Source organism: Rosa chinensis, chromosome 5 (genome assembly GCF_002994745.2).
Source record: "Rosa chinensis cultivar Old Blush chromosome 5, RchiOBHm-V2, whole genome shotgun sequence".
Lineage (NCBI taxonomy): Eukaryota > Viridiplantae > Streptophyta > Magnoliopsida > Rosales > Rosaceae > Rosa > Rosa chinensis.
Window position 1 is genome coordinate 43,343,744 of NC_037092.1, and position 72,089 is coordinate 43,415,832.

The 72,089-nt window shown below is 39.1% G+C and overlaps 3 protein-coding genes and 1 long non-coding RNA gene across 4 annotated transcripts; 2 read left to right on the forward strand and 2 right to left on the reverse strand.

The window, feature by feature from the left end:
* Positions 1-35,049: 35,049 nt before the first annotated feature.
* Positions 35,050-36,107, reverse strand: LOC112203888. The gene is made up of 2 exons (XM_024344792.1): positions 35,850-36,107; positions 35,050-35,742 (listed from the first exon to the last, which is right to left on the reverse strand). The coding sequence occupies exons 1-2, from the start codon at positions 36,105-36,107 to the stop codon at positions 35,050-35,052; spliced, it is 951 nt and encodes a 316-aa protein (XP_024200560.1).
* Positions 36,108-37,924: 1,817 nt separating this feature from the next.
* LOC112201648 (NAC domain-containing protein 89) lies at positions 37,925-40,733 on the forward strand. Its single transcript, XM_024342560.2, has 4 exons — positions 37,925-38,472; positions 38,790-39,046; positions 39,309-39,590; positions 40,102-40,733. Exons 1-4 carry the CDS (start codon positions 38,283-38,285, stop codon positions 40,516-40,518), a joined length of 1,146 nt encoding a protein of 381 aa, XP_024198328.1. The 5' UTR covers positions 37,925-38,282; the 3' UTR covers positions 40,519-40,733.
* Positions 40,734-50,483: 9,750 nt separating this feature from the next.
* Positions 50,484-51,692, reverse strand: LOC121053142. Its single transcript, XR_005810891.1, has 4 exons — positions 51,641-51,692; positions 51,359-51,480; positions 50,685-50,749; positions 50,484-50,589 (listed from the first exon to the last, which is right to left on the reverse strand). It is a non-coding gene; the product is annotated as an uncharacterized LOC121053142 (long non-coding RNA).
* Positions 51,693-55,245: 3,553 nt separating this feature from the next.
* LOC112165605 (caffeoylshikimate esterase) lies at positions 55,246-59,758 on the forward strand. The gene is made up of 3 exons (XM_024302180.2): positions 55,246-55,385; positions 56,142-56,243; positions 58,304-59,758. The coding sequence occupies exon 3, from the start codon at positions 58,491-58,493 to the stop codon at positions 59,640-59,642; it is 1,152 nt and encodes a 383-aa protein (XP_024157948.1). The 5' UTR covers positions 55,246-55,385; positions 56,142-56,243; positions 58,304-58,490; the 3' UTR covers positions 59,643-59,758.
* Positions 59,759-72,089: the final 12,331 nt, after the last annotated feature.

Here is a 72,089-nt window from a genome sequence, read left to right on the forward strand (position 1 = left end):
TTTAGTCTTTCTTCAAAGTAGGCTCACCCAAAGTAAGTGTGATGTCTTGGAAGGTTCTGAGATTAGTGGTACTTAAGTGAGCCTTGCTCCACCGACATCTCTCTACTCACCTAGTCACATTTATTTTGGAATTACCGAAAGAAATTAGACGACTACCATTGTTTTGCATTAGCTAGCATTTTGGATTAGATTTTCTTTGGTCAAAGAGACAATGATGTAACTCTGTTGGCTTATGAATAAAATTTTGAGTTCTTTTCATTATGACTCCATTTTGATTATGAGCATATTACTTTGTGACTACGATGGCTGGGCCATCGGTATTAATTCAAGGACATGGAATAGCCTAAGTTCCACTTGCCAAATGACACCTTGATTACTGTCACAGAAACTCTCTACGCTCTTAGGGCAAATAGTACCCTATAAATAGCCAACGGATTCCATGCCAAAATGCATGTAGAGAACGGAAATGAGTTCATTTGCAATGCCTCTAATGATTGCGAACAAAGGCGCATCTTCGAGAAGTTTATGTGTCTTTCTAGTGGATTCTATGTCACTATTCGAGCTATTAATACAATAAAAGTTATGAGAGAAGATCTCTTGGATTTAGACATATATTGACTTTGTCACGACAGGATAGATCATCCTAGTCATGATATGATGATCCGTCTACAAAAGACTTCACACAGACATCCATTCTCTCGAGCGAAATGAAGCATGAATCAAATGTTGATTCTTGGACTAAGTGTGACCGCCGCTGCTGCCCCTAACACCGCCGCTGTCCATCACCAACCTAGGGCTAGCGCCATCCCTATCCATGACACCATGGATGGCATCCATCATGGTGATTGCGCCCCAAGTGATGTTGTAATCACCAATTTTGCTTCAAATAGCGTTTTGGACACTTAGGTCCAACCAAAATCCTCATTGGTTGCTTCTAAAGCCTTTTGCTCATTTTACAAAGCCCGTTCCATAGGGAAATTAGGACTGAGACCGTCCTATGCAAATGATATGTAAATACTCATTTCGTTCTTGCATAGAACCCATGGGGATTCTATGCACTGATTCAACCAACTTGCAGACGTTTAAATATCTCATGATGTTGGTTGACATGCAAACACGCTGGTCACGTGTTGTGCTATTGTCCACTTGTAATGCTACACTCCTAGTAAATATCATATGACAACGGGCTCACTCCCCAGATCATCATATTCCGTCAATTGGACTTGACGATGCTAGCAAGTTTACATCGAAGACTTTCGATGGTTATTGCATTGGGACTGATGTTGGACATCATATTCCTACGTACACACCCAAACGGTCTCACGGAAATGACTACGATGGTAGTTCGGACATTGGTAATTCGTACCAATCTCCTTATATCTGCTTCGGGTGATGCAATATCACATCCAACTATGCTAATTCGTCTACGACCCACCGCCACTCAATCTACCTCTACGTTACAACTAGTGACTGGGTACAAGTATCGTACTTACGCATATTTGAGTGTGCTATTTAAGTGCCAATTGCTCCACCATAACGCTCTATGATGGGTCCTCACAGACGAATGGGCAACTACGTTGGATTTGAGACTCCAACAATTGTCCGGCACTTAATGCCCTTGCAAGGCGATCTCCTTACCACTAGATTTGCGGGTTGTCACTTTGATGAGACAGTCTTCCCGTGTTTAGGGGGACATAAGAACACGGATGTTCAGCAGGAATGACAGGAATTGTTGTGGTCTGTCCCCACTATGTCTCATCTCGATCCCCGTTAAAGTGACAAGATCACACAAATATGTTGCAAACATGTCTGCAAGGAAGTGCGTCCCTACACGGAGGACGTAGTGCCACCCTACACGGAGGTAGGCATGGAGCCAACACCAAAGAGAGTGGCACTCTGGCGTTACAGGCGATGGCCCCAGCTAGGATGTGTGGGAGGCCCGTGGGTTCGAATGATGCTTTGGCACACTCCAATCCTTTGATCATCGACACCCAAAATCCATCTCATGAGAATCTTCCAGGTTATGGTTATCGTTGGCGGACGCCTCAACGTCAGATCCTATTCCTGAGAATATAGAGCTCTATGAAAATTAAACTAGTGTACATGACACGTGGGATAGAAACTCCATCATATTTGAAGATGTAGTAACACATTTCGTTGCGCATGAGTTTGTTGAGTCCGATGATATTGAACCACGCTCCGTTGATGAATGAATGCCAACGTAGAGAAATTTGGCCTAAATGGAAAGATGCGATCCAGGTTAGGTTGGATTCTCTAACAAAGAGGAAGGTTTTCAAGCCAGTGATGCCAACACCTCCTAACATAAAACCTATTGACTAATGGGTCTTCATTAGAAAGCGTGATGAGAAAAAGAGATGACAATCTCACCTTATGGCGCAAGGCTTCTCACAAAACGCCCTGGAATCGACTACGATGAGACATATTCTCTCGTAATGGATGTCATTGCACTCCACTACCCTGTCAGTTTGGTAGTTTCCAAATAACTAAACATGTAGCTTACAAATGTGGTCACTACGTATCTATATGGGGATCTAGATATGGAATATACATGAAAGTTCATGGTGAACTACATTTACCCAAGTCAAGTTGCTGTAGACTACGGAGTGCGTTTACAATAAGGTTGGAACGCTCACTAAAGTGACTACTTGATTGGGAAAGGATATGTCCACTCGTTTCCATAACGAGTTTCGGATTCTATCGCGGTTCATGTTGGACATAATCTTCATTAGAAGCCCTTAAAGAGTTAAGGGAAACTGCTGAACACTTGAAATCCGAGTTTGAGATGAAGGATTTTGGGAGAACACGATTATGTCTCAGTTTGGAACTTGAGCATCGTGTTGATAGATGCTTAGACATTTTGACAAGGTCAAACCTTCAAGCACCCCCATGATCGTTCGTAGTCTTGATCCTGAAAAGGATCCTATTCGTTCGAAGGATGATAATGAAGATGTGCTAGAGGTAGGAGTGCCTTACTTGAGTACAATAGGCGCATTATTGTACTTAGCTCAATGCACAAGACCGGACATCTCATTTGCCATGAACTTGTTAGCTAGATATAGCTCTGCGCCAACGTGACGCCATTGGATTGGTGTAAAAGATATCTTTCGATACTTGAGATGTATGATTGATATAGGCTTGTTCTATCCCTACAAAGAGATGATAGATTCGGACCCATCACACACAGAAATCAGTTGCAAATGTGTAAGTATTTCAACGGATTTCCTTGGTAATTCTGCTTATAACTAGCAGATTGATCGAAGTTTTCCATTATTCTTTCTGTTCTTCTGCTCACAGCTTTGGCCTCTCACCTCTCTTCTCTAAGATATTCTTCATATTCACATTAAGCAATGACATCTACTCCTTCTAATTAAGTTGCTTCTTAAGCTATTTTTTATAGCTTTTGATCATCAGGTATCTCTTTATATTAATCTTCTCACATAGTGATTTTGAATCTCTCCTGTTTTTTTTTTTTTTAAAGATGGATTATGATGAAGACTCATATATGCAGGTTGATAAACAATATATATGTTCAAGGTATGTTCTTTCCTTCTTATTTCCCCCAAACTCTCTATTATTTTTGTTACTGGATCTTAAATCTTATCAGCGTTTTGTAGTTTCATCTCTAGCGATAGATTGTTTCAGATCCGTAAGTACCTAAAAGAGATTGCAAGATTTGGTTTATGCCCACTTATTTTGCAATTAGTATATGTATTTTATGTAGGTTTCATTCCTCTTGCTTGTAATTATCCTGGAAGAGGTATTGGCTTAATTAAGTCCCCCTCTCCCTCCTTGTATAATTTGTCTCATTTTATCAATAAATTGGGATTTTTATCAAGAATTCAAGATAAAAGAAATAGAAAATCTTATTGGTTTTATCTGTCATGATTTGCAGCAATAGAAGATCTTGCTTGAGAGCCATGGCATCTGGAGCCACTAACAATGGTGTATGATGGTGTACCAGATGATGGTGTATGATGAGAGCCATGGCATAGCAAACAAGTGGGTATGATGGTGTACTAAGCCATGGCATCTGGATGATGAAATATATTTTTTTGAATGCTAACACATTTTCACACAGAAATCAGTGTGAGTTAGTGTTTAGGTTTTCGCACTGAAATCCGTGTGAATTAGAAAGTTGTACACACGGACTGAAACTACATTAATTCAATTATGTATATGGATGGACAGTGGGGCCCACGTGTTTATCTCACACGGAAAAAATAATCTGTGTGAGATGGGGGCTAATACTCCTCCAAACAGCACGGTAATTCAATCTGTGCGTGTACTGTGGATAAAAGCCTTCACACACTGAAATCTGTGTGAGAAAGTCTTACTTCACATATATTAAAATCTGTGGGTAATTGCTGTTTGGCTAGTAGTGTTCTTGGCAAGTACTCTATGAATTTCGCTTTTGTATTTATTGTTTGAGATTAGCTGCACCAATATGTATAGCCATTGTTAAAAGAAATTGCAGAACAACTCTTCGCAATTGAAAAGGCAATACAATAAACAATGAATATGTACTGGAAATTCTACAGTACCTGCATGTATGTGATACACTCATTTATAGATTTGACATTGTGGTAAATAGAGTTATTTTTTTGGGTAATATTAGTTCTATTAGAGGTAATTACTCCACATACGATATTTTTACAAGTTTATGAACAAATTGTTGTCGATGCGGTAACTTGGTTCAATTATATGTAAATGTGTAAAACAAATGTGATAACTTTGTTGTCAATGTTGTAAATTTGGTTCAACTAAATTGTAATTTTGGTTCAATTAGATGTAAATGAGTGTATGATAAACATCTAAGTACTATAGACAACCCCGAATGTGTACAATACAATATTGCTTGCCTGCAAGTAATCTCCAATATTCACCACGATAGCGCCGGACATAGGAAGGACATCAGTCCACTGGTTTTGATACAAAAGCTGGAGTGCGTTGACATTGTCTTGAAGTAGCATGCTGAGAAAAGTAACATATGTGTGTTTGCCACCGCCAATAGTCAATTGAGGCTCAGGGCATGGTGGATAGTAATGACCAGCAATAAGATGTCCCTTTGCACAGTCCATGCCTATAAGGTGGTCAGGTTTCAGCCCAAGTCCCTCTGATAGCAACTCAAACAAGGTGACACCTAATTTGTGACCATATTTAGAGTACTCCATAGTTATGTCTCTGCAAAATTTTAACTTTTCACAAATCATTATCTTATATGAAATAATAATCATTATAATGTAGAAAAAAAGGGTCAAATGATAATCATTATTTTATGATAGAAATAAATTAACGGTAGAAAACTCATAGGATTTCATGTTTGTACGTATTGTAACCATGTATACATACACGAGCCGTAGAGGCAGAGACTAAATTCCTGAGGGCTTATATAAAAATCCTAACATAATACCAAATTCTATTTTGTACACATACCTGCAAACCTAAGGCAAATCCTGAGGATTCAGAGGCCATAGGCCCAGAACTCATGTCACAAATGAAAGAGTCCCTCTATTGTAGATAACTTGATATACCCAAATTATAGTTACCAACAAACCTGGCCTTCCTCTGGGGTCCGTACTATAATACTCAGCTTTCACTTCCTTGGGGAGCTCATGAAACCCACGCATGGCCTGCAGCATTTCCTCTAATACTCTCTTAGGTATCCCATGGTTCACCACCTGGAACAACCCCACACTCTCAGTAGCCCGCCGGACTCCATCAATCACCTCTGCATGTCTGCTCATGCTAATGGCGGCGTTAGCGAGGTCCACCACTGGAATAAGTAGAAAATAAGAATTCAATATGTTTGGAATGCTTCAATATTATTTCTCTCCAAAATAGGAGGTTTATAGAGAGATACAAGAGTAATCCTAATAAGAAAAAATCTCGTCCAACTATACGGAATACGTAATATACAAGTACAAGGAAAGTAAATATTTACAGAGTATTTTACACTCCCCCTCAAGTTGGTGCATAGATGTCGATTATGCCCAACTTGTCAATTGAGTTGTCAAACACTTTCCTTGACACTCCTTTCGTAAGAACATCTGCTAACTGATCTTCTGTATACATGAAAGGGAAACGGATAATCTTCCTATCCAGGTTTTCCTTAATGAAATGCCGATCTACTTCCACATGCTTAGTCCAATCATGTTATATAGGATTAAGAGCAATTTCAATAGCTGATGTGCTATCACAATGCAAGTTCATAGGCTTCTTGAGTTTAAAACCCAAATCTTTCAACACATTACGAATCCGCAACATCTCACAAACTCCATATGCCATACCTCGAAACTCAACTTCAGCACTTGACCTAGCAACAACCTTCTGTTTCTTGCTGCGCCAAGTCACGAGGTTTCCTCCAACAAATGTAAAATACCTAGATGTGGATCGTCTGTCCGTCTTATCACCAGCCCAATCTACATTCGTGTACCCCACAACTTCCAACTCATTATTTTTTTCAAACAACAAACCTCTTACTGGTGCCATCTTAAGGTATCTCAGAATGCAATAGACTGCATCCATATGCTCTTCACTGGGACAATGCATAAATTGACTAACCATACTCACAGCATAAGCAATATCAGGTCTAGTATGAGAAAGATAAGTAAGCCTCCCTACTAGGCGTTGGTACCTTCCTTTATCCGTTGTAACTTGATCCGGATAGATGGTTGGGTTGTGATTCATCTCGATCGATGTCTCAATAGGGTTGCAATCAAGCATCCTGGTCTTAGCTAACAAGTCAAGTACATACTTACGTTGGGACAAAGAAATCTCCTTCTTAGACCTTGCAACTTCAATTCCAAGAAAGTACTTCAATTGCCCAAGGTCCTGGCCTTCATCTCAAACTCCTTAGAAAGATACTTCTGAAGGGCCACCATCTCTTTTAGATCATCCTCTGTGACAATCATATCATCAACATATACTATCAGTGCGGTAATCTTACCCTGATTACGGTTGATGAACAAGGTATGATCCAAGTTGCTTTGTCTATATCCGAACACCCTCATAGACTTGGAGAACCTTCTAAACCAAGCTCTTGGAGACTGCTTCAAACCATACAGAGACTTCTTCAACTTACAAACCTTGCTAGTATCGTAAGGCATATTTTTGACTCTTAGTGGCATGTCCATATACACTTCTTCCTCCAAGTTTCCATTGAGGAAAGCATTCTACACATCAAACTGATGTAGATTTAGTTGCTGCAAGTGAAATCAAGATTTTCGAACAGTAATGATCTTTGCTACAGGGGCAAACATCTCTTCATAATCAATTCCATAGCGCTGGGTGTATCCTTTGGCAACTAATCTTGCTTTGTACCTGTCAATGCTCCCATCAACTTTAATCTTCACAATAAACACCCATTGACATCCAACAGTCTTCTTTCTAGCTCACAATATCCCAAGTCGAGTTTTTTTGCAAAGCCTCTAGTTCTTCATTCATTGCTTGAGTCCACTTAGGATCCGCCAAAGCAGTCTATACACTACTAGGAATAGATACAGTGGATAATTAGTCAACAACAAGTGCATATGACCCAGACAACCTATTGTTAGACATGTAATTAGCTATAGGATACTTAGCTTTGGTTTTGATGTCCGGTTCATATTATATCTTAGGAATACCCTTGGTAACCCTCTGTGATTTCCTAGGCTCAATATTATCTACCCCAGATGATTCATTCGAAATTAAAGGTACCTGAGGAAGGACATTCGCAGCGGATTCTTTAGTTGACGATGTAGACAGGGGAAAAAACTCTGACAGATTAGAACTTTGAATTATATTCTCTTCATTGGGTGCATCACAATTGGGCTGGTCAATGAGTAATTCGTCTTTGCCAAAAGAAAAAAAAGAGTAATTCGTCAGCTTGTGACATTTCATACACCACCAATTGAATCAATGTTCCCAGATTCATCCTTTTCTCTTTCTTTCTTCCTTTGCCCTTTTTCTCTTTCTTCTCCTTTTTCCTTGTTTCCAATGTCAGACACTCTTTGTTCTCTTTCTTCTCATTTTTCTCTTTCTTCTCCTTTTTCCTTGTCCCCAACGTCAGACCCTCCTTTTTCTCTTCCTTCTCCTTTTTCTCTTTCTTTCTCGTTTCCAACGCCAGACTCTCCTTTTTCTTTTTCTTTCTCTTTTCATTGTCTACTAATGCTGGTCAATTCCCAACTCCAAATCTCTCTTCCAAGGCTTCTAATTCTTCAAATTCAAATAAATCCCGAGGATTTCCTTCACAGCCTCTCTCCCCCTGAAGGGAAGAATCTGAAACTCCCCCTAAATAATAGGGCTCAAATTCACGAAAAGCAGCATCAAGAGTGACATGTATGGTGCCAGTAAGAGGATCATAACACCGATAACCCTTCTAAAATTCAACATGACCAACAAATATATACTTACGGGCACGAGGATCAAGCTTGCTGCGTTGAGGCTTGGGAATATGAACATAGGCTATGCATCTAAACACACGAGGTTCCAAGTTAGGCAACGACAGAAGTGAAAGAAGTTTCTAAAGCTGCTGCTGAGGGTTTTGAAATTCAATCACCCGAGAAGGAGTACGATTAATGAGGTAGGCAGCGGACCTCCCAGCTTCCCCCCAATATTCACGAGGTACATGCATGTCAAACAAGGAGGCACAGACAACTTCAAGTAATTGCCGATTCTTTCTTTCTACCAACCCATTCTGCTGAGGAGTGTATGAATTTGAAGTCTGATATTGAATTCCATGAGATTGCATAAACTCCTGCATAGGGCCATTAACATATTCTCTGCCATTGTCAGATTGAAAAACTCGAATAGCTTGTTGGTACTATGTAGACACCATTTTGTGAAAAACTTTGAACATGGAACACACATCACTTGTTCTTTAACAAAGATACCCAAGTCATACGAGTACAATCATCAATAAAAGTAACATAATATCCGAGCTCCAGAATGATATGGGATCTTAGGAGGACCCCAGACATCAGAATGAATCTTCATAAATGGAATGAGACTTTTATTAAGACTAGGTGAATACGAAATTCTATGACTCTTAGCCAGTTCACATACATCACAATGAAAATCTGAATCATTAACAACCAAAAACAAATGAGGTTGTAGCTTTTTAAGATAACTGAAAGATAGATGACCCAAACAACGATGCCACAGCCACACTGTTTCCTTAGCATTCTCCAGTCCATTGACCTAATTCACTTGTCCTAACAATTGTTGCTCTCTACATTCTGTCAGATCCAAGTAGTAGAGTTTCCCCTTTCTAACACCATAACCAAGAATTCGCCGAGTCAAAATGTCCTGAAACACACAGAAAAAGGGATAAAAGGTCACAACACATGTTAGTGCTAGAATAATTTGGCCAACAGATAGGAGATTATATGCCAATGAAGGAACAACCAACACAGAATCAAGGGTTAATGTGTCAGATAGGATAACATAGCCTTCTCCGGTAACCAGAGTTGGAGTACCGTCAGCAATAGAAACAATATTTTGAGAGGAAGGTTTCATACTTTTTAAGAGACTAGGATCATTAGTCATATGGTCAGATGCACCTATATCAATTATCTAAGAACTATTGATAGATACCTTACCCTTCATACCTGACTGTGCTACATTAGCGGAGGCACTAGACGGTTGCTTTTCCTCTGTAGTAGCCATAGCAATTTTTCCAAGGTTCTTTCGTGGTTTCGTGGTGAAATCCCACCAATCAGGATAGCCAATCACTTCATAGCACATTTGCTTGCTATGACCCAAATCTCCACAAACTGGACACTTTGTATTTGCATATGGATTTGCTTTACCTGGAGGCGGCGCTGTGTTGAGAAACCTGAGGAAGGGCCCTGTTTGCTTTGGACAGCCATGGCAGAGAACTCAGAGGCGTACCCCATTTCTTGCCTCTCAGAATGCACCTTTTAAACGTAGGCATAACTTTGCTCCAAGTCGAATTTTGGGTCTTTGCGCAGAATCTCACCACGGACTTGATCATACTCTGAATCGAGTCCACTAAGGAACATGTGAACTCACATTCGTGCCATGGCAATGGTCTCTTGAACAATGGCAGCCACTGTGTTATTTTGGGAGGCGATACGCTAATCAATCTCCTGAAACATTCCCACCAATTCATTGTAGTAGGTAGGAAAAGTCCGACCGTTCTGTTTCGCTCCATAACACTTCTTGTTTAATTCAAAAATTCTGGTTTCATCAGAATCATCATAAAAAGTCTTCTCAACAGCTTCCCAAACATCTTTGGCTGTTGGGAGTCAGATATACCGATTCATGAGTGATGGCTCCATGGAATCAATGAGCCAAGTCTTCACTTTTTCATTGTCTATGGCCTAAACCTCAAATTCAGGAGAATTTTCATCTGGTGCAGCTCTGGCTCCAGTGAGGTAGCCGACCTTTCCTTGTGCTCCAATCCTCATCTTCATAAGAGGTGCCCATATGGTATAATTGGATTCATTCAAGGCAACGCCGGTTGGAAACGCCGAGTTATCTTGAGTGGTAGTATGATAATGGTTGATGATTGGAGGCATATTGTGGAGTGCAAGGGTGGCTGGGTCGTCCATTGAGCAGAAAGCAAAAAACAAGGCAACAGGTCTTGTCAGCTAGGTCTTGTCGGCTTGTAGACTAGACTTTTGTAAGCTAGTCTAAATCAAACTGCAGGCTAGGCTTAATTAACAAAGATGGTTGACTAGGCTTAATTAACCAAGATGGTTGACTAGGCTTAATTAAGAAAGGTGTGCGGCAGTTCAATGCAATGATGATGATTTCCAAGAATTCAACACGATGATGATGACTTCTGAGAATTATTTCGAACTTCAGTGGTTTCGGTATTCGAGTTTTGGGTTTCAAAAAAAGAATATAGTGCAAGTTCAAAGGATTGAACCTGCTCTGATGCCAAGTAGAAAATAAGCATTCAATATGTTTGGAATGCTTCAATATTATTCCTCTCCAATATAGGAGGTTTATAAAGAGATATAAGAGTAATCCTAATAGGAAAAAATCTCCTACAACTATACAGAATACGTAATCTACATGTACAAGGAAAGTAAATATTTACAATATATTCTACAGAATACTGAATTCGGTTTGGGTTAGTTGGCCGTGATCTATCGACGATCCCTTTCACACCAGCTTTGGATTCGTGAAAAGCCTGCAGCTCTTTGAAAAGAAGCTAGCTCTTGGTCGCTTGAATTCCCGGCCAACATTTTGTAGTATCTGTGTTTGTACTCAAATTTGGGTAAGCTATACTCTAGAAGGGATAAGAGTGAAATGATGGCCAAAGCCAGCATGTAATTATATTGCATCATGCACTATTGATCAAGTGCCTAGAAAGGAATGAGAAGTACGTAAGCCAACAGTTCCAACTGCTAGCTCTTAATTTGATATATAAATGATTAATTTCTTCTTATGTGTACTGCGTTTGTGTTACTTAATTAACCATGCATTATGATATACCGATACAAGGTATGTATAAGTGCGCCCCAAAAAAGAATGACAAGTGAGCCACCAGCTAACTCTATATTCTATAAATGGTTTGATTTTATGCTTATATGCATAGCATTTATGAAAATTAGTTTCATGTGATGGTAAGAAGTGAGCCACTACCCCACGTACTCTGTATTTGCTTTAGTCGGAAAATTAATTCCATATAAGGATAAGAAGTGAGCCACCACCGCACGTACTCTAGCTATATTCGCTCTAGTCTCTGCTTATATGCGTTGCGGTATGAAAAGGTTGAAAAGCCATCCAACTCGTGAATCAAAAGCATCTATGACTGTCTAAAGTGTGGGCAGAAGGAGACTCCAAATTACTTATTGATTGTCTAAAGTGTGGGTAACATTTATAATATAAATATATCATTTTTGCCTACTCACAGTTGGTTTCGTGATCAAAGCAAGCTACTCGGTCGCTTTCTACTTCTTGTTTGACAGGGATCACCACTTTGGTGTCGAATGACATGCAGAAGGGGGACTCATCGTTGGCTTTGAAGGAGTTGTATCCTAAAACAATCATTTTGATGTAATTATTATTGTAATGATTATTAATCAAAAAGGGCAAGTTTATTGTTCATTGCTTATATTTGATATTTGATATTTGATATTTGATATTTGATATTTGATTGGACAAGGTCCAAGGAATATGAGTTAAAGAGAAAATAATCTAAAGAGTTAGATGTGTGAGACCTTTACTCTTTTACACTCATATCTTAAAATGCTCCTAGTCATAGGATTATCATTTGGACATTGATAATCTGGAAAGACTAGCACATACTATGTATGCTCAATATGGAGGATGATATGTCTCTTGTCATTCGTGTAGAGACACTAATACAAGTATATGGGTGCTCTTATCTTAAAGAGTATATTGAACGCGATCGTTAGAGTTCTTGTATGGAGTTTTACTTACATGTCAAACTTGAACTCTAAATTGCAATAATACAAGTTAGTCCTTTGACCTGAGACACCATGGTTGTCTTATGAGTGAGTGGATTAACTCTTGATGATGCCATAATATTATGTCCCTTAATGGATATGATTGATGCATTCATTGGAGTAATCAATTCGGTCATATAGACATGTGAGTGTACAATAAGAAATCTCTAACCTTAAGTAAACACTATGCCAAAAAGGCCTTCAGACGACACGCATCAGACGACATAAGTTTCGTTTTATGTCGTCTGAGTTTTTCAGACGACATAATTTTTTTTTCTGTTGTCTGAATGTACACTAAAACCATACTGGTTTAATTTGGAAAAATGGTGAGCATTCAGACAACACATTTGTGTAGTTGTAGAAGGTGGTGTTTTCCTATCTCAAATTTGGATAAATGGTGAGCATTCAGACAACACATTTGTGTAGTTGTAGAAGGTGGTGATTTTCTATCTCAAATTTGGATAAATGGTGAGCATTCAGACAACACATTTGTGTAGTTGTAGAAGGTGGTGATTTCCTATCAAAATTGGAGGGATATCCAAAAATTGATTGAGTCTTTTCCCTCTCAAATAGCCACGCTCTAGTTGACTAGAATTTGTGACATTCAGACAACATTTAAATGTCGTCTGAGTGTGGAGCTTGTTTTAAAAGTTTTCAAGTTATTTTGACTCGTGCTTTTGGACATATATAGATCCCTCGCAATTTATCAGCTCTCTCAGCTTGACCTAGAACTCACAAAACTGAAAACCTCAAAAACCAGCCTCTCTCCTCTCACTCAGCTCTCTCAGAACTCGATTCTCACTCTCTCCTAATTCGTCTTCTCGCTCTCTCGATTCTTCTTCTTAGTCTCTCGACCTCTATTCTCAACCTGACCCCAAACTTGACCTCCTCCTCCATTCTCTAGCTCAGACCCGGATCCAGCCTCCTCCGCATCTGCATCCGCCTCCGACCCCAACCCTAACCTCCTCCTCCTTTCTCCTTCTTCGTCTCAGAAACAATGAACCCGAAGAACACCCCCACAGAGACCACCGGCGAGTCTTGATTCCTGGGAACCATCTCCGCCTCATCAATTCGAAACCTCCACCCCAGATCCATCTCAACCAAGCATGGAAAATCCTTCTTCAGCCCCAAAATTTCCCCACCAAATGCCGAAAAAGCCTCTTTCACCTAACCCTTACATCCAAGCCGACCACGATTCAGCTTTCGCTACCAAGCCGCTACCAGTACCGTTCGATTTGCCCAAATCTCCGACCTCTGCCGCTCAGAACATTCCGGTGAAGGTACTTAAGAAATGGAGTACCTTATTTACTACTTTATGTTCTATAATTTGAAATTGGAGCATGAATTTGGAAAGCTGAGTCTCGAAATTGTTTGATTTGCATAGTGAGATTGATGGATATGAAAATCCCAGGTACATGTCTCTTGTTTTTCTACTTCATTTTGGTAAGTTGAAATGTAGAATGTAATCGGGTATCTGACATGTGTTCGTGACTGTTTGTTTGGGATGATTATTTGTCGGAGCAGGAGAACACTGAAGTGAAACAGTTTTAACTATCAGTTCGATCTGTTGCTCTTTTCTTAGAGGTACATATTTCGTTTTCTTATTTAAATTCTTTTGGAAACTATAGGGCAACATTTGGTCTCTTTGGTCTTTGTGTACTATTGTCTGTTGTCGATTTCTTCTTTATCACATGTATATAATGAACAAATTAGAGATTTGCTTGATTCAACCATGCGGAACCTTGAAGTGGAGATTTTCTTTATTTAGTTGTTTCACTCATTGTTGCTTTCATTTTCTGGGTTTTGCAGATAGATGAAAATGTGCAAAGGGGAATCATGAACCACAGATCCTTGAAGCACCCCAATATTGTTGAATTTAAAGAGGTTAGTAAGAAGTAATGAATTTTGTGCGTGCTCATGTGGAATTGACCAATGTTAGAAATGATTTTGCTTCTTCCCCTGAATTGCATATTCCTTTTGTTTGGATTAACATATACTGATGCTATGTTCTGTATCATTTTCCCATAAGCATTGTATATTGAAGTATATATCATGGTCATTTATGCTTAAATTGGTAGCTGAAATCATATACCTCTATTAAAGCTATGATCTTTACTTCATCCACTCTTTATTAATATGGAGTGGAGCCTATTTCTGACAGATTGGGTGTTTAAGAGTTTTGGGGTCTCTTTCATCCAGGTCCTGCTGACACCAACTCATCAAGGTATATTAATGGAGTATGCTGAAGGAGGAGAACTGTATGAGAGAATTTGCAAGGCTGGTAAATTTAGTGAGGATGATGCAAAGTAATTTTCGAGGGGGTGAGTTTTATTTCATGGAAAGCGGCCCCTTTACAATTTCCAGAAAAAGAAAAACGATCCATCTTATCTTAAAGTACTTTTTTATTGGTATGCTGCTATATGAGGAATTTCTTTTAGTTTTCATTTTCCTTTCTTATTAGGGTCTCTGCATTTCTCTTTATAGAGAATAACAATCCTTGAAATTAAGAGCCATCCTTGGTTTGTAAAGAACTTACCTTTGGAAATGATGGAAGGAGGAAGTTGGGAAAGCAATGAGGTGAACAATTTCCCAAAGTGTTGAAGAATTTCAGTCTATAATACAACAAGCAGAGAGATGAGGAATGGGCCTTGGCAAAGACGCAGGGGCTTGAAGCCACCAAGAAAAAGAATGCTGAGAATAGGAAGCTTATTTACAACAAATCCAAACAGTACACCAAGGAGTACGCGGAGAAGGTACATCTTGTTTGGTTTATTATATTAATTTTCACTCTGCTTTGAATTGATTTGCCCAGCTATTTGTTTTTGTTTTTTTTCCGAGTGTTATTTCACTTGCTTGTCTTAAGGTAGTTGTTCAATGAAATAATGATTCTTTCTATTGCCAGGTTTCTGATTGCCAAGTTCGTTCTCTATGTATGCTGTTTCTCTTTCATTAGGGTTGTTTCTTCTAGGCAAACCTACCATGGCAGTTTCAGTTGCAGCTGCTGGGGTAATCCTCGGCTAGCCTTTCTCAAACCTGCCATGACAATTCTACATTGGTTATGGTAAGTATATCCTATATGGCTATATTCCATCTAACTTTGTTATAGCTACCTGTGGTATATGCTTTGGTGAAAAAAATGCTAGAAAAGAATATTGTCCTGTATAGGTGTTTGGAAACAAATGAACAAGAGAGTAAATGAACTGATAGATCGAGTTACAGAATGCTACAGATGCTGTTTTTTTGTTTTGATGACATGCTAGAGTTCAAGTTGCATGCAAGAAGTATGTTGCAACAGGTGCTTTTCCTCTGACTCTTGTATTAAAAAAATATAGTCTGATATTGACAAGTATCTATGTATTCTCACTGTTTTGTTTTGCTTTCCTTTTAATTAACAGTTTATTTGCCGATGCTAAGATTGAGGATTTCATCCAAATGGACTTGGTAAGTAAGATAATCCTTTAATATTTTGTATCATTGTTTGCTTGTTGAAAGTGATAGAATTTACATAGGAATTGGCATACTGGGCTCACTAGTTTCCAGATCCAGCGACCTGTTTTTGTAAAACTGTAATTTTCTGTTAATAATTTGAAGCTATTTTCTTCTGAGAATTTGTAGTGGACTTGTTAAAGAGTATTTCAGACTTGGAATCTCCTAAAAACGATTTTTCTATAATTAGTTATGATTTTTCAAAGTTACAGGTCTATTGCAGGAATTTCTGAAAACAGTATCACTGTCATGTTCTTTCTGCAGCACTGCTATATTGTCGTGCTGATTAGCTTTCCTTTGATAGTTTAGAGGCATATCATTTTTCTTCCACCCTTTTCTGAGAGTACCAAGTGCACTTCTCCTATGCATTTGTATAGCATGATATACCTTATTAATCTTGCGTAAGAGTCGCTTCACATTGTTGTCTATGATTTGATCTGCGTAGGCTGTTAATGGGTGGCTATGGATTGTATCTTGGATACCGAAAATGATATTATGATTATGTGGTATGAAAATACAATCAACCGCAGCATAGAAGTAGTAACTGAAACAAGATTATGTTGTGTTCATGATATGTTGTGATGATTTCAGGAGGAGAAGGCCAAGGTCAAAGACTTGCACCCCGAGCTTCTAGCTGGGATGTTCTTTTTCTTTTTGCTGGAACAACTGGTGGAGCAACAACTCTTCTGACTTCTCACAAACCCAATCTGGGAAGCAGCTTCACGTCAATGATTTCTATCGATCTCTATTGCTCTACTGTGGTAGATGAAGTAACTACAGGTAATTGTTTAGTTTCTGCAATTTTTTATTTTTTCTTGAGTGGACATCTGCATTTGTTCTTGTTTTGACCATTGGATATGAGTCCTGGCCATTATAACCATTAGTATCCAGTAATTTATGCCAAGTTTCCAAACATTTTTGTTATGAATCTGTTTATTTCTATATAAGAAACTAAAATAGGCAACTATTACATCAAAATATCTTCTCGTCTAAGCACATGAGTACCCCTAGTATGTTTGGTCATGTTATATTAGTTCATTTCTACAAGAGTGGCATCTTAATTGAGATTTCCTTTTAACATGTTATGTTTGTTTCTCCCCTATTTTGGTGATAATCATGCATGCTTCTGTGTAGGAAGCTGTCAAGGGACAATTATGGAGATTATGTGAACCCCAAGGGAAGCCACCAGGTGTAATACAGTAGTACAACTAGCTAGTTCCTATATTTAACTTGTGTCTAGTAGAAATTTTTCCTTCATTAAGAATTTGGACTTGTTTGCAGATTCAAATTAGTAGATATGAGCCATTTTGAACTGATGCTCATGATTAGGTTTGTGTACATGAGACAATGATGGATTAGTGGAAATTGCAATGAATGATTTTGGATGTGGATTTTATAGTTTCATGAATGAGCAATTTTAATTTCCAGATGCATGTATACCAGTTGTAACAGGAGACTATTAATGTGTTATCTCAAATTGCAAGCTACAACAAAAGCACACCAAAATGTGTGGTTGCAGCTAAACAAAAACAACACAAAAATCAAATAGAAGTCTATTGTATTTTTGGCATTGGGACGACAGAAAATTGTAGTCTTGATAGGAGCATAAATGTGATAAATATAGTGTGAAATCCCTTACACTTTTCTTGGTTAATTCCTTTAAAAAGTCTGTTTTAACTTTGTTTTTCTTTTAGGTAGTTTGTGTAGTGATTCAAGAGAAATAGGAGCTTAAAGGGAGCAACGAAGCCATGGATCGTGTAGTAATGATGCAGAGGACTAATTTTGATCAACCATTTGGCTAGAAATTACAAGGGAAGTCCACAGAAAAAGTTGTTCAAAACAGTTGCTGCAAAGCAGAAAACTGCAGTTTCAGAATCAGCTTTCTGGGAACGATTTTTAGGAGAGATTCTTGCATCATTCCAGATGCACCTTTGCAGAAAGGGTCAGTGATACTTGAGGACATGATGTTATACTTCAACTACAGCTAAATAAATAGTCAGAAGAATCAACGAGGCAGTAGGAAACCAAGCGCAAAGTAGGCTTCCCGATAAGGCAGAAACTGTCAGCTTTTCACGAAGCTTTTTGGGAGATCTTTTCGGCGATTTTCTTGGAGTTTTTCCAGAAGGTTGTTGATCAATCTAGAATATAAGATGTCATAGAGAACGTGGGAGTCAAGAACCATCCAGAAACTTGTCAAGACAGAGTCGTTCCTTGTCCAAGAAGGAAGCTTCAGAGACAGAAATTGAATCCTAGTCAAAACAGGGCATTTTGGCCGAGATTCTTCTTTGGACGGATTTCTAGGGCATTTTTGGAAGGTTATTGCTGCTTAAAATATTAAGGAGAGTCCTAGAATAATTCTACAAGATAAACAAGATTACCAAGGCTTGAAAATCATTTAATTGTGCACCAATTAAAGGAATCCTCAAGCAACAAGGGAAGGTTTTAAAAGCATTGTTGAAGAAGGAAACTAGGGCTGAATTTCTCCTATATATATTGAGCTTCTGCACACGTTGAAGAGGACCACGCCTTTCACCTTCTCTTCTATCTCTCTTTCTCATTCATCCGCCATCATCTTTTTCTTCTTCTCTATTTGTTTTATTTTGGTTTTTAAAACGATGTGTAACTAACTATCTTTTTGTTAGGGGCGAGGTTTGAAGCCCCAATTATGTAGAACATATGTTTGTTTAAATCTATTTTCTTGATCTTTGGTGTGAATTGGTTGTTTATTTCTGCTTGATTGAAAACTTTTATGTGTTTATGTTCTTTGGGTCGACACTTAGGATATATGCATGTAATTGGAGCTAGGTTTAGAAAATAATTCACCTAATCGTCTTGTTTTCTAATCCACAAGTATGCAAGGCTTTGGACAAAAGCTGATGTCTTAAACAACTAGAAGAGCATGCTAGGTAGGCGTTCCACACTAGACTGCAACTCTATAATCAATCGTTTCCATGAGATCTTAATGCTTCAAATGTGTTGACACTATATGTGTTGTTGATAGGATAGCGTTCTATACCTTGATTGCATGTTTGATAGGCTTAGCTATTGTGCGTTCACGTAGACTAAGTAATTAGGGAAACATTAATAAGGGACATGATCTGCTCCGACTTGTTTCTTGGTTGGTTTCTATTCACACCTCAGTAATTGAATCTAGGTTAACTTAATATTGTTCGAAAGTAATTGGTGGTGGATTTCCGAGTCTCTAACATGTTCTCCATCTTATTTTCTCAAAACCTAAAATCAAAATCGTTTTCCTTTTGTATTTTCTTTTATTTTCGTTAAAAACCAAAAACCCCAAAATATTGTTCTTGTTTAGGATTGCAGAGCCCCTTTCTATCCCCTTCTGTTTTCTGCCCTCTTTTTCTCTCTTTTATGTGTTTGACGTTTTGTTTGTTTAGTTTCAGATTTTGTTTGTTTGATTTGTGTTTTAGTTAGTTTAAATTAGTTTGTTTTTATTTTGTGTGATTAATTTGTTACCCTCAATCCCCGGCTTGAACGATCCCTGCTTACTCTATATTGCTAACGACTACATCTTGCAGGGTTAAGTTGAGCGTCTATTTTGGGCGTATCAATTTTTGGCGCCGTTGCCGGGGATTGAAAAATACTTATTTTTCACATTCACATTGTTTGGTTTATTTTTGTTTATATTTTGATTTTTAGGATTTTACACATTCTTTTTGTATATATTACTAACTTAAATTTCTGTTTTGTTTTTCAATGTGGCATCAATCTTACGAGGTGTGTTCCATATGCTCCATAGTTGGTCATTTTAAGGAGACATGTCCAAGCATCCAATATCAAGGATACTACAATCAAAATACCATGCTTGGAGGATTTCATGACAACCAAGGGCATTGGAATAATTATTATTCACCTCGATACAATCCGGCATGGGATAATCCTCACTCTTCGTGTTATGACTATCCAAACGTGCAACAAGGATCTTTCAATGAGTTCGAAGCTTCTCCATATTCATACCATGACTATTGGCCACAAGCCCCACATCCTCAAAACTCAGGTATGTCTAATAATTATGATGAGATTATTAAGGAACTAAATGCTGGTACTCAAGCTGTGATTCAGGGACAACAAGCTTTGAATGCTTCTATTCAGCAAGCTCGTGAGGGTGATGATGCTTGGGCAGAAACTCAAAGGCGTTGGGAGACCTTTATATCTCAGGAGCACCCATCTAAACCGATGGCAACTTTAGGGGAGCTCCCGACAACTAGGGTTTTGTGTCAACCTCATGATTCAACATTTGATGAGGATGAAGTAATGGATTTGGAGGAGTCTTATAAAGAGCCACTCAACGTTGAGATTTTTGAGGATCACTACATGACCGAGCTTGAAAAGTGGGAAATGGAAGATCCCTTTGATGATGAGGAATCCTATCATGAAGAAAGTAAGGATGAGCTTCATGCAAATGTGCCCCAAGTGCCTGAAACAATCATGTTACCTAATGAAGATCCAAAAGGATATGAGGCCACAAGGGAGGATTGCTTAAAAGAGGAGTCCATCAAAGCTCCTACATTTGGACCTTTATTGCTAGCACATGGAAGACCATCTGATCCTACAACGCCTCATTCAACCTCTACACGTGTTCTCCACATCCAACCAATGGTTGAGTTTGTTGATCATGTGGAGATGGTCATAAGTGAACATCTCAAATCACATAAGGAGATCATTGTAGCCGTGATTGTTGAACTTAAGAGAAGAAGGAGACAATGGAAGAAGAGAAAGAAAAAGAGAAGCATCAAATCCTATCTTTCCATTGCTCCCAAGTTACCTAAGTTGCTAGAAAGGGCCCATGAAACATCTTTGAAGAAGCTTAAACATCTGATCGAACCGCGGCCTAAACCTCCTGATTACTCTTGATGAAGAGCTGCTATGTCAGGCTGAAGACTTTAAACCAAGCGCTTCTTGGGAGGCAACCCAAATGATGTTTTCTTTGCTTTATTTGTTTGCTATTTAGTTCCTTTTTATGTTTTTCGTTTGTGTGCAGGTCATAAGGTTGAAAAGAGGTGTGAAAAGCGTTCCTTCTGAAAAAACAGAGTACTGACCATACAGTCCGTCTACTTTAGACAACGGCCGTTTTTAGCTCAGAAGGAACCAGAGGATGTACCATACATGAATGGAAATATCTTTGAGTCTAGTTTATGTTGGTTTTTACAGAACTGGATTCGGAGTTCATATACGTTCCCAGTTCCAGTTTGAATGCAGTAAGGTCAGCTCAGGAAAACAGAAAACTGTGCAGTTGTGTCACAGAAAAGGAAAAACTGGGAGTATTTCCGTGGTTCAAATGAGGAGTTCTTTACATGTCCTCAAAGCTCTATATGCATACTACCTTCAGGCCAAAAATATTGTCCATTGCACCAGTGATGCTCCCGGAATAAAGGTTTGAGTAGGTAAAGGTCACTTTGCCAGGTTTTCTGTTCCAATTTCTGCTTTTTCTCTAACTTTACAGGGCTATAACTTTCCAACCGCTTGGAGTTAGAAGGTGTTCCACATACGTACAGAGAGCTCGCAATGTCTACTTTCACCTCCAAGTGGTATCATCGTCATCTGAAGCTGCATAGAAAAATTGTGGGACCTGGAACATGGGCTGCCGACACAAACTTATGGTTTCCAAAGATGCAACAAGACTTCGCATGGAGCTTACGTTAGGAAGTCAAGACCTTCTGGTCTTGAGGTTGGGGTCTTTTGTTGTCATCTCCAAAGGTCGTGAGCATTGGGAGGTCTACAAGGGGGAGCTTTTCTATCAACCTTCTCACCTTTCTTCTTTTAATTTTTTTTTTGATTTCCTCTCTTTACGCTTCTATTAAGCATTGTTTGATTAAATTTTCCATACATTGAGGGCAATGTATGATTCAAGTGTGGGGGAAGGGAATCCAATTTGAGTCTTATTAAAAAAAAACAAAAAAATTGAAAAATTTCAAAAATCCAAAATATAAATTTCGTTAGTTATTTTTCTTTCTTTTGGAGTCTTTAGTTCTTGTTTTCAGTTTTTGTTTTGTTGTTCGAGTCTTAGGTTGCTTTCAACTGTCTATGATGAACTTAATCTCTGAAATTATGAATAAAAGAGGATCACAATATTGAGATGATGTTAAAAGAATTCTTTGGTTAATTACGATATATAGAAAGCATATGATTGTGTAGTAGATGTGGTTTTTGTTGACCTTGGTACAGAATTATGAGCATGTTGATGATGAGTTTTGATTCATAATAACCCTTGTGAGAATTTGAGCCTATTTGCTATTCTTTGTGAGTGTTTATTGAAAAATATATTCTTACTTTCTTGGCGATGCTTAGTGATCTCATTATCTTTCTCTTTGATTGACTGCTTGCCACAGATTAAGTTTGACGGACTCTAGAGATTACTAGAACTTGCTCTTGTGCTGGTCGAAACTTTTATCAATACATGTCCCTGATTCTGGAAAGGATAAAGGCACCTAGGAAATTCCACCATAGCCAAAAATAGCTTGTGTCCATATTTGTGCCCGTCGTGGGACTCCCCTAGTTTAACCCCTTTGAGCCTACATTTAAACCTTTTTCTTTCATCACCCTCAAAATCCTGACCTTTAAACCTTAGTATAGTTATATCCCTACCCTTGTTCTAAGGATTTAGTGGAGCTAATTCACGAGACAAATAAGATTTTGAAGGCACTACAAAGGAGATGATGAGAAAGAATAAGTGTGGGGGAAAGACTTGTCCATGAGAAAGAAGAAGAAAAATATATGTATGCCGAAAAAAAAAAAAAGAAAAAAAAAATGAAAAAAAAGTGCAAGTATTTATGGATTTTAGTCCCCCCATTGTGGATAAGGAGTTTGTTTTGAAGTGAAGGCCTAAGTACGATGAATTTGGTCTTTGTCCTATTTCACAAGAAGTTCAACGTTGCAAGATGCCTTGGTGACTAAAGGAAGACGTCTCAATGCTTCAATGAAAGCTCCGCTAGGTTTTTAGAACACTTTGTGATTTTTCCTTACCCTTTCGTTTCTTTAAACCCTTAAACCTTGGCCCCATTACAACTTTGAAGTAAGACCTCTTTGATCCTTAAGATGGGCTGCCTTTGATCTGTGGAGATTGGTTACAAGAATTGAGCATATGGTTCGGTCCGTCCGGCAAGTAGTTGGTATCCTTCATGAGATCGTAAAAAAAAAAAATGCATATATTTCGACATAGCCTTTCTTTCTTTATATGTGAGCTTTTTGTTTGTCGAAAATATTATCATCTCTCACATATATTTGAGTGAAAAAGCTTTTTTAAGCATTAGCCATGATCTGAGAGAAGAGAAGAAAGAGTGATGAATCCTGTGAGGTTTGAATCATACTTGTTGGATACATGCTGAGCTCCACTCATCACCATTGTCACTCCCGTGTCTTACATGCTTATATGTGGAATATATGTTTTAATTAACTCTTGAATTACTCATGATTGATTCTTGGTTGCGTGCTAATCTTGATACTATGAAAGTAAGAAATTTCTGAAACAACAATGTTGAAGGCATAGTTTGTTTTGAGTCTTTTGAGTCTTTGTTTTATTTTCTTTGTTTTGATTTTGCTAAGGGACTAGAAAAAGCTAAGTGTGGGGGAATTTGATAGGAGCATAAATGTGATAAATATAGTGTGAAATCCCTTACACTTTTCTTGGTTAATTCCTTTAAAAAGTCTGTTTTAACTTTGTTTTTCTTTTAGGTAGTTTGTGTAGTGATTCAAGAGAAATAGGAGCTTAAAGGGAGCAACGAAGCCATGGATCGTGTAGTAATGATGCAGAGGACTAAGTTTGATCAACCATTTGGCTAGAAATTACAAGGGAAGTCCACAGAAAAAGTTGTTCAAAACAGTTGCTGCAAAGCAGAAAACTGCAGTTTCAGAATCAGCTTTCTGGGAACGATTTTTAGGAGAGATTCTTGCATCATTCCAGATGCACCTTTGCAGAAAGGGTCAGTGATACTTGAGGACATGATGTTATACTTCAACTACAGCTAAATAACTAGTCAGAAGAATCAACGAGGCAGTAGGAAACCAAGCGCAAAGTAGGCTTCCCGATAAGGCAGAAACTGTCAGCTTTTCACGAAGCTTTTTGGGAGATCTTTTCCGGCGATTTTCTTGGAGTTTTTCCAGAAGGTTGTTGATCAATCTAGAATATAAGATGTCATAGAGAACGTGGGAGTCAAGAACCATCCAGAAACTTGTCAAGACAGAGTCGTTCCTTGTCCAAGAAGGAAGCTTCAGAGACAGAAATTGAATCCTAGTCAAAACAGGGCATTTTGGCCGAGATTCTTCTTTGGACGGATTTCTAGGGCATTTTTGGAAGGTTATTGCTGCTTAAAATATTAAGGAGAGTCCTAGAATAATTCTACAAGATAAACAAGATTACCAAGGCTTGAAAATCATTTAATTGTGCACCAATTAAAGGAATCCTCAAGCAACAAGGGAAGGTTTTAAAAGCATTGTTGAAGAAGGAAACTAGGGCTGAATTTCTCCTATATATATTGAGCTTCTGCACACGTTGAAGAGGACCACGCCTTTCACCTTCTCTTCTATCTCTCTTTCTCATTCATCCGCCATCATCTTTTTCTTCTTCTCTATTTGTTTTATTTTGGTTTTTAAAACGATGTGTAACTAACTATCTTTTTGTTAGGGGCGAGGTTTGAAGCCCCAATTATGTAGAACATATGTTTGTTTAAATCTATTTTCTTGATCTTTGGTGTGAATTGGTTGTTTATTTCTGCTTGATTGAAAACTTTTATGTGTTTATGTTCTTTGGGTCGACACTTAGGATATATGCATGTAATTGGAGCTAGGTTTAGAAAATAATTCACCTAATCGTCTTGTTTTCTAATCCACAAGTATGCAAGGCTTTGGACAAAAGCTGATGTCTTAAACAACTAGAAGAGCATGCTAGGTAGGCGTTCCACACTAGACTGCAACTCTATAATCAATCGTTTCCATGAGATCTTAATGCTTCAAATGTGTTGACACTATATGTGTTGTTGATAGGATAGCGTTCTATACCTTGATTGCATGTTTGATAGGCTTAGCTATTGTGCGTTCACGTAGACTAAGTAATTAGGGAAACATTAATAAGGGACATGATCTGCTCCGACTTGTTTCTTGGTTGGTTTCTATTCACACCTCAGTAATTGAATCTAGGTTAACTTAATATTGTTCGAAAGTAATTGGTGGTGGATTTCCGAGTCTCTAACATGTTCTCCATCTTATTTTCTCAAAACCTAAAATCAAAATCGTTTTCCTTTTGTATTTTCTTTTATTTTCGTTAAAAACCAAAAACCCCAAAATATTGTTCTTGTTTAGGATTGCAGAGCCCCTTTCTATCCCCTTCTGTTTTCTGCCCTCTTTTTCTCTCTTTTATGTGTTTGACGTTTTGTTTGTTTAGTTTCAGATTTTGTTTGTTTGATTTGTGTTTTAGTTAGTTTAAATTAGTTTGTTTTTATTTTGTGTGATTAATTTGTTACCCTCAATCCCCGGCTTGAACGATCCCTGCTTACTCTATATTGCTAACGACTACATCTTGCAGGGTTAAGTTGAGCGTCTATTTTGGGCGTATCAATTTTTAAGTCTAAAGGGCAAAACAACAACATAAGTTAGACGAAAGTGTTGGCTAAAACATATAATAACAATAAATAAGTGTGGTTGGAATCAATCATAGACAATATAAAAGACCTCATAAAAGATCTTTCACACAATACTTAAGTGTCGTATGTATGTACCCTAGAACGACACTTAATTGTCCTCTGATGCTCTTTACGACCACATATAATTGTCTTTTAAAGTAAATTAGCACAACCTTTAAATGTTGTTGTATGAGAGAAGACACTACATACGAGTCTTCATATTTCTTATTTAAGGGCATTCAGACCACACAAATAAGTCTTGCAAATATGCTTCACACAATAGTATTTAAAAAATACTGTGGTTGTTTTGTCTATCGGACAATACAAAACTGTTGTTTGAATGCTTTTAAAGATACAGATCACAATGTTCCCAAAATGCAAAACTCATCAGACAACACAAGATTTTTATTTTTTTATGTCGTCTGATTTTTCAGACGACAGAACACTTCTGTCGTCTGATGCCCCCAAGAGACGACACCGTACTAGACGACACATTTTTGTTCGTTCAGACGACAGAACAGTTCTGTCGTCTGAAGGCCTTTTTGGCATAGTGAAATAAGGTGTATGTTTAAAGATGTGATTCAAAAGTCTTTGGCCAAAGCATTGAATGAGATTAAAAAGGAGTTTCTAATCACATTCTACGAATCACATAAGAATGGAAATCACATTAGGGGTTGACAAATCAATTCCATACCCCAATGATGTGATTTGGAACATTGTGTTAGAGAAGGACCGTATTGTATTATAATTCCAATTGAATAGATTATTCTACATTAACTAGGGTAGTCATGATATGTTGCAAGACGTCACTCATGACTTGTGAAGTTCCCGAGGATTGATAAACATTTATGATCCTAATAACAAGGGAGAATCAAAAAGGAGTTTTCATTCGTAATTGAAATAGAATAGTTCTATAAACTTCACTGCCTTGTTAATTAGAACCTAAGAGATCACACACCATATAAGTGGATTCTTGAGATAGTATATGAAGAAGATCAAACAACAGTTGGTTATGATCAAATAATTAATTAAATTTATTATTTGGACATAATTAGGTCTTTCGGGTAAAACCAACTCTATTGAGCATAAACGATTGTCGGATTTTGGTGTGGACTTGGCGTTCACTAAGTGAGACTTGAATGAGCCAAGACACATTTTTAGTGCCCAATAACATGTATAGGCCAGCCAACATATTGGCTTTGTGAAAGTCAATATTTCACTTTTAGTAGTTGGAGTTATTTCCTATTATATAAGGTGAAAGCATGGACAAAGGGTGAGACAACAAGCAAGCAAGTGGGAAGAGTGTGTCTTCTAACAATTATCTTTTAGTTGAAAAGAGAGAGTTCTCCCTTTGTCCAAGCACAAGTTGGTGTTATCACAAGGAATGAAGAACACTTGCATATCTTCTTCCATTCTTTCATCTTCTTCATCTCTTGATTTACTTGGTGAAGATCCTTAGAGGTCACATCCTTTTGTGGATCTAGTTGCAACATCAAGGAGGAGACTACAAGCACAAGAAGGAGTTCTCAATCCAATGTGCTTCAAGGTGGAGGAGACACACACAAGGAGAGATCAAGGAGAGGAACTTTGGTGGTTCACTTGGATCGAATTGAGATCACGCTGCAAGGGTGAGTAGAACATAAACTTCCTCTTTGTTCTTCCTTACTAAGCATGCTATGTTTATATACATATCACAATAAGCCAAGATCATGGGTTAAAGGAATGGGTTTTATGGGTTTTATGTTTAGTTAGTAGTTTAATGGTTAAACTAATTCCGCACTAATTAAAAAGTTTTGAAATCCATCCCTTCCTTCAGGCTTCAGTGGGTGTTGTCCTGATAGCCCACAAGACTTTAGGTAATTTTTCTACCCAAAGGCCTTTGGTGTCAGCCAGTCTCTTTTTCAAGTTCTACTTGATTATCTTATTGACTGCTTCGACTTGGCCGTTTGTTTAGGGATGGGTAGGTGAGGCCTATCAGATCTTGGTGGTGTACTAGCCCACGAATTCTCTCAATATATCATTATCAAACTGTACGCCGTTGTAGGTGATGATCGTTTCAAGGATTCCGAACAGGCAGAAGATGGTTTTTCCATAGGAAATTGATGACCTTGAAGACTGTGATGGTGGCGAGGGCCTCATCCTTTTCCCATTTCGTGTTATAGTCCAAAGTGACGATGACAAATTTCAACTGTCCGGGGGCTGTGGGAAACTTATCGATCAAGTCAAGTCCTCACTAGCAGTATGCCCAAGGCACGATGACGCAGGAGAGTGGCACTGAAGGTCCGATACGAGAGTTGGCGAATTTGTGGCATTTGAGGCAAGCGTCGGTGATGCGCTTTGCATCTTCTTCGATCGTGGGATAGTAATATCCTGTACGAAGTGCTTTGAATGCCAAGTTTCTGGCTCTTGCATGTTTGCCACATATTCTGCTGTGTTGCGATAGAAGTACTCGCTGTCCTTCCTCAAGAGATATGCATTTTAGGAAAGGGAATGACCTGTCTTTCCTGTACAATTTGCCTTCGTGGATTGGGTATAGTGTTGCCCTTCTATGGATCGAGCCTGGTGGCGACAGCCTTGTTAGTTGGCTCAACACCTTTCGAGAGATAGTCAGTGACTGGGTCCATCCATGAAGGTAGTCTTTGGTTCTCTGTAGTGAATATTTCTGAGAAGGGTCTATCGATACTTGGCTTGTCCAAGACTTCCATCTTGAGGTTTCTAATATCTGTGCCGGGTGGCTATGTTGCCAGTCTAGCGAAAGCATCTGCTTTGGTGTTCTATGCTCTTGGGATCAGGGCGATCGTGTGGGAGGTGAGGCACTGCTTGAGTAGAGCTTCGGTGAAGGATTGGTAATGAGATAAATGGGGTTCCTTGGCCTAGAAATGGTCATCGACCCGATTTACAACGAGTTGAGAGTCGCTGAAGATTTTCAAGTCTTTCACTACGAGTTCTTTTGCCAATTTGATGCTGGCTATCAGTGTTTTATACTCGGCTATGTTGTTTGAAGCTTTGAACTTGCACTTTAGCGCGTATTCATATGTGTGTCCCTCTGGGCCAGTCAGTACAACTTTTGCTCCGCTGAGTTTGCTATTAGAGGACCCATCGACATGGAGTGTCCACATTAGGGTAGAGTTAGATTCCAGTTCTATCTCGATGTGTGAGCCCTGAAAATTTTATTTAATCTTTACAAGGTAATTTTTCTCCAATATCCTGTACGAAGTGCTTTGAATGCCAAGTTTCTGGCTCCTGCATGTTTGACACATATTCCGCTGTGTTGCGATAGAAGTACTCGTTGTCCTTCCTTAAGAGAGATGCATTTTAGGAAAGGGAATGACCTGTCTTTCCTGTACAATTTGCCTTCGCAGATTGTGTATAGTGTCGCCCTCCTGTGGTTCGAGCCTGGTGGCGACAGCCTTGTCAGTTGGCTCAACACCTTTAGAGATAGTCAATGAATGGGTCCATCCATGAAGGTAGGCTTTGGTTCTCTGTAGTGAATATTTCTGAGAAGGGTCTATCGAAACTTGGCTTGTCCAAGACTTCCATCTTGAGGTTTCTAATATCTGTGCCGGGTGGCTATGTTGCCAGTCTAGCGAAAGCATCTGCTTTGGTGTTCTATGCTCGTGGGATCAGGGCGATCGTGTGGGAGGTGAGGCACTGCTTGAGTGGAGCTTTGGTGAGGAATTGGTAATGAGATAAATGGGGTTCCTTGGCCTAGAAATGGTCATCGACCCGATTTACAACGAGTTAAGAGTCGCCGAAGATTTTCAAGTCTTTCACTACGAGTTCTTTTGCCAATTTGATGCCGACTATCAGTGCTTTATACTCGGCTATGTTGTTTGAAGCTTTGAACTTGCACTTTGGCGCGTATTCATATGTGTGTCCCTTTGGGCCAGTCAGTACAACTTTTGCTCCGCTGAGTTTGCTATTAGAGGACCCATCGACATGGAGTGTCCACATTAGGGTAGAGTTAGATTCCAGTTCTATCTCGATGTGTGAGCCCTGAAAATTTTATTTAATTTGTACAAGGTAATTTTTCTCTAATAAGATTTTTCCGCACGGTGATTTAAGTGAAGGAAGTTACTTTGGAGATTAATTTGGTGTCAAGACTACCAATTGGGCTATTTGAAATAAGTTTGGGCCGAGATTCCTTCTTTTGGGGCTAGAAGGTTACAGAAGTTTAATGAGGCGATCGTTTGTTGAAGTTTCGAAGACGATAACTTGAGTTGTAACAAAGTTTTGGATTTTGGATTTTTAAGAGATTGAGTTTTGGGCCTAGTCGAGAAATAATTTAGGAAGTTTCCGATGAAAAACAAATAAAAGAAAAGTTACGAGCCCAAAACAGAAAGCAGTAAGCTAGGAGAGTTTCGTAATTTGTCGCAAGGGCAAAATGGGTATTTCAAACACATAAGTAGAAATAGAAACTTGGAAAACCCTAGATTCAAAACTCCCCTTTTCTCCCTTGCAGCCGCGACACTCTCTCTCTCCCTCGACCTCTCTCTCTTCTCCTTCCCTCTGCCACCACCGGAGACCCCAGCTCCGGCCACCATCTCACCACACTGCCTCCACCAGTTGACGCAGCACTTAAACTTGACCAAAACTCACCCCGAATCACTGACATGCACCGCCGGTAACCTCCAACTCGATAACCCATGATTGCGAAGCCACTGTTCCTCGAGCCTCGCGGGTTTCCGGCGATTTCCTCCCCCTTGCGCCACGGTCATTCTACTCAGCAAGCAAAGCGGAGCAAAACCCAGAGACTCCTCTTCGTCGCCGTCGCATAACGACGATGTACGAGCTTCGCCGGAATCTGTAGCTCTGCATGCCTACGTTCTCCTGTCTCCAGCTCGAATCGAGCTAAACCACTTTCATAGTTGGAATCAGCACCTCCCCCATGGCTCCGACTTCTGTCTCCTACCCGAGCCGCCGCACATGTGAGAGCTACTCAGCGCCGCCGCGAGCGCACCGGCCTATTCTTTTGTTGGGTAAGATGGATTTCGTCACCCTTTTTCTTGGTTGAGGCCTCTGCTCTCATTTGGATTGAAACCCTAACTCGATTGCTTAATTTGGGATATGTGAGGATTATGGAAATTGCATTTTTGAAGATTTTGGAGAAGAAGGAATTGTTGGGTCAGTTTCGATTTGAATCGGATATGGTAAGGATATTTTGTAGTTTCTATTTTAGATACAAAAATTGGTGATGGGTTGATTGTTGAGCTTATACTGTCTGCTAGGGATTCGAAAGGTTGGTGAGGATAGAGCACGACTATGTTAGATCAAGTTACGGTTTGGAAAAGAAGAATCGTAAGATTTGGGTATTTGAATCTGTTACTTGGTGGAGTTGTTAAAATCAGCAACATGTTGTTTGTAGCCTCATGAATGGGAAAGTGTTAAAATGGTGATATGGATATGTTTCTGAATAGATTGGAATTGATAGGAAATTGTCCTTGATTGATTTAATTATGAAAGCGGTTAATGTTGAATTTATGATGATTAAGAGTAGTTTGCTCAAGACGGTAAACAATGACAATGTCTATAACTATCATTCCAGATACCATGGTTGTAAGAAAAGAAGTGTGTTGGTTATTGTTAACGAAAAGTTAAATTGCTCAAGTTCATAAGGAATTGGTATCCGAAATGAAGTTATATTGGCTAATGATCATTGGGCCGAACTTAATAAGAAGTTCGTTTAGTAAATACTTTGTCGATTAAAAGGGAATTAAGGAAGCTAAGGTATACCAAGAAAATAGAAAGGTCTAATGAGTTGTTGACCTAAAAATTTATTTACGGATTATTGCTTTGTTAAATTATCCATGTCTCGAAAATTGAGATAAATTTATTTAATGGAATGTTCGGGAATGGAAATTGTCAATTGTTTTCTTAAAGTAAAAGGTTAAAGAAATGAAGGTCAAAGTATTAAGCATAATGGCCATATCTTAAATGGTTCAAATGCCATATCATTTGAATTATTTGGGAATGGATAATAGATTTTATCTATTAAAGGGGAATTCGTTAAACTTCAAAGAAATTAAATCAAAGTTTTGGTTGTTCGGTTAATACGCTATGATAATGTGAGGTTACTCATTAGTTTGAATTTATTTCAAAGGACTCGAGCGTGCGCACATGGAATTGGATGAAGTATCCAAAATCGGAAACGAAACTAGGTTTGGCCGAGCACTCCAATTCCAGGTAGGGTGAGCTATCCTTTCCTTGTTAGAGGCTTTTCGATATATGTGGAATGCTATACTAAGATAGCCTGCAAGTGCGTTTTTGGTTGTTCATTAGTCGATGCCTCGTGATACCTGTGTTTTCATAACTGATAATTGCTGATTGCGAAAACCGAGGCTAGAATTGCATGTTGAGATACTATACCCATTGTATGTTTGTACTTGTGACCTGAAAGTGAATGAGACCTAGACGTGTAGATTCCTAGGGATCCCAAGGTGTCGATAGCCGTGAACCTCCGGAGGGGGTTGTGCTCCTATGTTTATCGAGGAAGGGTGAGTACCAACAGTGAACCAGTCATAGGAGACTCAGGACCAAGAATTGGACACTTTCGCTACTTGTAGTCACAATGACTACAAAGTAGTTGGCCAGTTCTCAAAGGATGATCGACGAACCGGGTTGGTCACTGATTTGTTTTAGATTAGCCGGCAGGTAAGTATCTCGGAGCTCCAAGTTGTGTGAAGCATGTTGAATATGTTTTATAAAAGAGAACAAATATTTGTGGTTGCCTCTTTTTAAAATATTTTCGATAAACGTGCACAATATTATGTAGTAAATATTTTCAAGTATATTATTTTTCAAACCTAGCATGGTTGGGTCGGCCCTTATTGGGCATGCAAGGACGAAAGCTCACCCTTACAACAGTGCGCAGGTTTCGAGTATGTGGTCGGGGAGTGTACAGAGGACGCATATGGCATGGCTTGGCGCATTTCTCTTTGACGTTATTAAAAGAGGGTTTTGGTCCCTTACCAGATGTTGAAGTAACCTATTTATTTACTTTTGATTTAATTATTTGTTTTCTACTCACTTATTAACAAAATTTCAGGAGACCCGTAACCCTGGGGCGTGTCTCTCATACTTGTTTTTACTTAGTGATTTGTTATTTTCCAAATTGGGCACCTATTGTAAGCCCAATTCCTTTAGCCCACTTTGAATTCCGTTTATGAAAATATGTTGTTCCGTTGCTAGAATGATTTGTTCAAGAAAGTGTTTTGTAAACCAACAGTCTAAACCTAAAAGGCCTTTCGATTTCGGGTTGATGAGTTATCAAGATGTCATTCGTGACATGTCGGTTTCTCATTATCTCGGGGTCGCGGCGCTGTGGGACTCCTCTCTTGGGTCACCACACGCTAGGGGGTTCGCCCTCTTCCAAGGGTATGAACTCTATAATGAAGTCTACGATAGCCTATCCCTTGATGGCGGTACGCGGTGTGTAGTGGATGTCAAACTCACCTAGCTCAATGGACCATTTTTCTAACCTTCCCGAGGACTCTGGTTTCTGGAGAACTTGCTTCATGGGTTGGTTGGTCAATACATGAATGGTGTGTGCCTGGAAGTATTGTGTTAATTGCCTGGCAGCGGTGAGGAGCACGAGGGTAAATTTTTCGATGTCGGAGTACCTGGACTAGGCATTGTTGAATCCTTTACCGGTATAATATACCTATAGCTAGTCGGTGCTCTCTCCCTTGACGAGGGCAGAGCTGACTGCTGTAGTCAATACCGCGAGATATATGTACAAGGTCTCTCCGATGATGGGTTTAGAAAGAGTGGGCAAGGATGTCGGGTAGTCTCGGATTCCCTTGAAGGCTTTGTCATACTCTGGTCCCCAATTAATGTTTTCTGTGTGGTGAGTTTTTAGGAGCTTGAAAAATGGTGCACATTTGTCGGTTAAGCGGGATATGAATCGGGCAAGAGCCACAATCTTACCTGTGAGGGATTGGACTTCATTTCTTATTTTTGGTGGTGCCATATCAAGGATGGCTTGGACCTTGTCCGAGTTTGTCTTAATGCCTCTTTCGCTAACCACAAAACCCAAGAATTTTCCTCCAAAGACGCTAAACACGCACTTGTCTGGGTTGAGTCTCATGCCATACTGGATTAAGATGTCGAAAACGATGCCCGGGTTTTTGATGTAGTCCTCGATGGTGACACTCTTGACTAGCATATTTCGACGTATACTTCCATTATTTTCCTGAAATGATCTGCAAACATAGTGTTAACTAACCTCTGGTACATTGCTCCAACATTTTTCAGTCCGAATGGCATTACCCTATAGTAGTACAGGCCCTTATCAATGGTGAAGGATGTGTGCTCTTGTTTGAAGGGTTCCATAGCGATCTGGTTATACACCGAGAAGGCGTCCATAAAGCTCAGAAGCTTGTGACCTGCGGTGGAATCGACAAGTTGGTCAATTCTTGGCAGAGGAAAGATGTCCTTTGGGCAGGCTATATTTAGGTTGGTGTGGTCAACACACATTCGCCATTTGCCATTAGGTTTCTTTACCATTACAACATTTGATAGCCATGTCAGGTAACATACTTCCTTAACGAACCCGATATCTTGGAGCTTTTTGACCTTTGTTTGGATGTCTTTGTATTTTTCTTCTGTGAAAGCCCTTATTTTCTGTCTGATAGGTGGAACGTCTGGCGAGATGGTGATCGAGTTTGTGGGTGAGTAGATGTGGCGAGATGACAGGCATGTTGGCTTATGACCACACGAATACTTCCTATCTAGACTTAAGGAATGCGGTTAGCTCTGCCTGGAAGCTTGGGTCCGTTTTGGAACCTATTTTGCCCTTTCTTTTTGGCAATGTGTCGGATATGGAGACTGATAGCAAGTTTTCCAAGGCATCAGGCCTTAGGAGCTTGAGCTTCCTTTTATCTTCCTTCTTCTTGCTGCATGTGTCGTTGTCCTCTTAGGTCTCAGGGCCCTCCCTTGGGTCGTCGGGCTTGTCGGATGAGGAAGGAAGGTCCGTGGCCAGGAGTACCTCATGTCTGCCGCTCCCTGCGCCCTCTTGGGACGGTGAGGGAGTTGCACTGTCTCGCTATCTCTTGGTCACCTTTGATTATGAGGGTACCCCCGGGAGTGGGTGTCTTCATCATCAGCATGTGTCCTGCTACAAAGCATTAGAGTCCCCAGATAGCGTCTCGCCTGAGAATGACACTGTAGGATGAAGGGCAGTTGACAACGATAAAGTGCGTTGTCATTGTGGAGATAGTGCTGCCTCCACCGAGTGTTATGCTCAAGTTGTCCGACCCCAACGGTTGTGTGATTTCCCATGCAAAGCTGATCAAGGGCTCGTGATCCTGGGTGAGTTTCTTTTTGTCTCGATTCAGGCCTTCGTAGCAACTGCTGAACATGACGCTAACCGCGATGCCACTGTCGACCAAGACCCTGTGGCATCGATAGTGGTCGATAACCATAGTGATCAAGAAGGGGTCATTGTGGTGCTTTCTTATGGTGTCTTCCTGGAGATTGAAAGCAATCTAGTCCCAATCCACTTGTGGAGTGTGGCATCCATGACTAAGTCCCAGTATTTCTTGCCCCCGGGGGCATTGACGCTTTGGTAGGTGAAGAGTCTCGGCGCTGAGGGCGCCATCATGTATGGTTAATATATGTCCATAGACCTCGATGTCATTGGATCCCGTTGCAGGAGTGTGATACTGTAGGAGCTTACCATTTTGGATGAGGTGTTTGATGGCATTCTTTAGCTCCCAACAGATGTTGGTGGGATGGCCGGCTTCCTCATGGTAGATGTAGTACTTACTGTTGTCTTGCGGCTTCTCTTGTCCGGGTCTACACTTTGGTGGGCATGGGATGATATCTTTGTGGTTGTTCCACATGTCTTCATAAGAGGTGGTGAGTGTGGTATATATCTCGTATCTGGGTGCATCATACTTTGGAGTTTTCTTGTATCGGTTGCTGCTATATGGTGCGTTGCGGTATCGGCTGCTTGACAAATTGTGCTTGGCTTTCTCGAGGCTTTTGCTATATTGCTTGTCTCTCTTATCGCTATAAACGGGCCTCTCCCTTGGTGCTCTTTCATCTTGTTGAGAGGGTTTGTCCCTGTTGGCATCCCTGCACCTATTGTCGGTGCTCTCGTTGGGGTTATTAAGTTGGGGTACATTAACAAGATTTGTATTAGCACCCGTGTCGTGACCGAAAGTATCGTACTTGGCCTGAGCAAAGGTGGTGGCAGCATTGAGTAAGTCATCATATGTTGCGGGAGGGTCTTAATTTAAAGCAAGAAGTATCCTGGTTAGAGAGCTTGCTTGAATGCTAATGCCGCTAGGGCAGGGTCGAGAGAGCGACATTGCGTAGCCTGCTTCTGCCACCTTCGAACAAGGTCTCTCAAGCCCTCATTAGGCCTCTGTTTGAGTGGGAACAGGTGGGGCGTTGTGCAATAACTACTGCCGCATAAGATGAACCACCGGAGGAACTTGTCCCTGAGTTCCTGGAAGCTATCAATGGAGTTGGTGGGCAAGTTGAGGAACCAACGTAAGGCCTCGTCCGTTAAAGTTTCCTCAAATGCATGGCAGGCCATTGCGTCAGTGTATCGCGTCTCATGCAGCAAGGATTGGAATACCTCTTGGTGATGGTATGGGTCTCGCGTGCCATTGTATTTCTAAATTTTGAAAGGCTTTGCTTCCTGTGGGCGTTTTTCGGCCTGTATTCGAGGTGTGAATGGTCCCATTTTTCCTTGGAATCCTGCCGTTATCAGCTGCCATCCAGATCTGCTATTTGGATTCTCAATTCGTGCATATAGGGAAGCGATAGTCTCACTCATTTGGATTAGCAGTCGTGTGTTGGGATCAGGTGGGGGCACAGTGGCAATGGCCATAGTTGTGTTGGTGCCCGATGTGCTTACCATGTCGAGTACAGGTTGAGGTGGTGGTGCTGTACTTAGCTGGTTGGGGAAGAGGGGTGAGTTTAGGTATACTATCTGTGGCCCTATGCCTATGCTCCCTAGTGTAGGACCTGCGAGACTTTCAGAAGTTTCTGATGATGGTGGGATGAAGGTGCCAGCTAGGCCAGTACTCGAATCTGTGGTTAGGACGACCCCAATGCATTGACGCCATCGATGGTAGGTATCGGGATCTCTTGTTGGTGGGCCCTATCGAGTGCTTCATTATTCGGGACTCTTCGTTGCAGTGCATCGCGAAGAATACGATTCTGATTGGCCATGTTTTCCACCTCCCTACAGGCTGCCACAGCAGCCATGCGCTTGGTCTCTGCCTGTGCACATGATTCTATGAGGTAGCGCATTGCGATCTCAAGTGCGGTGGTGGCGTCGGTAGTCTTGACCGAGGGTGTTTTGTTGTTTGGGCTGAGGAATTCGAGTGTGCGCTGAACCTTGCGGGCCGCTCATTCGTGGGACTGATCGTCGTCGTAGGTATCGAGGGTGCTGGTAGCCATTGGTAGAGTGCGCTATCTTGCCAGCAAGGATCCGAGGGGACTCTTTCTAGTGCCAAATGTTTAAGTTGTATGAGGGATGTCTAGTCCAACTGAATCACAGGATGTCTTGTTCTGCCACTATCGCTATCGGTCTCGTTTATGTGTAAAACAAACAAAGGTCAGAGAGAAGACCGGGTGTGCTGGCCTTCGACGCTCCGATGCCTAAGTCAGTATCATTATAAGATAAAGATAATGGAAAGCGATAGTAAACAGTTACCTTTTTTGGATGTTAGAGATGATCCTTATGTAATAGGTTTGGAGGAGCATGGTTTAAAATTTCTTGCCAAGGAGAAGATGCGGGTTCGATTCCCGCTATCCGCCCAGGATAATGGGTGGTCAGAGCCCAATGCTCCTCCCACTACTTGGGAGCTTACTGTTTCATGTTCTATTTCACTCCCCAATGGGGATTCTTTTCACCCTTTCCTCACATTAAGTGTGGGACGATTTGGCTCCCGATACCGCCCCTAAGGGGTATCGTGATCCTTGGCTGGGAGTTCCCTTGTTGCCCTTTGATAGCTAGATGAGCCTTGTGCTTCCGGTACTTGTGCCTAAGAGGTATATATATACTTACATGTCCAACCTGAACCTTTCATGTTCATATGATAAATCACGATTATGATTGCCTTAATGATTTTCAATTTAGTTAAAAATTTACAAAAATGATTTATTCATGAAGATCTAAACATATAACGTTCGATTTATCAAAATGTGATTGAAAAGTGAGACTCACAATTATTAATTAAAAAATTCTTATAAGGATTTTATTTTAAAAGTTTTCATTAGAGCCTCACCGTATTAATAGATAGATAGATATATGGATAATCATGTATCTAAATATAAATATACAAAAACAATAGATAACTGTTCAAAAATAAAATAGATTCATCACCGGACCCCGCGTCAAAACTCACGTCCCTGGCACACTGCCCGAAGCAGCATCAAATGGGGAAAGAGGAGACATGGGTCTCCACGTGACGACCACGCCTCTCTCCAACTGTCAAACGTGCCGGGCTCAGACCCTCCTGCTTTGTCTGCAAACAAACAAACGTCGACACGCAAAACTAGACAGAGCAAACAAAGCAAAGCATAAAACCCAAAACCCCCTCCCTAAAACCCAAAACAAGGAGATTCTGATTTGACCCAACTTCCAAGTCTCACTTTCCCCCTTTCATTTCCTCCAAGTGTCTCAAACGGCATATACACAAAAGCGACCCCCGCGAAATATCCAGGGGAACAGAGAGAGAAGATTCAACAAAGGAAAAAGATGAGTGGGATTTCCAAGGAGGCTCAGCTTTCCATCGCTGCCTCCTCGATGTTTCCGGGGTTTAGGTTCTCACCGACCGACGAGGAATTGATTTCGCACTACCTTAAGAACAAGTTGGAGTACCCTGAGAAGAGCGTGGAGGTCATTTCCGAAGTTGATATCTGCAACTTCGAGCCCTGGGACCTACCGGGTTTGTTTGTTAGATTTTAGTTCGTTTTGTTTTGACTCTCAGTTTTTGATTTGTTGATATGTTTGGGAATTGGGTTTTGTTTCTGTAGTCACTATATTTTTTTTTGTTCTTCTTTGGTCTGAGTGATGGATTTTGTTTGAACAATCATTTGGTTTGTTGAAATTGGAAATACATTTGTTTTTTTGTCTCTCTCTTGAGAGTTGATGCTGACAGCTTTGAGTTGAGTACATAGCTATTTATAGGGAGTATGCAGGAGATTCTTAGTCTATTTGGAAGCCGATAATGTTATTGTTTGATTGATACTGGTGTATTTGTAGCTAAATCTGTCATTCAATCGGAGAATGAGTGGTTCTTCTTTTCTCCGCGGGGTAGAAAGTACCCAAATGGTGCACAGAGCAGGAGGGCAACTGAATCTGGTTATTGGAAAGCCACAGGCAAAGAACGTAATGTAAAGTCAAGTTCTAATGTTATCGGTACCAAGAGGACACTTGTGTTCCACATCGGACGTGCACCAAAAGGTGAAAGAACAGAATGGATTATGCACGAATACTGTATGCTGAATGATAAATCCCAGGTGATTAGTCCAAAATAAAATCTGTTAGTCATTTAGTTTTTAACTATCAATGGATCTATATTTTTTCTAGCAAATGGCAAATATAAATAATACCATTTGCTACTGGGTTGGTGTTTGGTAACAGATAGTACTCCGCTTGCTGCATGTGTCCTATATTGAAAATAATTTCTTATTGCATCTCCACATTCATTAGTTTATTTGCAGGATGTTTCCTGGTTCTGGTCATTTATTCCTTTACGTATCTGCCTGCCTGTATTTGCAGGATTCTATGGTTGTTTGCCGCCTTAGGAAGAACAGTGACTTCCGTCTGAATGACACCACAAACCGAGGTTCCTCAAGTCAAAGTCCTTTATCAACTGTGCAGAATAGTGAAAATGCTATCTTTGAAGTTGGTATTGATCAAGGGGAGAAGGCAACTGAATGCCACTCAAAGAAATCTACTAGCAGTTATGATTCTCATTCTATTGAGCAAATTGATTCTGCATCTGACTCCTATCCGAAGCTGACACCAGAGGTAACACAGATGGAATCATCTCAGCACCAGGTAGGATTGTTTCTGTCTCGGCATGTCGTTCTTTCTTGTTATTATAGTTTTTAAAATCTTATTTGATGACAACTTACAAAGTCTAGTCTGATTTTATATAACAATGTGCATTACACATATAGTGACTATCTATGTAATATTTGGTTGATGTACTTTGTATTACATTAGTAAGCATAATGGAGCATGTCTCTATAGATGAATTAGTAAGCTAAGACCTTGGTAGTGTAAGGTGGCTACGTCGTGTCAAACTATTCGCCCGGCCAGTAGGCGGGCGGCGTGTCCCTCCAACCTAAAATATACTTATATTGGTTTATAAGATTATTTGGTGCTAAATTATGAAAGAATGTTTCAAGTAAGAACCATGATGTCTTTTAAAATTGGTTTATTAAATTATGTGGAGATATAGATAAAAGAAGAAATTAATTACTAAAATTAAAAGTAATTTTATTATATCTCACTTGTCCTGTCATTTCACCTTGTTATTGAATCCATGTTATTTGCAATTTTGCAGGGTTCTTATGATGATGACTTCTTTGCTGAGATACTTAAAGATGATATAATAAATCTAGACGAATCTTCAGTCTCCGTTGCTGCTGGCACCCCACCAGTGGTTGCAAATAATTCAGAAGCCCAACAACATTCGATGCAAGCTGTTGGGTCTCAAGCCATTCCTTCCCAAGGTACTGCAAATCGAAGAATCAGATTAAGAAGGCCAAAGTTAAAGTCTCGTGCACAGGCATTAACAGAACGTACCAAGTCAGAGCAGTCACCAAAAGGTTTAGCAAATAATCATGTGTTGATATATGTAATTTTGGTTTTTTTGGTATTGCTCATTCTGTTTCTGTCAAATTTTTGTTTTTCTAATATTTCTGGGTCTGTTTCTTTTTATGTTCGGAGGTTTCTGGCCAGTGAAAAACATCATAAATGACTGGATTAAGTCTGTAAAGTTTTTCGACACACAATCGTTGTATAAAGTTTCGTCCACTAAAATGTAAGTTTTAGACTTCTAGTACTAGACCTGCTATAGACTATGTTGGTGTTTTAGAGGAACCATAAGATTATAAAGGAATACTACCTATGTATTGCCCATGGCACTGGCACTCGGGGTTCGAATATAATTCCATGATTTGGACCCTGATTTGGAAGAAGAGAATTTGCAGTCTTACTTTATGAAAAGTTGGTTGGGGTTAATTTTACAGAATTTAATTGTGTGCGTTTCTCTTCACCTGGTCATACACACTCTTACTATCAGTCTATCTTGTACATCGTTTGGAAATATGAAACACACATCTCCAGTTCTATTTAAGCACGAAAGTGCCGCAAACTCTCCAAACTCTCCAAAATCCTACAATGAAATTTAGTGCGGCAGAACTATAAAACCACTGGCCCTTTCTGAAAAAAGTCGATGCTTTCTCTTTTTTCGTAACTTTCTCCAAGTTTCACGCCGCTCATTCTCCTTCCGTGGTAGAAACTAAAAAACCACTTGGCCAAATAACAGTGTTTGCTATTAAAAATAAGCTTTGGGGTGCAGTAGCTATTTTTAATCAATCATTTAAGTTTATTTGAGGAATGGAGTTGTTGGGATTTTGCTACATTAATATATTATTGCCGGTACTAGTTGGATACCCTTTTCAAGAACTCGTCAGATGGACTTACTGATGGTGGAATAATATATTGATGTTTCATGGAGGTGGTACAAAATCAGAGATATTAAAGTGTCCGGACTGTGGAGCTTTTTGAGCGGTTATTGTTTTACGTTGGAGCTCAATTGATGATGCTCCGGGTAAAACCTGTTTTGTTTAGCGGAAAATGCAGTGATAAAGGAAGCGAAGACCTTATTTTCACTTCTTCTCCGCAGTTATATGTACATATTGCCTTTAGAAAATGTATTCAAGCAATGCATATTTTTGTTAGGTTCGCACTTTTATTTCCATCATGACGAGTTAGGATAGAGGAAGAAACACAATGGTTTTTCCAATGTACTTATATTTGTTGTAAATATCTCAATTGCTTATTGTTATGCAATTTTCCCTCAACATAAAAATTAAATTAAATTAAATTAAAAAAATGCATGTCATGCATTGAATTTTTCCGTTCCCAACCATTTTGCCCTTCCATCTTGTTATCTGAGTTTGGAGATTGTTATTTGTCACTGACATTGTTCGATGAGCTCGCTCTTTGCAACCTCTCGCTTGCAATCCTCGTCACTGATCTACTTTCATCGTTGTTTTTCATCAAATCTCTGAGCTTAATTTCATTGATGTAACTAACCTCATCATTTCAATTTTTCCATCGTTGCTAGTAACAATTCCAAGTTCCACATTACTTGTCAATCATGAACAACGATCAGAGGGTAGACTAGGGTTGCCAACCTACGACTCTCGGATGCTTAAGTTATATATATGTAAGAATATTGACAAAGTAGGAGTAGGAAGAGAGTAGTCGCTTACCTTGAATGAGAGGAGAATCATGTATATATAGGGTTATGTTTGGGCTTGTCACCCTTTATTTTTCCTTGTGGGCCTAAATGCGGCCTATCAAAATTGGAAATGTGAGGCTAGTATATGTTAAACAGCGACAAGCGTGGCCCGTGGCCCACCATTGTACCGATACTGTCCCAACTTAACCACCCGTTAGGTGTTGGGTTTTTAATCACAAAAGGCCTCGGTACAATTGGGTGGGACCCACCCACTTATAAGTTATATTTTATTTGTTACTTTTCCAATGTGGGATCTTTCCTCTCCAACACGCCCTCTCACGTGCAACCTAACTCTAGGTCTGCACGTGAAATTAATTAGTCCAATTTCCACATTAGAAATTGGGACACAAGTCTCATATCAGAGACTTGGTCGATACAATCCAAGGCCCACATTGGACACTTGGTCATTTCGATGGCAATACAGGGAACCCCAATTTGGGCTCATGATACGTGCCTACGTGGAGACGCAATTGGAGAAGGACCCGCTTTGATACCATGTTAAACAGCGACAAGCGTGGCCCGTGGCCCACCATTGTACCGATACTGTCCCAACTTAACCACCCGTTAGGTGTTGGGTTTTTAATCACAAAAGGTCTCGGTACAATTGGGTGAGACCCACCCACTTATAAGTTATATTTTATTTGTCACTTTTCCAATGTGGGATCTTTCCTCTCCAACAGTATATGTGTTAGGCTTTGGGACTACCTCTTAAAATTGGAACCCGAGCTTCTTCCGGTGACCAGTTGGCCATGTTCTTCTTATGCTTGTGCTCACCATGAACATGATATTAACAAGTCTCTCAATTCACCGGTCAAGAACTCTCTTGGGTGGGGAGTTTGTCTAAGTAGAAACATCGGGAGTACAAGGCAGATGGCCATTGAGAGGCGCTCTACCGGGATGACCAGTCCCCTAAGTCCTCAAGTAAGAGAGGTATGGATCGGGTCCTGCTAAGCAGGGCGTCATGTGTGCTCCTTATGAAGTTGTTGCTCTAGATGAGTTAGAGTGATTGATGCAGGGAGGTGAAGGTGTTGCCGGGAGGTGAGGAAGGCAGCAAGACTGGCTGCAGGTGCAGCATACAAGTTGCTCTTGGCATTGCCAAGCGATGCGATGGTCGAGGTTGACCCACTGGAGGTCCTTCAACATGATGGTGGCAGTGGTGAGCCATGGAGGTGATCAGAATTTGTCAAACAAGGAGAACAAAAACTAGGATCCAATTTCTCTCTCCTCGATGCTCTCTCTCATACACGAACCCAGAACTTTGATGCTTGCAAAATGGGATTAATCAGAGAGAAGGGGAGCTCTTGACGGAGTTTGTGCCAGAGATGGATGCACGAAGTGGAAGAAGGTCGAGTGGCCAGATGAGATTTGGGTGTCCAAATCGATCAATTTTGGGTACCCTTGTTGTCAGCGCTTGAGCGTTACTACCAGCTGTGGCTGAATGATGTGAATGTCGGGCTGGACTCGTCTGAGGCCACCAGGCCAGTGAGCACAATGGTGGTGGAGGTGAGTCGCAGTGGTGCCAAGAGACCAGTGATGGAAGAGAGAGAGAGATACCTAGATCTACTTTCTCTTTCCTCGAGCTTTTTGTAAACTCAAACCCAGAATATGAAACTGGATTAGTTTTGATGTTCGGTTGAGATAGGTGTGAAGGGAATGAATTCCAGACCATCGAAATGGAAGTTATTGCAATAGCAAGGAAGAGATGAAGTTGTCGATGAGCTTAGAGAGAATTTTCTAGCGAGCTGTGAGGGTGTTTGCCACTAAGGGCCTCCCTTCAAGAGCCAAAAGTTTCAGCGGATTTCAACGAGAAATTGAGAATCATGGGAGGAGGCTACCGTCTTCAAGCTCCATTACCTGTCAATCATTGACAAATGTCAGAGGGTAGACCGGGGTTGCTGGCCTACGACTCTCTCTATTGCTTAATTTAGATATTTGTAAGAATATTGACAAAGTAGGAATAAGGATAAAATAGTTGCTTACCTTGAATGAGAGGAGAGTCATGTATATACAGTGTTAGGTTTGAGCTTGTCACCCTTTCTTTTCCTATTTGGGCCTAAATGCGGCCTATCAAAATTGGGAATGTGAGGGTAGTATATATGTTGGGCTTTTGGCCTACCTCGTAAAGTTAGGACCCAAGCTTCTTCCGGTGGCCAGTTGGCCGCCATGTTCTTTTGGTGTTTATGCTCACCATGCACATGGTATAAACACTTTAAAAAAAAAAAAAAAAAAAAAAAACAACAACAACAACAACATTGGTAGTAGTTTTTTTATATTATTAGCAGTAGCTTTATTCAACCTTGACAGTAGTTTTTTTTTTTACAAAATTGGTAATAACTTGCTATATTGCTATTGAATTTTGTGATAATTTTGATAGTGTTAGTAGTTTTTAGATTTTGAACTTATTTACTATATTTTTGAGAATTATATTGGATATTGTAACGTTCCTTGATTTGTAGTAGCATTTTGATCTTAGCTTTATCATTTACATTTCTAATTGATTGATTTTCAAGATATGATACATTGTCTTACGGTGCACTGATTGTTCCTTGTAAGTTTGTAACTATGGTTTTGAGAATTATATTGGATATTGTAACGTTTCTTGATTTGTAGTAGCATTTTGATCTTAGCTTTATCATTTACATTTCTAATTGATTGATTTTCAAGATATGATACATTGTCTTACTGTGCACTGATTGTTCCTTGTAAGTTTGTAACTATGGTTATTCACTCACAATATAACATCGATATAGCTACCATTTATCAATATTAATTTATATTTTATCATTCTCAATATATATATTTTTTAAGTAAAATGAGGTCATCCCTTTATTGAAATTAAAAGACTACAATAGTTTGAGCAAAAATACATCAATAACGCGAAAATAAATAATACGAAAGGAAGAGATGCAAATATTGCATCTGAAATACAAGGAAATATGAAAAAAGCAAGAGCAACAACGTCGAAACGCATAGCTGAGTTTACAATATGGATTGTAGTTGTGTAGTGAATTGAGTAGTCAGTAGTTTGACTACCCATGCAAATCCAACACACAAACTGATCAAAGTCAATTCGGCGCAGAACCGAGGGCAATCTTCCACCTAAAGATCGAAGTCGGCCAAGGTTGTCAAAACATGGCCATGTTGGCAGACGATCTTTCACGAATAGATACCAAAGACTTGGGTCCCAAATCCAATACCAATAACGCACAGGAGCCCCAAACCATTCTAACAAATGACAAACATCCCAACAAAAATAGGGGGTTGCAGTCCAAGCCCAAATCCCACCCAGATCCCAGATCTGGATCCTTTTGATGCCAACAATAGACGAATTGAGGCTGACGACCACAACACTGTGGAAACTGACCACTAGACTGACAATAACAACACCAGGAATTCCCAAACCGCCATCGCCACCACCGAGAGGATCCATACCAATATCAATACCCAAATCTCTCAATCCCCAACAATCTCCCCCATGAGTCGCCCTCCAATCAAGCCCAATGACCAGAGTAGTGTACGCGCACCATTGTCCCACCGTTGGAATCCACATGTAGTCCATTGGTAACCAAAGAAAAGCACCACTGAAGGAAGCCGCCGATGCCCAATCCCGAGATGAGATCTCCTTCGACAAACTTCCTTGAATTGGTTGATGATTGCCACCGCCAAGCACACTACCACCACTACTTTGCAAAGCGACGAGAATAAGAAGGAACAAGTCGGAACTCGTGAATGACTCCATGAGATGGAGCAGGTACAGGGATGGCGAAACTGAAGGGACGCCGTTTCCCAAACCCTAGCAAAGCTAGGTCACATTAAGTTATATGTTATATCATTTTGATCAATACTTCAAATCAATATAACATGGACAATAACCTGGATAATAACATTCTCAATATAACAATGAAAATAGACAATAATTTCATCTCATAGCTGAAAACAAAACAAAACATACATTTTTATGTCATTTGCAAATAGGTCCAATAAGCAACAATTTAAAATATGTCAACAACAATAAAGGCTAGTAGCAATACTCAAGAAAGCTATTGTCAACACTTCAAAAAAGCAACTGGAAATACTCAGAAGAAATAAAACAAGATTAATTTTCAACTTAACTCTCTTCCTTCTCCTTGTTCTTGTCTTTTCGCTTTATGCAATTTTGTGTCTTCAACTCCTTGTCTTGGATACCATTGTTTTAGTTTGTTTGATCCGATCAACCATTAAAGATCTTTTTATTGCTGGATCCTTCCCTTTATTCTTCTCTACAACTGGTTCATGTTTACTTTATTCATCTTCATCAACAAAAATGAATTGTACCGTTTTACTTCTCGTTGATGGTTTGGTCTTCTTCTTTTTCTTTGCAATGTCTAACATCTTCTTCTTGATTAGTAGCAACAATATGCTATGAATCTGTTCTCATTGCTGTTTACTTCATTCGAGTTCACTTTACAGTATGTTCTTCTTCCTCGTCTTCAATGGCATCTTCCTTTTGCCCTTTTTTTCATGCATACTAATATTTTTCCATATCTTCACCATTACTGTCAATGACCAATAAAGCTACTACTATCAGATTATCATATTAAAGCATCTCTAGCAAACTCTCTATTTTCGCTCCTTAGCTAATTTGGAGAGCATGTTTAGCTTTTTATCTATTTTAGCAACTGCATCAGACTCCTAAATGACTCCCTATTAAAGCATATTTAGCAATGCTAGCCATTAGCTAAGATAGCTAAAAAGTCATTTTAGCTAGCCACTTTAGAATTACATTTGCATCGATGCTCTCTATTTTAGCTAGTTTTGAATTTATATTATTTTTTTAAATGAATATTAAATAGTTTAAATGTATTTATAAATTACATAAAATAATTTAAAAAGAATGTTTTAAATTATAGAGAGCCTCATCCCGCTCTCTATATTTAGGAGTGAGATAACTAAAGTTTATAATAGAGAGCTACTTAGGAGTCTGATGCAGCTGCTAATATAGATAAAAAGCTAAACATACTCTTCAAAATAGCTAAGGAGCCACAATAAAGAGTCTGCTAAGATGCTCTTATAACTTTTAACTAACTCACTCCTAAATATAGAGAGTGTGATGAGTCTCTCTAGCTATAATTTAAAACATTCTTTTGAGTTATTTTATGTAATTTATAAATACATTTAAACTATGTAATTTTCATTTAAAAATCAATACAAATTCAAAACTAGCTAAAATAGAGAGAATTGATGCAGACATATTTTAAAAGTGGTTAGCCAAAATAACTTTTTAACTATTTAGCTAAAATTTGACTAAAATATAGTTATCATTGTTAAAGATACTCTAAAGCAACTATTAGATAACCATAAAACTATAGAGTCATAATTATAAAAAGCTCTTGCTAAACACCCAAGTTGATAAGCATTGTATAAGCTCTAATGAAAACATAAATCACGAGATATACTACTCCCAAAGAAAATAAAAGCGTAGGAAAATAAAAGCATAGGAAAATAAAAAGCTACTCCCAAATTAAACAAAAATTATTGTCAATGAAACAAAAGCTAATGTCAAACAAGAAATCTGTTGCAAAAAATGCTTTCCAAACTAAGTTGTACATTTTGCTGAACACAAAATCTACCGTTAAAAATCATGAGGCTGCTTCCAATTTCCAAATAAGCATAAAGCAATAACAAACATTCTAAAAGCTCTACCAAACCCAAAAGCAACTACCACGCAAAGAATATACCATCAATGACCAACAAGAGAATCAAATAGCTATTAAGGCAAAACTATGAAGCTCTTTGTAAACAGGCAAGGTGAGAGAGAGAGAGAGAGAGAGAGAGAGAGAGAGAGAGAGAGAGAGAGAGAGAGAGAGATTAAATAACCTAAAAAAGGGGAGAAAATTAGATATAAATTCAATTTTCTAAAGAGGTATTGGAAAAAAATCCATACATATTTTCTTATCAATCTACACTCAATCCATATAAGCAAACCTTCCTTATAGAGTGTTGATGTATAATTAATATTTTTTCATGTTGTCCTATATGCTTGATTTACCCTTGGGGTAGTGAAAAGTAATATGAAATTTTAGCATCTACTCATTGAACATGTAACCAATAAATGACAATATGTGGTATTTAAAACTATATACCTTTTGACAAGGCATTGAAAAAAAACTCATAGCATAAAACAACTTACCTCATAGCTAGGACATTAAATAACATACATCTAGAACAGGTAACTAATAAATGACATAGGTATGAGGGATCTAAAACTTTATACCTTTTGGCAAGGTACTGAAAAAAACTCATGGCATAAAACAACCTATCTCATAGCCATGATCTTCGCTAAATGTCATACATTTGAAATAGGTAACCAATGGAACTCATAGCATAAAAAAATTAAAAATAAAAGCAGTAGGCATTAAAGTTTTCGAACTTGAAAGTCATACCTACTACATATATATATTTTTTAATCGTCACCTAAAAGTCAGGTGTTTTGCCAAACTCCTCAAGTTAGCATGGGTATAATAGGTACGGTATTAACGTATAGTTGAACAAACCTCTATGGTAGGTATATGCCACTAATAAACCATTATACGAACTAAATACTTAATAACATTTCATCGATTACATTAAGTGCACTACAAAAGCAAAAAAAATAAAAATAAAAACATAAAATAGGTAACCAATGAAACTCATAGCATAAAAAAATAAAAAATAAAAAATAAAAATAAAAAACCAGTAGGTATTTAAGTTTTAGAACTTGAAAGTCATACCTACTACATACTTTCTATTAATCGTCATAATTTACCTAACTCCTCAAGTTAGCATAGGTATAATAGGTATGGTATAGACGTATAGTCAAACAAACCTTTATGGTAGGTATGCAACTCATAAAAACTTTTGTACAAACTAAATTCTTAGTAACATTTCACATAATACATTGAGTACACCACACAAAAAAAAGTAAAAAACATAAACATAAACACTATTCTTCACAATCTCAATCACATAAACTATTACCATCAATAATAAAACTAAATAATTTAACTATGCGATAGAAGGTTTGTAAACCAAAAATGCAAAAGTCTCTTCATATTTAGTTCATTTAAAGGAACGATCAACCCATTTGAATTTGAAAAAATAGACCAAATTGAAAATTCTAGCAATATTGATAACAATATTAAAGTTAGGATTACAAAACCTACAATTAAAATAATAATGCAAAGAGATTTAATCATAGAATACATAACATTATTGTTTTTGGCAACATGTAGATTAGCGTAGGTTAATAAATTTTCCTTCAGTGGCAAATTCTGTAATTTTGAGGGGAAAAAGGTTGTATTATTTATCTTACATGAAAATTTTTGAGTGTAAATTGAAAAGAAATAACGGATAGGTTTTATCTAATTTACCTAACATTGCTTTTAAAAATCGAGCTTATAATGAATTGACCTAAAGAACGACATTATGGTGTAAAGTGATGCATGTCTACATAGTATATCAGAGTTCAAGGAGGCCTTCGAATTTCTTGGAGTGACCTCGGTTTACGGAACCTAGGTTTCATGTTGCTGGCGGCGGTGAAGCTTGGCTCCCCAGACCAAGTAAGGCTGCGGCGAGCTCTCGGGCGTGACGACTGTGTGGCGGTAATGCGGAGATTGGTCTGGATCTTGTCTAGTTCGGCGGCGGTGGATTGGTTCCGGGTTTGTTCCAATCAGGGTTCTCTGACAGAACCCGACCCAAGTTTCACCCTGAAACCCGTATACGAGCATGCGGGGCCCACGTTAGGTGAAATCCTACCGAAAAATCGACAGAACCTCCCTTAAAATGGACTACCCAAGAGTTTACCAAACCTGAACATGATTAAAACTAAACTTGTACTCATAGATACATTCCAAAAGTAAAATTTCCAATATCACTCCATCACAACAACAACTTCTCAAACACCAACGTACACCAAATTAAAAGGGTTATCAGAGCAATTCTACATAATTGAGCCGATATCATACAAGGTAGGTTAAGTATTAACCTACGGTCAAAACGGAAGTGCTAAATCCTATGCCACGAGTTCCTGGATGCGATCTCGGCAAATCTGAAATCTGAGCATTTGAAACCGAAGGGCCCAGGGGAAAACATTTAAAAACCGTTAGAGTGAGTGGACAAAACTTATACAAGTTATGAAACAATTAATTGAATGCTTCCCCATTTTCTCATTAATAAAATCTGAAATGCAGCGAGATTTACAAAATGTTTCCAACTCAAACCTTTTGAATTATCCTTTTTCAGAAAACTAGTTTGATAACTAGAGAGGGCTGCTGTCTAGTTATCTCATGCCATCTGGAGGGGACTGCCGCCCAGATGACGCAACGGAGGGGACTGTCGACCGGATTTAGGAGGCGGTGGTTAGAGGGGACTGCCGACTAACTAACCCATGTCATTTGGAGGGGACTACCGACCAGACTATTACCTAGAGGGGATTGCCGACTAGGTAATGTACGCATGCACCGAAACTAGCCTCCTTGCCAACTCCTTTCTTTAAATCCTTTTCTTTTCACAAAAACCACATTTACTTAAATAATAATCCAGTACAAATTTAATACTGTGCTGCATGCATCATTTAAATAAAATAAAAGTCCACTCACTGGTGAATCTCGCAGCTAATCCTGCTGCCTGCCAGTGTCCTCCTCGCTCGAGGGCTCAATACGTCCTGTAATAATTTGCAGAATATAATTAACCTCAATAAGGAATTAATCTAAGAAACAAAACTTGATCCATCGAAAATTAATATTCATTACTCAAAAATTCCTCTAACAACCAATTCTTCAATTTAGGATTTCAATTCTCGAATTTGGAATTTCCTTAACAATTCAACGCCCTCGCTTAATCTTTAACCTTCACAAGGATCGTTTCGATAACTTAATCAATTTAATTTCAATTCCTTAATCATAATTAACCACCAAATTATAACATAATTTCCTTTTCCAAAATCTCCACATTCCCATCTCCAATTCTCAACAAAAATATTCAATTTTGCAATATCCCTAATAGCATTTAACCAAGAGATTTCACCCATAAAATTATAAACCATAATATTCAAAACAACCTTAACCAACATCAAATTTCCAAGAAATCTCAAACCAAACAACCTCAAGCCTAAAACATAACTCAAAATTTAAATTAAGGGTTTTGGAGGGGCTGACAGAGCCTCCTCACCACCAGCAGCACGTGGCTTCACGCGCCACCACACCAACCACCAAATCCGACCAACCAAACAAGTTCAAAATCATCTCCACAATACACCCATCAACTTCTATACCTGTAACAACAAACAAATCCACACGGTTTGGCCGAAAAATCAACCTGAAACCAAGCAAACCGGCGAGCTACTGTTCATCACCACTGTTCACCTTCAATTCTTCCTCCACCGGCCAAATCAAGCTGCAAAAAGTTAGGGATGATCATCAGCATCACCCCAGCAACCAAAACTCCAAAGAAAACTGACCGGAAATTGGAGATCGAAGAGATCTCCGATTTCCCATCTATGGGAAAATTTCCTTCGAATCTCCAAAATCAATGATACCCAAGGTGAAAAACTTACATGACTAGGAAGAAAAGGAAGAAAGGATCACGCCATGACGGACGACGCGTTCTAGGGTGGTTGGAAGGCGACGAATTTGCCGGAAGAAGGCGCAGTGGTTGGAAGGCAAAAATGGGGGGTTTGGGATCGGGTTTCCCGATTTCTCTCTCTTCGTTTTCTGTTTTTGTTTCTCCTTTCCAAAATTAGAAACTCACCTTTAAAATAACCATGCTATGAATAGTAATTTCTATTTTTGGTCATAACTTTCCTGATAAAACTCCAAATTAAACAAACTACGTGTCCACGAACTCGATTTTTCGTATGCCACAACATTCTCAAAGAAATTTCTCAACTCAACAGACAAAAGAAAAAGTCAACTCCTTGGTCAAAGAAGGTAACAATATAACTTGTAAAAATTTTAAGGTACTGGGCATTACATTCTCTGGGTTGGTGTGGATCGGGATCTGAGCAGTCGATTGTGGTGGTTTCCAGTGTAGGACTAGGTGGTTTCTGGGCATAGCACAGCAGCGGATCTTGAGCGTGTGTTGCTTGGACTGGTCTATTCCGGCAAGAACAAAGGGAGACGAGCAGTGGTCCTTCTTGCGAAGAAGAAGGGAAGCAGGGGCGATCCGCTTCCAGTGGGTCTGATTGCCAGCTTGGAGCAGAGAGGTAGCGGACCCAGGACGGGGATGCCGTGTTGGAGATGTCGACCGCCAGAAAATTTGGTGATGGCAGTGACGGGCTGCTGCTCACCTTACTCAGATTTGGGCTTGGGCCTTTGGGCCTGGGCTCAAATTTAAGTTGTTGGCCTCTATGTTATGGGCCAGTAGGAAGGGTGCCTTGTCACCCTCATTTGTCACTTAGGGGGGTGTATTGTATATGGAATTAGTGGAACTTTTTAAGAAATTTATGGAATTTAAAAGTCTGGGTGTATTCAATATAAACTTTCAACAGTTCATGAAAGTCTTGGGGTATTCAATTAGGATTTTTAAAGACTTTATAAATTCCACCAATATCTAGGGGTATTCAATTAAGACTTTTAAAAGTTCAGAGGAATTCAAAATTTCATTCATACTTATGGAATTAGAAAATCAAGAATATTCATGGATTTTGTAGTGTTAACTATATATACCAAATTCTAATAATTTTCTAGCCACCAGACCAAAGATTTGAAAAAGTCTATCAAAGATTTTATTTTTTTTAAATTTTTTTTTTAAATCTATCAAAGTTTTCTCTCTGCATGCAAAGAGGTTGGTTATCTATCATCTCTCTTTCTTGTTTCTTTTTATCTTTTCTCTAATCTTTCATGATATGAATATTTTTTGATACCCAACATGTTCATTGTAGTTGTCGAATATGATTTTTTTTTTTTTGTTCAATTGTGATACTTGGAACCCTAATAGCAATAAAAAATGATTTATGAAACCCTACGACCCAAATATTGTGATCTACCCCTAAAACCTTGAATAGTGTTGCTATGAAATACTAGGTTCTGTCTTATTAATTAATTATTCTCATCGATTTGAATTTATATCATGGTTCAAGGAAAGCTTGAACAATTCAACTTCGATTGATTGATTATATATCAAGACATTGATTGATATTTTCGTGATATATGTTAATAGGTGAAAACAAAATTGATGAGAATAATTAACCATAAGCATCAAGTGATCTATATTGTATCTTTAAGTTGATTGGGAGATTAGAAATGAGAACAAATCAGCTAGACAGAGTAATAATCATTCATTTGAGTCAAGTTCTACTAGAAGATACTTAACCATTGAAGAGACAACGAGTTATTATCTTGCTTTGCATTGGTTGGGTTCTTTGTTTTTTTTTTTTATTTACTAGAAAATCTATAGAAGTCATTCATAATAAAGTATATAGATTTTCAACAATCAATAAAAAGTCTGTTGCTAAAATCAATGGTTTTAAGAAATCAGTAGCAGTCTATCAACTTTTTAAAAAGTCTGTAGACTTTTCAAAAAGTTTGTCAATTAAAAAAAGTTTGCATAAATCCAAATACAATACACCCCCTTTAGTGATGAAGGTGAGTCTGGCCTGAGATGTGGATCTTCTTGAGCTTTCAGGTCGAATTACGGTCCAGGACCAATCATTTTGGATCAGGGGGAGTTGGTAATTATCTGAAATATTGGTGTTCATTTTCAAGAGGCTTATGGATAATGAATTGCTCTTATTTGTTTGCTAGGAAGTGACTTTTTGTTGGTACCGCAATTACGCGCCTGGCTAATGAGGATGCTAGTTAATGATGTTGCCCTAAAAGACACGGAGTTGTTCTTTGTTTATGGGTTAGCTTACAAAGCGGGCTTAAAATTGACTTGTAACGAGTTTACATTGCTTAGGTAGGAGCGTGGTTGTTACCCCGCCATTTTTTCTATCTTGAAGTGTATGTTAGACTCTGAGTTTTTGGCTGGTCATCTAATGATATGAACCTTTATTTCAAAAAAGAAAAGAAAAGGGCATTATGTGTTCATATTTTAAGTTCTCATTTGGTTTTAGTCAGTATCCTCTAATTTTATTATGTTTCCCAATATACAATGGTGTTCACCTTATCAATAACTAGAAAATGTCTACATATAGAGTAGTGGGAAGTTAAAATAGCAATTGTGAGAATGGAGAGTTTGAAATTGTTATTTTCTTTTATTTTATGTTTTTAATATTTTATTTTACTTTTTACATTTTTGTCCCTGATGTTAAAATGTAATTTATGATATTTTAATATTTGAGGGTTATAAAGGTAAAAAAAACTTAGGTTTGGCTAACAACACCTCTTCTCTTAATAATAACTAGACACCAAACACACCCTATGGGTGTGGATAATTATATGGGAAGTTATTCCACAGAATGTGGAGAAAATTGCTGCACATATTTTGTTTTTTTTTTATTTATTTTTTTTTAAATTTCTTTTGTTTTTGTTTTATTTGTGAATTGACCATTTTGTCTTTCTAAAATATTTCAGTTCAAATGTTTTTTAATATTTGAGGGATATTTTGATAAAAAATTTCTGTTTTGGCTGACAAACTCTCTTCTCTTAATAATAACTAGACCAAAACACACACTCTGTGTGTGAGTTTAATTTTGAAAAATAAAAAATAAATAAATAATCATTAGAGAAAACGTGGAGAGTTTTGGAATATTTTTTTTGTTTTTTGTTTTTCCTTTTTTGTTGTGGAATTAGGAAGTTATAGAGAGAGATTTTAGGGGAAAATAAATTAAAATTTTATTTTGTTATTTTGCTTATTACGATTATATCCTCTATTTATTAAAAGATATTTTTAGAAACTCTATGGTCTAAGGATTTAGTCGTCTTTTCACGTCCACTCTGACTAACAAAGCCTCTTCTCTTAATAATAGTATAGATATAGATATAGATTAATAAAGAAAATAATGTAAAACTAATTTTAAATTTACACCTAAGAATGATTAAACATAATTTTTTCAATCAATTACTAACTGTACGCGTGGTTTTGTTAATACCATTGAGATTTTTGTTAAAACAGAAAGAGCCTGTCTTTCTCGCGATGACATGTCAATGCTGACTTATCTCTCTTTTTTTAATGTTCTTTATTGATAATAAAATGCCGGAGTTGAATATATGGCGTGCCAATTGTATGGTTGCATTTGCGCTCAAACTTTGCGCTCAAACAAAAACAAAAGCATAAAACAAGAAAAACAGAAAGGTTTCGTCTCCGACCCAACAACATCAGAGCTTTCAACTCCAGAGGCCGATCAGTTCTGTTGCACCGTAAGTCATCTCTTTTTGGATTAGCTCATCTTCTCTACTACTCTCAACTTGTGGGATTCCCGAAAAAAGGTCAAATCATAGCTTGGCCTGATTCAATTGTTTGTATTGGATTGGATTGTATAGGTTGAGACAGAGCCGAATTGAAATCAGTTCAACTTAACTCAAGTGAAATTCTTTTGCTTTGAACATGAATGATAAGATAGACGGAATGATTAGATTTTAGAGTTTGTGGTTTAACTGGTGAATTTGGTTTGTTTGGTGGCTAAGAAATTAAGGAACATGAAAAACGTTGTAAATTCATTCTCTTTATTCTAGTAGATGATGTGTGTCAGTAGAAGGTGCTTTATATTTCATTGAGGTTCCATTGAGATAAGTTATGACAATAAGATAAAGCAAAATTCCTAAAGATGACAAACATAAATTATATTCAATCTACAGGACCTAGAAAAGTTTTCATTACAGTTCAATTTATGTCGAGAGATGAGACAGATGGAGCCCAAGTTTGATCCTTTTGTTTTGCATTTTATTCTTTTCCAAGGTTGGAAGCCTAAACAGCACAAGGTTTGGAATATAAAATATTTGCTAAATCAGTCTCCTCACAAAATGAAGATTCTTGTGAAGAGATATGTTGAATGTCAAGCCTGGTTTCTGATGCTTATTCTCCTTGGTTTTTATTGTGAATGGGTTTTGTATGCATATGAATGATGCCAGGAGCCGTATTACTCGTAGCTTTTGATTCTCATTGTCTCTTCACAGATTTAATTGAAGCAACAACTTGTGCCTGACCTTGAGCAAGTTCAAGTCTCTCTCAACAGCCGAATCAGATCTCAAAGATGGAGGAGGCTATTGATAGAGAAGGTAATAAATCTCTTTCTTATTCTTTTATCTTCAGAACATTTTTGTTACCTCAGGAATTTCTGTGTCTTTTGTGTAAATTCTTTCTTGAGTTCAGGAGGAATGCATATTTAATACTTTTGTTTTGTTTTTGTCGTCCTTTTATATATGCACTATTATCTAAGCAATATACTATTACCATGCTAGGTTTATACTTCAAATCAAAGTTATGTGTCTTATTTTCAGTTAGTTGTCATTGTAAAGTTTGCAATTTGGCACTATCTTAGTGAACTGTGAGCATGTAATTTTGTTTTTTTCCTTAATTGCCCCACCCTCGAGAAAAATAGAAAACTACAATATATTTGACCTTTGCAGTCAAGTAACCACTGAGTCATGTGTGGTTCTTTCCCAAATATATTACTTTGTCGGTAGACAAAGCAGGACGACTTAGTTTCTCTTGCATCAAGTATCAAATTAGTTTCTCAGCTTATAACGTCTTTGATAATAGGATTATGAATGCAGTGACAAGCGAAACATATATCTGGTTGACTCCAAAGAAGATGCGAGTCTATGAAAGTAGGGGCATTCAGGCCTTTCCCCTTGATGACAAGTTTATAAGGCCTTCCTTGGAAAATTCATACGGAGAATTTAAGATGTTGCTTGAAAGACCTTGGAAAAAATTTCTTAACTGAAAGAAATTATAACACCTGGCTTGGGAAGTTGTTGTGGAGATATCCTTTGGAAGCAGATTCCTTGTGGATAGAGTCATAAGGAGTAAGTTGATGTTAATGGTTGGGATGCTAGACCCTGATGAGGGTTTCAAGTTGAAGTAGGTGGAAAGAAATTTAACATAAATTCTCTCTTTTGGAGCACTATTAGTTGGTGGGTTTGATGGGGACAATGTGAGATTTTGGGAGGATAAGTGTCAGTGACAGAAAGCTCTGCATACGTGTTTCGCAGTTATACTCCAGCAAGTACTTGACAAGATTTCAAGGTTTATAGATTGTACAGTGTTTTCTTATAGCTAGAACTTTGGATTTAGAAGGACTCTCAATGATTTGGAGATGGAGATTTTCCATCTCTGTCATTAAAGCTAGAAGGTGCACCCTGTTTCCTTCTATGGGGATGATAGGGACTTGGCATTAGAGCAAGTCTTTTAACAGTTATCCTTGCAATAGATATGAGTTCTCATTTATTCTGTTAAATGTTAATCAAATTTGGAATGCAAAGGTTCCTCCTAAGGTTTAGATGCTCACTTGTTCAATATTCAGAAATGAAGACCATGCCTTTACCATTGTCCTCACAAGGCAAGGGGATAGAGTGTTACAGATCTGGTCTAGGTTTTTCAAGGGTGCCGATGTTAGTTGGGTCATTCCAAGAGTGTTATGTTGTTAAGCATAAGTTTAAGGGTTTAGAAAGATGAAAGAAAGCCCAAACCATTTCTGGTTGTAGAAATGTTGGCAGTAATTCTGGGTTATATAGATGGAGTGAAATTTAAAGATGAAGATATTTGGGGATGGGGGTGGAACAGCTCTTGATCAATTTAGTTTTTGGTCAGCTTTGTGGGCATCAGTCATTGTAGAATTCAAAACTTATTGCTTATCAACTTTATTGTTAGATTGGAAATCTCAGTAAGTTGATAAAGAATTGTTACCTTGAAAGTCCTTTTATTAATACTTCAATGGTAATGTTCTTCTAATTTTATTAGAGCTTTTCTTTGCTCTTGTGCTGTGAAAGTGTACTTCCTGTCCTCTAGTTCGTTGTAGTGTTGTTTTTAGTGATAAAACTCCAATTTCTTGTCATAAAAAAAAAAAAGAAGAAGAAGAAGAAGAAAACAAGACTGAAAAGAGGACATGTATGCTTGCATACATCATTTGGACATAAAGCTTTTCTAGTCCATGAATTGTGTAACACCATATTGCAGACGTAGTAGCAGCAGGTTTTGGGTTAAAACCATTTGAAGGATCCAGAGAAAAAAAGCAGCAGCAATATTTACTGGAAAGGCTAAATATCTTGCACTGATTTTTTTTTCTTCCTCTCAATTTCTTTGGTTGTTCACATATGTACATTCTCTTTTTCTGCAGCTTTCAAGTCATGAGCTGCTTAGCCAAAAGAGGTCGCAGGAATGGAAACCCAGAAGCAGTTTCAAATCAACCTCGGTAATCTCATGCCCTTTGACCCTCATCACCAATTCCCCTCCACTACATCCTCCAGAAAAGACTTGCTGCCTAATACTTGTTTCTGATTACAATTGGCATTCTGTTAATTGTCATGATTAAACACCAACTGAATTTCAAAATCCTCCAAAGAATAAAGAGTTCTAGGAAGTTCAGGCCCGAGTGTTGTTCCCCAACAAAGAGAAAGAAGAGCATAGAAGTAATGGCACCCCAAGTGAGGTTGCAAGGTGTTGATGATAAATTGCAGAAGCTTCTGGATACTAACATGGATGAAGCTCCGGCCAGAAGGAGAGCTCGTGAAGCTTTTAAGGACATTCAGCTTAATATTGATCATATATTATTCAAGACACCAACTGATGGACTGAAAATAAAAGAGTCATATGAAGTGAACTCCAGGGGATTGGAGATCTTCTCCAAGAGTTGGCTTCCAGAGACATCTCAGCCCAAAGCAATACTGTGTTACTGTCATGGTTACGGAGATACTTGCACATTTTTCTTTGAAGGAATTGCAAGGAAGTTGGCATCATATGGATATGGAGTTTTTGCAATGGACTACCCTGGATTTGGTCTTTCGGAAGGTCTTCATTGCTATATTCCTAGCTTTGAAATGCTCGTGGATGATGTCATTGAGCATTTCTCTAAAGTCAAAGAGCAACCTGAGTTCAATGCTCTCCCAAGCTTTCTCTTTGGGCAGTCCATGGGCGGAGCTGTAGCTCTTAAGATTCACCTAAAACAACCTAGTGGATGGAATGGTGCTATCCTAGTTGCACCTATGTGCAGAATTGCAGATGACATTTCCCCGCCGTGGCTACTAGCACAAGTCCTAATTGGTGTTGCTAAATTCCTTCCAAAGCAGAAGTTGGTTCCACAAAAGAATCTAGCTGAGGCAGCCTTTAAAGACTTGAAGAAACGGGAAATGACGGCCTATAATGTTGTTGCTTACAAGGATAAGCCACGCCTGCAGACTGCTGTAGAAATGCTCCGGACAACTCAAGAGATAGAAAGTCGATTAGAAGAAGTCTCTCTTCCATTATTAATCCTTCATGGGGAAGCTGATATTGTGACCGATCCATCTGTGAGTAAGGCGCTTTACGAGAAAGCAAGCAGTTCCGACAAGAAGCTAATCCTTTATGAGGATGCATATCATTCCCTTCTGGAAGGTGAGCCGGATGAAATGATAGTTCAAGTTTTCAATGACATCATATCATGGCTCAACGAACACAGCTCAAAATTTACAGCTAGATAATCTTACTATTCACGCAATTAATTTTCTTTTTCATTATTACATTATTTTTTTCTAATGAAAGAAATACAGCATTGATTGTATCTATCTTGTCTTGAATAAATTTTGTACTGAATAGCTGGATTATTGTGTTACTTCAGATAATCTAATAAGATATATGTTGCTTTTGATTTATATTCGATTGAGCAAATAGATTATGTATTAGATTCCTATAAAAAAAAAAAATTATATATATATATATATATATATATATATATATATATATATAAAACTGACAACAAAGGTTAAACAAAGATTCTGGATCTTTTTTGTTCCGCATATGCTTCTGTTTTTTTTTTTTTTTTTTCTGCAATCTTATCTGTTGAAAAGCCTCATTTGAAGTGCTTGCTTTTTATTTGACTAAAAGAATGTACTTGATTTTGAATAACATAAATATGTGCTTGAAGTGTCAAATGTGCCTGATCTTTATTGTGATAACAAATCAGCTGATGATATTGCTCATAATCTAGTTTAGCGTATGGAAGTCGACAAACATTTCGGTGGGAAAAGTACTTGATGTGAAGACACTGCAATGCTACACTTACCAAAGCCATTTTTAATAAGATTTTCCATAACTCGCTAGGCAAGTTGACATTTGAGATTTGTATGCTCCAACTTGATGGAAAAATTAAGTAATTGTTCAAGTAAACTCTAATTTGTGTTTGGTCCAAACTCTAGGTTACTTGACCTAGTGGTAATATGGTTAAATTAGAAGGATCTAGACTCCTATTCAATGTACGATTACTTTCCTTATATGATTGAGATTCTATGCATTGTAATCCTCTATATAAAGAGGCCCCTATTATCAATGAGAATACACAGCAATTTCCTCTTAATTTCAGTTTCTCTACAACACGTTATCAGCACGAAGCCCTAACCCTGAAACCCTAAATTCGTAGCCTTCAAATCCCAGAAACCACCGCCGCCCACCTTGAAGATCTCAACTCCAAGAGTCCAGAACCGGCGGCCCAACCCCCAAAACAGGCCCAAAAACCACCGAACCGGCCTTCGGAAGTGACAAAAATCTCTCAGCCCGGTCCAAAGGCTTCCTCCCTGCCCCCTGCTGCAATACTCCACCAGAAGCTGCAGCCTCATCCCAGATTACCGGAACCGGAAAATTTATTCCCTTGAACTGGCCTGAAATCACGTGAACCGGCCACCAGACGCCCTTTCGCGTTGAACCGCTGCCTGAAACTCACCCTTGGATTTTTCCTCTGCCTCTGTCAGTCCAACCCAGATGAAAGGAACAAGCCCAGCCCAAGCAATCGACCAATCAAGCCCAGAAGCACAGAAGCGACTCGGCCCAGAAGTAGCCAAGCCCAGATGCTCGGCCCAAGATCTGAAGCCCACTGACGTCAGCTAGCGTCCGCGTCATCGTACAGTCAGCATCCGCGTCAGCGCCAAGGTCAGCATCAGACTGCCACGTCAGCATTGCCGGTCAACATCGGTCAACCTTTTTCCGGCAACTTTTCGGAGACTTTTCCATCCATTTTTCCTGCGACTTTTCTGACCACTTTTCCGGCGACATTTTTCCTGTCAAGATTTCCGGCAATTTTTCAAGGTAAACTTTTCTAAAAGTTCCCGTTTTTTGAAGTTTTTATTACTTTCCTCTTGTTTTTCTCAGGGACTTCCAACATCCCTTCTTCTACCCCCCTTTCTTCATCATAGGGGATACCAAATTAAGCTGAACTGTGGGGGTTCGTGCTCACTCCAAGCTTGGAGCTTGTAGAGTCCTCCAAACTTAGAGTTTGTTGAGATAAAACAATCGACCGCAAATATCATTGTTTCGATCTAATCCAAACCCTTTTGGAATCGAATTTCTTGGAAGCGATTACGCTCAGAAAAATTTATCTTTTTCATGGTAGCCCTTTTCGCTCCGAAACTAACCTTAATCTTTTGTTGTTTTTCAGGATGAGTAACCTGAACAAGTTGAGCTTTGCTCCACTAAAGACAACTGGCGCAGGATACCGGTGGGTCTGTGATGTTCGCCAGCATCTTAAGGTTGATGGGATCCTGAGTACTATCCAAGAGCCAAGTCAGAACGTGCTTACTCCTCAACAAGCTACCGCTTTTGAAGCGAATAGAGCTACGAGAGAGGCCAATGAAGCTAAAGCCATAATTCTCATGACAAAGCACATGAATGACGCGCTCCAAAATGAGTACCTCAATAAGGAAGACCCCAGAAAACTATGGGTAGAACTCAAGCAGCGTTTTGGCAACGTTCATGACTCCCTGCTTCCTGATTTAGAAGTGAGATGGCATAGCCTCCGCTTTTGTGATTTCAAGTCTGTACTTGACTACAATTCGGAAGCACTTCATATCAAGTCTTTGATGGATTTCTGTGGGCAGAAAATCACTGATACGATGTTGATCGAGAAGACTCTCTCTACCTTCCCCGTCTCTGCATTGATGATAGCCAAGAACTATCGGATTGATGTCAATGCTGGACACATCACAAGATTTCATAAGCTTATTGGAACCATGAACGTAGCTGAAAAGCATGACAACATACTTGTGAAGAACTATAACTCTAGACCCACGGGAGAAAAGCCAATTCCGGAGTCTAATTATAGTTGCGCCCCTAAGGGAGGGCGCCAGGAGCGAAACCCCAAGGAAAGGGATTATTCTGGACGTTCTGGTCCATATTTTCGCCCCAAAGAGGAAGGAAATCACCAAGATAGGCATGCACGGAACCGTAGAGGTCAACGTGTGAAGAGAGAGAGAGAGGTAGAGCCTCCGGCTATGATGGTGGCGCCACCAAGGATCATAGCCATCCTCAACGTGCCCTAGGCGCACCTCGATCAAGGGAGCCTGACCATGATGATGCTTGTCTTCGGTGTGGAGCGTCCAGACATTGGGCTAAAGCATGCAATGCACCCCAGAATGTTGCTAATGCGTACAAGTCGTATCGTGAAGCAAGGGAAGCAAATTACATGGAGCAAGAAGATCAAGATGACGATCTCGCTCTAAGAGTTGAAGACTTCAAAGGCCAAGATCCAGAGACTGGCAATTTTGATTAAGTCTTTTTATTTTCCAAGAGATGTAATAGGCAATTGCCATATATTTTTGTAGTAGATGCCAATGGTTTAGTATTTCTTCAAAGTAGGTTCACCCAAAGTAAGTGTGATGTCTAGGAAGGTTATGAGATTAGTGGTACTTAAGCGAGCCTTGCTCCACCGACATCTCTCTACTCACTTGGTCACATTTATTTTGGAATTACTGAAAGAAGTTAGACGACTACCATTGTTTTGTATTAGCTAGCACTTTGGATTAGATTTTCTTTGGTCAAAGAGACAATGATGTAACTCCGTTCGCTTATGAATAAAATTTTGAGTTCTTTTCATTATGACTCCATTTTGATTCTGAGCATACGAATTTTGTGACTACGATGGCTGGGCCATCAGTATTAATTCAAGGACATGGAATAGCCCAAATTCCACTTGCCAAATGGCACCTTAATTATTGTCATAGAAACTCTACGCTCCTAGGGCGAATCACACCTATGAATAGCTAACGGATTCCATACGAAAACGCATGTAGAGAACGGAAATGAGTTCCTTTGCAATACCTCTAATGATTGCGAACAAATGCGCATCTTAGAGAAGTTTGTGTGTCTCTCTAGTGGACTTTGTGTCACTATTCGAGCTATTAAATCCAATAAAGTTACGAGAGAAGATCTCTTGGATTTAGACACATATTGGCTTTGTCACAACAGGATAGGTCATCCTGGTCATGATATGATGATCCGTCTACTAAAGACTTCACATGGATATCATTTCTTTCGAGCGAAACGAAGCATGAATCAAAAGTTGATTTTTGGACTAAGTGTGACCGACGCAGCTGCCCAGGGCACCGCCTCCGTCCACCACCAGCCTAGGGCTGGCGCAGTCCCTATCTATAACGCCATGGATAGCGTCCATCATGGTGATGGCGCCCCAGGTGATGCTGCAATCACCAACTTGCTTCAAATAGCGTTTCAGACGCTCAGGGCTAACCAAAATACTCATTGGTTGCTTCTAAAGCCTCTTGCTCGTTTTACAAAGCCCGTTCCTTAGGAAAATTAGGACTAAGACTGTCCTATGCAAAGGAAATGAACATACTCATTATGTTCTTACATAGAATCCATGGGGATTCTGTGGATTGATTCAACCAACTTGCGGACGCTTAAATATTTCATGATGTTGGTTGACACGCAAACACGTTGGTCACGTGTTGTGCCATTGTCCACGTATAAATGCTGCTTATGCTACACTCCTAGCACATATCATATGACAACGGGCTCACTCCCCAGATCATCCTATTCAGTTAATTGGATTTGACTATACTAGAGAGTTTACATCGAAAGATTTTCGATGGATATTGCAATGGGACTGATGTTGGACATCACATTCCCATGTACACACCCAAATGGTCTTGCGGAAACAACTACGATGGTAGTCCGGACATTGGTAATGCGCACCAATCTCCTTATATCCACTTGGGGTGATGCAATATTGCATGCAGCTATGCTAATTCGTCTACGACCCACCGCCACTCAATGTACCTCTGCGTTACAGCTAGTGACTGGGTACAAGTATCGTACTTACACATATTTGAGTGAGCCATTTATGTGCCAATTGCGCCACCACAGCGCTCTATGATGGGTCCTTACAGACGAATGGGCAACTACGTTGGATTTGAGACTCCAACAATCGTCCGCCACTTAATGCCCTTGCAAGGTGATCTCATTACCGCTAGATTTGGGGGCTGTCACTTTGATGAGACAGTCTTCTAGTCGTTAGGGGGAGATAAGAACACGGATGTTCAGCAGGAATAACAGAAATTGTCGTGGCCAGTCCCCACTATGTCTCATCTCGATCCCTGTTAAAGTGACGAGATCACACAAATATACTGCAAACAAGCCTGCAAGGAAGGACGTCCCTACGAGAGGATGTAGCGCCACCCTACACAGAGGTAGGCATGGCGCCAACGCCAAAGAGAGTGGCACTCTGGCGTTACAGGCCATGGCCCCAGCTAGCTAGGATGAGTGGGAGGCCCGTAGGTTCGAATGATACTTTGGCACACTCCAATTCTTTGATCATCGACACTTAAAATCCATCTCATGAGAATCTTCTGGGTTATGGTTATCATTGGGGGACGCCTCAACGTCAGAACCTATTCCTGAAAATATAGAGCTCTATGAAAATTACACTAGTGTACATGAGACGTGGGATAGAAACTCCATCATAATTGATGATGTAGTCGCGCATTTCATTGCACATGAGTTTGTTGAGTCCAATGATATCAAACCATGCTCCGTTGATGAATGAATGCCAACATAGAGAGATTTGGCCTAAATGGAAAGATGGGATCCAGGTTAAGATGGATTCTCTAACGAAGAGGAAGGTTTTCGAGCTAGTGATGCCAACACCTCCTAACATAAAACCTATTGACTAATGGGTCTTTGTTAGAAAGCATGATAAGAAAAAGAGATGGCAATCTAGCCTTATGATGCAAGGCTTCTCACAAAACGCCCTGGAATCGACTATGATGAGACATATTCTCTAGTAATGGATGTCATTACATTCCACTACCTTGTCAGTTTGGTAGTTTCCGAATAACTGAACATGCAGCTTACAAATATGGTCACTACGTATCTTTATAGGGATCTAGATACGGAATATACATGAAGGTTCATGGTGAACTTCATTTACCCAAGTCAAGTGGCTCTAGACCACGGAGCGCATTTACAAAGAGGTTGAAACACTCGCTAAAATGACTACTTGATTGGGAAGGGATATGCCCACTCGTTTCCATAACAAGTTTCAGATTCTATCGCGGTTCATGTTGGACATGATCTTCATTAAGAGCCCTTAAAGAGTTAAGGGAAACTGCTGAACACTTCAAATCCGAGTTTGAGATGAAGGATTTTGGGAGAACACAATTATGTCTCAGTTTGGAACTTGAGCATCGTGTCGATAGATGCTTAGGCATTTTGACAAGGTCAAGCCTTCAAGCACCCCCATGATCGTTCATAGTCTTGATCCTGAAAAGGATCCTCTTCGTTGAAAGGATGATAATGAAGATGTGCTAAAGGCAGGAGTGCCTTACTTAAGTACAATAGGCGCATTATTGTACTTAGCTCAATGCACAAGACCAGACATCTCATTTGCCATGAACTTATTAGCTAAGGTACAGCTCTGCGCCAACGCGACGCCATTGGATTGGTGTAAAAGATATCTTTCGATACTATGTACGACTAATATGGGCATGTGTTATCCCTACAGAGAGAAGATGGATTCGAACCCATCACACACCAGAAACGCCGCCAATGCTGGCCTGCGTTCTCTATCCCCATCCCAAAACGATATAAGTGTTTTGGAAGGTTTTGCTGATGCTGGGTACCTCTCTGATCCACACAAAGGTCGCTCCCAAACTGGTTAAGTGTTCACCATGGAAAAAGACCGTGATATCTTGGAGGTCTACAGAACAGACCGTAGTTGCTATATCTTCGAACCATGCAGAGATTATTGCTCTTCACGAAGTGGTTCGTGAATGTTTATGGATTGGATCCATAATCACGCATGTTCGAACAATTGTGGTTTGAAGTCTACCATAAGATGAGCCTACGAGCATTTAGGATAATGCTGTTCGTTTTGAACAAATGAAGCAAGGCTACATCAAAAGCGACAACACCAAGCATAATCAGCAACAACAGACTCTCCTCAAATACCAAAGTGAACTAGGTTCGATTTGAGGATAATGTGGAAGACTTGTTTACTAAGTCATTACCCAAATCCACGTTCGAGAAACATGTGGCAAGAATTGGCTTGCTGAAATTATCTGAACTCCTATGATTGTAGTCATCAGGGGGAGATGCAGACATCAGAGGGAGATGTCTACATGTTCACCTCGAAACGTGAAGGGTGTGTTGTGCTCTTTTTTCCCTTCGACCGAGGTTATTTTTGTCCCACTAGGTTTTTGTTACTCGGCAAGGTTTTTAACGAGGCAACGAGAGAAGCACCGCGTTTGGGCAACATAAGGACTCGTTCAAGTAAACTCTAATTTGTGTTTGGCCCAAACTCTAGGTTACTTGACCTAGTGTTAATAGGGTTAAATTAGAAGGATCTAGATTCCTATTCAATGTACGATTACTTTCCTTGTATGATTGAGATTCTATGCATTGTAATCCTCTATATAAAGAGGCCCCTATTATCAATGAGAATACACAGCGATTTCCTCTCAATTTCAGTTTCTCTACAATAGTAATTTGAATTCTTTAAACAATAGTATTCCTCTTTAGGATTAAATTCTGCATACTACCTTGTACTTTCAAGGGTTGATCAGTTCAGTCCATTCACTTCTAATTTAATCAAAAAAGTCCTCGCACTCTCTAATTTCATCAAATCGATCAATTCTGTCAATTTTCTCTATTAAAGTACTGACGTGGCACCTCTTCACAAAGAAAATTTCCAAAATACCCACATAAGTATAAACACAAACTCACACACAAAGTCTCCTTCTCATTCCTTCCCTCGTTCAATTCTCAACCAGCTTCCCAAGATCAATCCGATTCATTCAGTCCACGCACACAATAATGGATCTGAACCCATCCAGCTTCCCCATCCTCTCCTATGTCATGGATGTCCTTTCCACCATAGGATCCAAGTCCGCCATCGATGACATCCCCGACCTCGAGTCCATTCAAATCGACGATGGCTAGGGAAAATTCCTAACATCAGAATCAAGTTTTTTCTTTCTTTCTATTTTGCAGCTTTTGGGTTTCTGTTCAGAGAGAACTCGAGGAGAGGGAAACTAGATCTGGATTTCTCGCTCTCCTTCGCCAGTGGGTATCAAGGCATAACCCCGCATCACCTCCACCACCATCCTGATCAGTGGCCTCCGACGATCTACTGGCAGCCTCTTCGTCGTCGGGCGATGGCCGAAAGTAACCCACGCGTCACGCCGTAAGCACCCAGAAATATTCTCTGGGCATCCACGACTCCTACTTTCTTCTCCGATACATGACCCATCTCGGCAGCTTTCTACTATTCAATTAGGATCCTGGCCAGAAATGAAGTCCTTTGGGTCGGTTCGTGGGCCAGCATCACCTATCAATAACTATATATATCTGAATTGCGTTCCCCACCGATCAATCAATCCAAACCAAAAGCAATGGCGAATGACAAGTCGGTCATTGTAGTCATAAGAGCCGCTCGCCCATCTTTCCGCAACGGAAACGACAAGGTTTTGATTATTTGGGGGTTTTGTAGAGGAAGTGGGTATTGAGAAATGGAACGAGCTGGAGAAGGAGTACGCGTTTGTGCATTTGAACACAGAAAAGGGTTCGAAGAAGCTTCTGGTAAAGTGTCTTGTGATTGATGGAACAATGAGCGTAGATGCTCTGGCTGAGGGGGCTTCTCAGAACGTTCAATGTGAATTCAAGTAGGTTTTTGCTCTGATTCTGTGTTTGTTTTGGAATTGGATAGTCTTTGAATTCTTGGTTCTTAGTTGGTTGGGTTTTTGCTTTTAACAATTTTGCTGGGTTAGTGATTATGTGCAAGAAAATGAGGGCAGTAATTACTCATCACAGTTTAAGAACTTGGATTTCACTCTCTACTAGGTGAAAAGGCCCGCGCGATCTTTTAGTTGCAATAATAATTGGTATATTGTAGCAAAAAAAAAAATTAATGAGAAAACAAAGAAGAATAGCAAAAACTTTTATGTATATTGATTAGTAATGTACAAAATGTCTGCTATCTTGGTTGATCGTTTCTCAGGGACCATTAGCATTACAAAAAACATAGAGAATGGTCCTGACAACCAGTGCTTATATGTACATAGCATGACATTGTCTTTCAAGGACAGTTAGCATTACAAAAACCCATAGATCTTGGTCCTTATCACAAAACAAAAAGTTGCATTGCAAAGCAGAAGTGATTAGCTAAGGTATTTGGTGTTAGATTGAACCAATGTATTTGTGCTGGTCTGATCTGATGGTTCAAAGTTGTCACTGAAATATACAGAGCACATGATATATATAAAAGATTGGGTCATTAATTAAGGGATGCTTAAATTCAATGGACAGAGTAAATATAAAATGCAGAAAATAAGTGGATAGGAAATTTAACGTGAGGATTTTAAAACTTGCCTTTTTGGGTTCTTACTTGGTTTTGCTTTGAACAATTCCTTCCTCTTCTTTCCAAACCTAAGAGGATTTCACATGGAAGTTGTTGGTTCGATATCTTGGGTTGGTGTGAACTTGTGAACATCTTTGTATATCCCCTTAATAAGGAAATCTCATTTTGTTCTTGGCTTCAATTTCAGCAGTTTGACTGTCCTTCTAATTAAAGAATTTCTCGTGGTCTGATCCTTTGGTTTTTTGCAGTTTTTCTTGATAATCAAGTCTTCGCATGAGCTTCCAAAGATTTCTTCTGCTTCTTTGCCCATTAAGACTGCATGTGCTTGACCAGTCTCATCTTCAATGAGAATAGTGACTCTGAAGCTGCATTAAGATATGAATCAAATTCAGGGATATGGGGAAGTAATTGCAGGAACTAAGTAGAAATGATACTGACATGAAGCAAAACTGAAGAATAGGAATATTTCAAAGCTAAGAAAATCTGAATCTCAGGACCATTCTCGAAGCGATATAGGTTTTAGACCAAAGAACATTGAAAAGAACATTATAGTAAATGGTCAGCAGCAAATAAAACATAACTGAACCGTGGATTATGCATTGACTATATTGCAGCCCACAAATTGAACCAATACATCACCAATGTTTTGCATAAATTACGAGAAGATAGTAAATGTATTTTCCCCCAAAGCGAAATAGGCTTTAGACCAAACAACGTACCAAGGAACATTATAGTAAATGATTAGTAGCATAAAAAACACATAGGCCTCATCAAAAAGCCCGCGGATCAAGTGGGCCAATGGAGGCCCGCCGGCCCTGAGGGCTAAAAGCCAGGCCCGGCCCGTTAAAAAGCCCACCTCGGTGGGTAGTGGGCCGAGCCGCCAAAAACCCGTAAAAATCCGGCCTGGCCCACCAAAGGCCCGCTAAGCCCGGCCCATAAAAGCCCGCTAGGCCCAGCCCGTAAAAGCCCGTAAAATATTATATATATTTGTGTGTGTGTGTGTGTTTATAAATATACACACACACATATAGATTTATATTTGTGTGTGTGTGTGTTTATATATATATAAACACACACACACACAAATATAAATCTATATGTGTGTGTGTGTGTGTGTGTATATATATATTTATAAACACACACAAATATCTACATATATATATATATAGATATAGATATATATATATATATATATATATGTATATGTGTGTGTGTGTTATATATATATGTGTGTGTGTGTGTGTGTGTGTGTGTGTGTGTGTTTGTGTGTGTGTGTGGGAGTTCTTATACTTCTATATAGAATATGTGCATTAGTGCATATATATATATTCTACATATCGGTTGACCAATTCGATCGGATTCGAAAATATGGTGAAATTGGCTAATTTTTTTACCACACTCATAATTTATTGTAATAAACTCATCCAACGGTTGGTTTTTCCATTTTCTTTGAATTGATAGGGGTTGCTCTTTGGAGTGTATGATATATAAATATAAGTTTATAAGAGTAACTAAGTTTGACCTAGTGGATCGAATTCGAAACGAGAACCAAATTGGCTGAATTTTCTACAACCACCATAAAATATTATAATCTCTCCATCGAGCGGTTGGTTTCTCCGAATTCATTTTCCACTTCATGGTTGCTTTAGAATGAACCTCAACAATTTAAATGTAATGTATAAGTCATACAACTTTAGGAGAAAAATTGGTATAGGCCAATGTGTTTGTAATTAAAATTAATTTTTTTTATCTCATGTCCACACACATCCATCGATTTTTCTATTTTCTTTGAATTGATAGGGGTTGCTCTTTGGAGTGTATGATATATAGATATAGGTTTATAAGAGTAACTAAATTTGACCTAATTGATCGAATTTGAAACGAGAATCAAATTAGGTGAATTTTTTACAATCACCATAAAACATTACAATCTCTCAATCGAGCGGTTGATTTCTCTAAATTCATTTTCCACTTCATGGTTGCTTTAGAATGAACCTCAACAATTTAAATACAATATACAAGTCATACGACTTTAGGAGGCAAATTGATATAGGCCAACATCTTTGCAATTAAAATTGAAATTTTTATCTTATGTCCACGCACATCCATCGATGGAATATTTACAGACATGATGTGAAAAAATAAGCACGTTTCGCGGTCGTCATGCCATCGGTCAACCAAGAAAACATACAAGTAACGATGGTTGACCAATTCGATCGGATTCGAAAATATGGTGAAATTGGCTAAATTTTTTACCACACTCATAATTTATTATAATAATCTCATCCAACGGTCGGTTTTTCCATTTTATTTAAGTTGATAGCGGTTTCTCTTTGGAGTGTATGATATATAAATATAAGTTTATAAAAAATATTATCTTTAAAGATTTATTTGTAAATAAAACCCGCAAGGCCCGCCCCGAAAAAGCCCGCAAGGCTTAGCCTAGCCCTGCCCGAAAAAGCCTGCGAGGCCCGCATTAAATGGATGGGCTTGAATCCTTCAATTTACAATAAAGCCCGGCCCGACCCGCTACTATTTAAAAATAGAGTAAGGCCCGGCCCGGCCAGGCCCAAGCCAGCTACCAATGGGCCGGGCTCGGCCCAGCCCGGCCCGTTGATGAGGCCTAAAAATACAACTGAAGCGTGGATTACAGATTAAGTATATTGGAGGCTACAAATTGAACCAATACATCACTAAGGTTTTGCATCCATTATCAAATGATACCATGTCAAATTAATATATAGTTTGATTTTCGTGTTTTAGCCCAATTAATTGAATCCCCTCCATGGCTAATTAAATTACTGAATTATGTTCTTATAACCCATTCTTACAATGTGCAACCCATTGCAATCCATTCTTATAATGTGCCATGAAAAAATTCAGATCCTGGAAAAGTAAACAGAAAAGCACACGATTCCGATGCCTAATGGAAGATTTTGATCAGTAATAATGAGATTAGAACCAAATTGGCACTATTTCTTAAGACGGGTAAAGTTAAGAAATACCATTCTTCCAATACCAGCCACCAAATCATTTGCAGATGATTTTCTAAATTTCAAACAGTAATGGGAATACAGAAAAAGCTTGATGGAATCTGAAAGTTACCTGGATATTAAAATGCATGGAAAAAGGGATAGGTAATTGCTCTACCACACTCGACTTATGCAAAATAGGGCAGCAACTGTGCTTGAACAGGATCAGTCCAACAGTGTTCACAGCAAAACTGAAAACAACCAAAAAAAGATCAGCATGCCAGCAAATTTCCATCCAGAAAATACCAACTAACCAGTAT

Excerpts from the sequence above, each read along its gene's own strand:
- LOC112203888 (XM_024344792.1), bottom strand. The coding sequence starts at position 36,107 with ATGGCCTGCCATGCATTTGAGGAAACTTTAACGGACGAGGCCTTACGT. Across the intron at positions 35,743-35,849 it reads CTCTCGACCCTGCCCTAGCG|GCCAAGTACGATACTTTCGG; the intron begins GCATTAGCATTC and ends ACCTTTGCTCAG.
- LOC112201648 (XM_024342560.2), top strand. The coding sequence starts at position 38,283 with ATGAGTGGGATTTCCAAGGAGGCTCAGCTTTCCATCGCTGCCTCCTCG. Across the intron at positions 38,473-38,789 it reads CGAGCCCTGGGACCTACCGG|CTAAATCTGTCATTCAATCG; the intron begins GTTTGTTTGTTA and ends GTGTATTTGTAG. Across the intron at positions 39,591-40,101 it reads TGGAATCATCTCAGCACCAG|GGTTCTTATGATGATGACTT; the intron begins GTAGGATTGTTT and ends GCAATTTTGCAG.
- LOC112165605 (XM_024302180.2), top strand. The coding sequence starts at position 58,491 with ATGATTAAACACCAACTGAATTTCAAAATCCTCCAAAGAATAAAGAGT.